The sequence below is a fragment of the Oryctolagus cuniculus genome, chromosome 19 (genome assembly GCF_051225735.1).
Source record: "Oryctolagus cuniculus isolate XC-2025 breed Fujian yellow rabbit chromosome 19, ASM5122573v1, whole genome shotgun sequence".
NCBI classification, from domain to species: Eukaryota; Metazoa; Chordata; class Mammalia; order Lagomorpha; family Leporidae; genus Oryctolagus; species Oryctolagus cuniculus.
Window position 1 is genome coordinate 33,342,008 of NC_142885.1, and position 70,390 is coordinate 33,412,397.

A 70,390-nucleotide genomic window follows, 5' to 3' on the forward strand; every position below is an offset into this window, starting at 1 on the left:
TCTCAAAAAGCCAATTTTTGAGCATGTGTTGAAATGTAATGCTCTGTGTGTTGTTATTTAGGAGCAGAGATGCTGGGAGCTGACTAGATCATGAGGGCAAATCTGAGAATGCTGTCACTGCCCTTATTTTTTTAAAAAAGGTTTTATTTCCTTATTTGAGAGGCAGAGTTACAGAGAGAGAGAGGGAGAAACAGAGAGAAAGTGTTCCTTCTGCTGGTTCACTCCCCAAATGGCCACAATGGCCAGAGCTGAATCAGTCTGAAGCCAGGAGCCAGGAGTTTATTCCAGGTCTCCCAGGTGGGTGCAGGGGCCCAAGGACTTGGATCAACTTTGACTGGTTTCCTAGGCCAGAGCAGAGAGTTAGATCAGAAGTGGAGCAGCTGGTACTCAAACCCGTGCCATTGTGGGATGCCAGGCCTGAAGGTGGCTTTACCCACTATGCCACAGCACCATTTGAAGAATGGATTGATGGAGCAGCTTGTTTATACCTTTGCAATTCTGCCATATGACGGTGCACGGACATTAGCCACCGAAGCTTCACCAGACACGGAGTCCCCTAACACTGTGACCTTGGACTTACCAGCCTCCAAAAGAGTGAGTAATAAATCCCTGTTGTTTATAAACTTCCCAGTGTAATGTGTTTTCTTACAGCATCCAAAATGGACTAAGATGGAGTAATAATCTGAAAAGTTTAGAAATGGGTGGGCATTGAGGTACAGCAGGTTAAACTGGCATTTGGGTTGTCAGCATCCTACATCAACCTGCCTGTTGTGAGTCCCAGCTCCTCCATTTCCAATTCAGTTTCCTGGTAATTCCTCAGGAGGCAACAAACAATGGCCCAAGTGCATAGTTCCTGCTACCGACATTGGAGACTGAGATCTGGCTCCTGGATCCTGGCTTCTGCCTGGCCCAGTCCTGGCTTTTGGGGGCATTTGTGGAGTCAGTCAGTCATGAGGTAGAGGCTCTCTCTTTGTGTCTCTGTCACTCTGCCTGGCAAATGAACCCATAAACCTTATGAAAAACATCGTTGATGACATGACTTTGGTAAATGCTTTTTGAAGTAAGAAGTTTAAAAAGTAAAACATGGGGCTGGCACTGTGGTATCACGTACAAGCTGTGGTTTGAATCCTGGCTGTTCTGCCTCTGATCCATCTCCCTGCTAATGCACCTAGGATAGTAGCAGAGGATAGCTCAAGTGCTTGGGAGAGAGAGAGGGGGAAGGGGGAAGGGGGAAGGGGCTCCTGGCTTCATCCTGGCTTCATCCTGGCTGAACCCTGGCTGAACCCTGGCTGTTGTGGCCATTTGACGAGTGAAGTGAGCAGATGGAAGATCTCTTTTCCTCTGTCTCTCCCTCTCTGTACGTAACTATTCCTTTCAAGTAAATACAGTAAATAAAGTAAATCTTTTTTTTTTTAAAAAAAGGGTAAAAGAAACAGAAACCCTAGTTTAGTGGGAAATAAGCAACAGGTATGAACAGCTGAATGGAAAATGACCATTTACCCATATAGCATAAATTTTAAAGTAATCACAGATCATTAAAACTATACTAGTGTAATGTTCTTTATTTTTAAATTATTTTTGAAATAAATTCTCATGAATTTCATAGGTGCTGTTTTCCAGGAAGACAGCCACATTTTTCTCTCCCCCATCCTCTCCCTCCCTTGTCTCTCTTCTTTTCATTATTTTTTATGAGGTATAGTTTTAATCCACTTTATTATTCACAGTCTTAATTCACCACTAATCATAGTATTCAACAAGGAAAGGTAGGAAGACCACAGTTCCACAAGAGTAGTATAATTGTCTTAACCATAGGTTTGACAAGGTTATAAAACAAAGTTTTGAGCAATAGTGATATACAAAAGCATTCTTTATGATTTTGTGTTTTGATTTTAAAAATGTTAGCTTCCACATATAAGAGAAGACATGTGATATTTGTATTTCTCTGGCTGATTTCACTAACTGATGTCCTCAGTTGCATCCAGTGTTGTTATTTTTTTTTTTCGACAGGCAGAGTCAGACAGAGAGAGAGACAAAGAAAGAGTTATAGACAGTGAGAGCGAGAGAGAGAAAGGTCTTCCTTCCATTGGTTCACTCCCCTAAGGGCCGCTACGGCCGGCGCTGTGCCGATCTGAAGCCAGGAACCTGCGTGCTTCCTCCCTGTCTTCCATGCTGGTGCAGGGACCCAAGCACTTAGGCCATCCTCTGCTGCCCTCCTGGGCCTCAGCAGAGAGCTGGAATGGAAGAGAAGAAACCGACACTAGTACCCGGTGCCCCAACTGGGACTAGAACATGGGGTGCCGGCGCCACAGGCGGAGGATTAGCCAAGTGAGCCTCGGCACCGACCAAGTGTTGCTATGTTTTATACCTGAATAAAACTTCCATTATAGATATATACCATATTTTTCTTATGCATTATCTTGCTGTGTCTGTTGTGAACAGTGCTGCAAAAAACATGGTGGTGGAGGTATCTCTTTGATACATGATGCTAATACCTCATATGTATAAACCCAGTGGGATTTCAGGATCATATGACAAATTCCTTCTGGTTTCTTAAGAAATCTCCATACTATTTTCCACGGTCTTTGAACGAATTACATTCCCACAGATGGTGTACCAGAGTTCCCCTTTTTTCATATCCTCTCATCATTCATTATTCTATATCGTGGATTTTAACAATTAAGAAAAGGCGGTTATTTATCATTGCAGTTTTGATTTGTATTTCCCTGTTGGCTAGCGGTGTAGAGCATTTTTTCCAAGATTTGTTAGACATTTGTATTTCCTTAGAGAACCATTTGTTGAGTTCCTTTGGCCATTTTTAACTGGTTGTTGGTTTTTTGTTGTTCTTGTTCTCTTTTTTAAGTTGCTGATGTACTCTGATGATTAATTCTTTATCAGATAGTTAGCTTACAAATATTTTTCCTCATTCTGTTGATGATTTCCTTTGCTGTGCAGAAGCTTTTGACTTGCATATAATGCCATTTGTTTAGTGTTGATTTTGTTGCCTGTGCTTTGAGGGTCTTGTCTAAGAAGTCATCCCCTCTCCAGTGTCTTGGAGCATTTCTTCTGCAGTTGCTTCCAAAAGCTTCATAGTCTCAGTTCTTAAATTTTGGTCTCTGACCTATCTTTGTTCTGTTTATTAAATAAATAGATTCTTTCCCTTGATCAATTAATGCTCATCAGCACATTTTTTAGAGGAAAGTGGCTTGATGAATGCATCAAATAAATATATACAAGATCATTCTACTTTGCTATTTCATAAAAATTGGTTTATTGCTGTACATAATTTTCATCAACCATGTAGGAAATGCATCCATAACAAAATCCCTTGTGATGTTACTTTATCATTACTAAAGGCAATGTGACTTTGGTAAAGAATAAAGGGGTTTTACAAAAATTCATTGCATGTTCAAAATCTCTACTTCATGCATTTAATGTATTTTAGAGGGAGACACATAGTTATCAGAGTACATGACTTCTGCCAAGAGAACTTTCCAATTTACATTCCTCTTCTTTTGTTTTACTAGTTGAACTTCCAAATATTTTGTTTCTTAAATTTTAGTAGTAGATCATGTTTCCTCAATAGAAATACCTGAAATAGACATGCATTAAGACCAGATTCAGTTTATAGCAGAAACGTTAGATTTCAGTCTCTTTCAAGCAAATATATTTCATACATCCATGTAACCACCCATTCAGTTTCATTGTCTACAACACTAGTGGGTAAAATACGCTGCAGCCAAAATAATATATTTGAGATTTTAAGAATTTGAATGTCAGACTTCCCGCTCTCCATGCAAAAAATTAGATGTGAATTCCCTCAAGAAAATGACCAAGGTAGGAGGAAAGATAACAAGATAACAATACTGCAGACTTCCCAAGGAAATAGTCTGCCTGCCTTGCCCTGGCAAACCTAAGGCAGCTCAGCAGCAGTCCAAGAGAAAATGTTCATTGCAGACTGGGGAACGAGGAGTCTCACACACTGCGGAATGGGGAGTCTCACACAGATCTGATTGAATGGTTTGTCTGCCTCAGGTGGACTGCCCTTAATGAGAAACCACTACAAAGTTTTTGGTTTGTTTGGGGGATTTGTTCGTTTATTTGAAAGTCAGAGTTACAGAGAGGGAGGGAGAGACAGAGATTTTTTTTTAACTTTTATTTAATGAATATAAATTTCCAAAGTACGGCTTATGGATTACAATGGCTCCCCCCCCCCAATATCGTCTCTCCCACCCGCATCCCTCCCCTTTCCCACTCCCTCTTCCCTTCCATTCACATGAGGATTCATTTTCGATTCTCTTTATATACAGAAGATCAGTTTAGCATACATTAAGTAAAGATTTCAACAGTTTGCTCCCACACAAACATAAAGTGAAAAATAATAGATGATTTTTTAAATGATGATGAAATCAGATCAGACCTATTGTCATGTTTAATCCCAGTGAGAGTCAAGTTGGGAATTGATAATTTCTTCTTCTTCTTCTTCTTCTTTTTTTTTTTTAACAGAAGATCAGTTTAGTATACATTAAGTAAAGATTTCAACAGTTTGCACCCCCATAGAAACACAAAGCGAAATATACTGTTTGAGTACTCATTATAGCATTAAGAGACAGAGATCTTTCATCCACTGGTTATAAGAAGCCAGGAGCCAGGGGCCCCATGTTGTCTCCCCACAAGGGTGACAGAGGCCCAAACAATCGACCCATCCTCAACAGCTGTTCCCCAGGCCTCTAAAAGGGTGCTGGATCAGAAGTGGAGTAGCCAGGGCAGGAATTGGTCTGATCAATGGATGCCTGTGCCACTGGTGGCCCTACCCACTACACCACAGCACTGGTATCTGGCCTCACTGTTTTTGACCATACTTGTAAGAACAGTCTTCTGAGAAGTGCACGGCTGCCCCATCTCAGTTGATATTTATAAATGATGAGAGATATGGATCTAATTCCATTCTTCTACACAAATATATCGAGCTTTGCCAGCACCATTTGTTGAAGAGATTATCCTTACACCAATGAATGGTCTGAACCCTTTTGTCAAAAATCAGGTGGCCATGTGTATTTACATTAACTTTGGGATTCTCTGTTTCGCTCCATGGGTCTATGTCTCAGTTTTTTTATTGCCAGTCACATGATGTTTTAATTAGTGTAGCTTTTTAGTATGCTGTGAAGTCAGGTATTGTGATGTCTCCAGCTTGATTTCTATTTACTCAGGATCACCTTAGCAATTCTGGATCTTCTGTGGTTCTGTATGAATTTGAGGTTTTTTTGTCTAATACTGTAAAGAATGTCATTGGTATTCTGTAGATTTCTTTATGAGATAGACATTTTAATGATTTAGATTCTTCCAATCCACAAAAAAAAGGAATACTTTCCAGTTTTGTGTCCTCGATGGTTCTTTGGTCAGTGTTTTATAATTTTCATTATAAAGATCTTTCATTCATTTGATTAAATTTATTCCTAAATATGCTAATTTTTGTGGTTATTGTGAATTGGATTTTTGTTGCTCTCTTTGTCAGTGAGGCCATCGTTAATATGTAAAAAGGCAGCTATTTTTGTCTATTTATTTGTATGTAAACTTTACTGAATTGGATTATCAGTTGAAGCAGCATTTTGGTAGAATGTTTGTGTTCTTCCAGGAACAACATCATGGTTTTTTTTTTGTTTTTTGTTTTTTGGTTTTTGGTTTTTTTTTTTTTTTTTTTTTTTTTTTGACAGGCAGAGTGGACAGTGAGAGAGAGAGACAGAGAGAAAGGTCTTCCTTTTGCCATTGGTTCACCCTCCAATGGCCGCCGCGGCTGGAGCGCTGTGCTGATCCGATGGCAGGAGCCAGGAGCCAGGTGCTTTTCCTGGTCTCCCATGGGGTGCAGGGCCCAAGCACCTGGGCCATCCTCCACTGCACTCCCTGGCCACAGCAGAGAGCTGGCCTGGAAGAGGGGCAACCGGGACAGAATCCGGCACCCCGACTGGGACTAGAACCCGGTGTGCCGACGCCGCTAGGCGGAGGATTAGCCTAGTGAGCCGCGGCGCCGGCCTAACATCCTGTTTTCTGCAAACATTGATTATTTGACTTGTTCTTTTCTAATTTTAGTGCGTGTTATTTTGTTCTGCTCTCCAATTGCTCTTGTCAAAATTTACAATACTATATTCAGTCAGAGTGGTGAAAGTGGACACCCATGTGTTTTTACAGATTTTGATGAAATGCTTTCATCTTTTCCTCATTCAGCATAAAATTGGCTGTTGGTTTGTCAAATATAACCTTTATGATTTTCAGGAGTAATCCTTCTTTTCTTTATTCATTTGACAGGCAGAGTTACAGACAGAGAGAGAGAGAGAGAGAGAGGAAGAGAGAGAGAGAAAGATCTTCCTTCCATCAGTTCATTCCCTGAATGGCCGACATGGCCTGAACTGTGCAAGCCAAAGCCAGGAGCTAGGAGCCTCCCCCAGGTTTACCTTGTGGTTGTAGGGGCCCAAGCACCTGGGCCATCCCCCACCACCCTCCCAGGCCACAGCAGAGAGCTGGTCTGGAAGAGGAGCAACTGGGACTAGAACCCAACACCCATATGAGATGTCGGTGCCGGAGGGGGCGGATTAATCAGGTGAGCCACGGTGCTGGCCCCGAGGCATATTCCTTCTATATCTACCATCAAAGGGTAATGAATCATACCCAGTGCTTTCTCTGCATCTAATGAGAGTATGGTTTTCATTCTTCCCAATATGTTGATTAATTTATGATGTTGGTTGGTTTGCAAATGTGGAACCACCGTGGCTTTTTCTGGATAAATTCCAGTTGATAGTTATGTATGAGCTTTTTGAAGTTTTGCATTTTTTGGCTAGCACTTTGTTGAGAATCTTTGCATCTATGTCCTTCAAGGATATAGGCCTGTAGTCTTCTTTCCCTTTTGTGTCTTTGTTTTTAGTGTCTAAGTGATGTTGGCCTCCTAAAAGGAGTTTGGCAGCGTTTCATCCTGTTCAGTGTTTTCAAATACTTTGAAAAGTGTTGGAGTTTGTCTTTAAATGTTTTGTGGAATTTGATAGTAAAACCACCAAGTCTTGGGCTTTTCATTGATGGAAGAATTTTGATTACTGCTACAATCCCATTACTTTTTATGAGTCTGTCAGACTGTGTTTATCTTCTGGATTTAATTTGGGAAGTTATTTGTATTTACAAACTTCTCCACTTCTCCAAGGTTTTCCAGTTTATTAGCATATGGTATTGAATGGAAATGCCATTTGAAGCCTTGTATTTCAGTAGTGTTTGTTATAATGTCTACTTTTTCATCTAATCTTATTTACTTGAAGTTTTGAGGGTTTTTCCTCTTTTTTTCTTTGTCAGTCTTGTTAGCAGATTATCTATTTTTTAAAAATGTTATGTAAAGTAAACAAATTTCATGTACTTGCTATATACATATTCAGGAACATATTGATTCTTCGCATCCAATATTTCCTATATCCCATGCTTCCATACTTCTTCCTCATCCCTCTCCCATTTGCACTGTTAATTCTTACAGAAATCTATTTTTCAGTTAACTTTATACTCATAATATGAACTATACACTAAGTAAAAGTTCAACAAATAGTCTGAAGAAAATAAATTGTTCCTCAAAGTGAGACAAGGCTTGTAAAAAAGCACCATATCTCAAAATGCCCATTTCACTCCTACACACGTGTTAAGTACTCTGTTAGTTACCACAGATCAGGGACAACATATGGTATTTTTCTTTTTGAGACTAGGTTATTTCACTAAGTATAATGGTTTCCAGTTGCATCCATTTTGTTGCAAGAGACAGCACTGCATTTTTCCTGCTAAATAGTATCCCATATTTTGTGTATACCACAATTACTTCTTTTCAAGAGTTATTTATTTTAGAGGCAGAGTAAGAGAGGGGGAGAGACAGAGAATGAGAGGTCTTCTATCTGAGAATGAGAGGTCTTCCATCTGGTTACTCCCTAAATGGCTGCAATGGCTAGAACTGGGCTGTTGTGGCCGGCCCTTCGGCTCACCGTGCTAATCCTCTATCTTTTGGCAATGGCACTCCAGGTTCTAGTCTTGGTTGGGGTGCTGGTTGTGTCCCTGTGGCTCCTCTTCCAGTCCAGCTCTCTGCTGTGGCCCAGGAGTGCAGTGGAGGATGGCCCAAGTGCTTGGGCCCTGCACCCATGTGGGAGGCCAGGAAGAAGCACCTGGCTCCTGGCTTCGGATCAGCACAGTGCGCCAGCCATAGCGGCCATTTTGGGGTGAACCAATGGAAGGAAGACCTTTCTCTGTCTGTCTTTCTCTCTCACTGCCTAACTCTGCCTGCCAAAACAAAAGAAAAACAAAACAAAACAAAACAAAAGAACTGGGCTGTTCTGAAGCCAGGGGCCAGGGGCTTCTTCTGGGTCTCCCTCACGGGTGCAAGGACTTGGGCCATCTTCCACTGTTTTCCTAGGCCATCATCAGGGAACATCCAGGCTTAAAACCGGTGCCACTATGGGGTGCTGGTGCAGTAGACTGAGACTTATCCCACTTTGCCATGGTGCCTGCCCCCATACTTTCTTTACCTAGTCATCATTTATTTTTTTTTTTAATTTATTTATTTTTTTTGACAGGCAGAGTGGACAGTGAGAGAGAGAGAGACAGAGAGAAAGGTCTTCCTTTGCCGTTGGTTCACCCTCCAATGGCCGCCGCGGCCAGCGCGCTGCGGCCGGCGCACCGCGCTGATCCGATGGCAGGAGCCAGGAGCCAGGTGCTTTTCCTGGTCTCCCATGGGGTGCAGGGCCCAAGCACCTGGGCCATCCTCCACTGCACTCCCTGGCCACAGCAGAGAGCTGGCCTGGAAGAGGGGCAACCGGGACAGAATCCGGCGCCCCGACTGGGACTAGAACCCGGTGTGCCGGCGCCGCTAGGCGGAGGATTAGCCTAGTGAGCCGCGGCGCCGGCCGACCTAGTCATCATTTGACAGAGATGTGGGAATGGTCCTCAGAGATGGGTAAGACACTCAGCATCCTGTACCAATCTAAGACAGAGCTCTAGGCCAAGCTGCCAGAGTTACCAATGACGGGTAAGGGCAGAGATGACTGAGGGCAACCTAAGACAGAGGCCATTCTCAATAAAATAAAAAAGGGGAAGATGTAGGCAGCCTTTGGACAAATCAGGGCCAATCTTGGCTTGTGTAATTCCTAGGATAAGAAAGTCACATACTCCCATCCTGAAGGAGGATGATAATCAAGAACACCCTGTTAAAATTATCTTTGCTGCCGGATGCCCCAATAACTTGCTTACGTATGTTACTATTTTTTGTGATTCTTTGTTCTGCAGCTGGATATGGATAAATGCCGCGGCTCACTAGGCTAATCCTCCACCTAGCGGCGCCGGCACACCGGGTTCTAGTCCCAGTTGGGGTGCCGGATTCTGTCCCGGTTGCCCCTCTTCCAGGCCAGCTCTCTGCTGTGGCCAGGGAGTGCAGTGGAGGATGGCCCAGGTGCTTGGGCCCTGCACCCCATGGGAGACCAGGAAAAGCACCTGGCTCCTGGCTCCTGCCATCGGATCAGCGCGGTGCGCCGGTCGCAGCGCGCTGGCCATGGCGGCCATTGGAGGGTGAACCAATGGCAAAGGAAGACCTTTCTCTCTGTCTCTCTCTCTCACTGTCCACTCTGCCTGTCAAAAAATAAAAAAATAAAAAAATAAATAAATTAAAATTAAAAAAAAAGAACACCTGTTAAAATTATCTTTGCTGCCGCAGGCCCCAAAAACTTGCTTATGTATGTTATTATTTTTTGTGGTTCTTTGTGATTCTTTGTTCTGCAGCTGGATATGGATAAATGCTGCTGAGACTTTAGAATAAACGAGCCTTGATCAGCCTTCCAGCTTCTTCCAGGTCTCCCATGTGGGTGCAGGGCCCCAAGGACTTTGGCCATCTTCTACTGCTTTCCCAGGCCATAGCAGAGAGCTGGATCATAAGAGGAGCATCTGGGATTAGAACTGGCACCCATACAGGATGCTGGTGCTTCAGCCCAGGGCTTTAACCCACTGTGCCATAGCGCCGGCCTTATTTATTTATTTATTTATTTATTTATGTCAGAGTTACAGAGATTATGACCAAGAGAAAATCTTATTTATTTAAGATTTTATTTATTTCAGAGATGGAGTTACAGACAGATGGAGAGAGAGACAGAGAGAGAGGTCTTCCATCCGCTGGTTCACTCACCCCGAAATGGCTGCAATGGCTGGAGCTGAGCTGATACCAGGAGCTTCTTCCAGGTTTCCTACACCGGTCCAGGGGCCCAAGCATTTGGGCCATCATCTACTGTTTTCCCAGACCATCAGCAGAGAGCTGAATCTGAAATGGAGCAGCCATTGGGACCATCTGGGGAATGAACCAACAGATGGAAGACCTCTCTCTCTCTCTCTCTGCCTCTCCTTCTCTCTTTGTGTAACTTTAACGGTCAAATAAATTAAAAAATCTTTAAAAGAAAAAACTACATATAGCCAAAGACAACACACTTTTGCTTTCTTTTTATATTTTATTCAATTCTTTACTTAATTATTTTTGTATTTGAGGGACAGAGAGTCTAGTAGTGGTGGGGAGGAGAGAGAGAAAGAGAGAATTTCTCATCAGCTGATTGATTTCCCAGTTGCCTACAGCAGCTGGGGCTGAGCCAGGAGCTTACAGTCCAATCTGGATCTCCTCCCACGTGCGTGTCAGGGACCCAAGTACTGGAGCCATCACCACTGCCTCCCAGGATGTGCATGAGCAGGAAGCTTCAGGAGTGGAGTGGGGACTCACACCCAGACACTGGGATGAGGGATGCTGGTGTCTATGTGGTGTCCTAACTGCTGCACCAAATGCCCGCCCCAGACAGCAGACTTCTAACAGGGAGTTGCAGGCTGTGTCCTCATCACCTAGTTATGAAGAAGGCATTGTGGTCAATGTATGTTATGATATTTAGCTAACACTTTAAATCTCATGAAAAATTTAATGCACAGCATGTAAATGTGTACTGCATTTGCACAGATAATGGTGTGTTTGGATGAGGTCACGGGCATTAGCACAAAGGGGTTGTTTAACAGTTATCTGCCATCCCCACTTGTCTTCAAATACTGTGATTGAGATGGAACTCTAGCACATGAAAGCACTTGTTCACAGAGCCATTTTTAGAATATAAATTGATATTATGACAGAAGCCCTCTCTTAGCTCAGCATAATAGATAGGAGCCAGCATGTACTCCTGATCCAGGTTATGTTATGAGAATGAATTATTTTATTAACAGCTCTTCTAAGTAGCATTAGTGCTAATTAATGAAGAGATTTAATGTAATATTGATAATATTATGCATGCAAAATAGCATACTTCATCTCAGTAAAATAATTAAAATATACTTGAGGATGTTTTACATGCCACCCGCACTTGAGAGTGTTTATTGCTTGTTACTGAGTACATCAGCATTAGCCAGGAATGCCGATGATCTCATAAACATCCTGTATTCAGAATTCTGAAAAAAATTCTGAACAAAGGCATTTTTTAAGATTTATTTATTTACTTGAAAGTAAGAGTTACACAGAGAGAGGAGAGAGAGAGAGAGGACTTCCACCTGCTGGTTCATTCCCAAATTGGTCGCAACAGCTGGAGCTGTGTCAATCTGAACCCAGGAGCTTCTTCCAGTTCTCCCACATGGATGTAGGGGCCCAAGGACTTGGGCCATCTTCTACTGCTTTCCCAGACCATAGCAGAGAGCAGGATGGGGAGTGGAGCAGCCGGGACTCAAACCAGTGCCCATATGGGATGCCAGCACTGCAGGCAGTGGCTTTACCCACTAAACCACAGTGCCGGCCCCAGGCATGTTGGTTAGTGGTATGGGGTTTCCTTTGGTAGAGGTGGAGAAGTCCCAGGATCAGATATGACAGTTGTGTGACACTGTGGATGTACTAAATGCCACTCTGATTTTTACAATGCTATATTAGTAATATTTATTATGTGTTATATGCTTTTCTGCCACAGCACAACTCAGTTGTTTGGCGAGCCCCCACCCTCATCCTCTATGGACCAATCCAGTTTGCTTGTCCTCAGGCTGGCAGGTGACATAGGAGCATCTTACACTCTGAATGCCCTAGGAGGTTGGGTCCACATTTTGTTTTGTGCTTTCCATTTGTTATCACTTTGGCCCCAGGTTTTTCTCATTCACATCTGAATTCTATAACAATTTAATGCAAGGGAGTCTCAGAAAGGTCACAGAAAATGGCATTACTTCAATGCAGAAAAACCATCTCAGATTTTATATATATATATAACAGCTGCTGTGGCTGGCGCTGCAGCAATCTGAAGCCAGGAGCCGGATGCTTCTTCCCAGACCCCCCCCCCCCCATGTGTGTGCAGGGACCCAAGCACTTGGGCCATCCTCTGCTGCCATCCTGGGACACAACAGAGAGCTGGACTGGAAGAGGAGCAAGCAGGACTAGTAGCTGGCGCCCCAACCAGGACTAGAACCCAGGGTGCTGGCGCCACAGGCGGAGGATTAGTCAAGTGAGCCACAGCACCGGCCAAGCTATCTAGTTTCATATTGAATCAGACCAGTAAGAGTACCTTCTGTTAATTCTTATCTTGTCAAAGATGTTAGAGGAATGTTTTTGAATTCCCCATTTCATATGATATTGGCTGTGGGTTTGTCATGTATGGGTTTATTAAGTTGAGAAATTTTTTTCCATATGCATGTGTTCATGATTTTAATCATGAATGGATTTTCTATTTTATGAATCCTTTAAGCTTTGTGGGGAAAATGTGCTAATAATCTAATTGGGGTTTCCCTTAAAAGGGACCATGTGCATTTCTGATTCAATTCTGTTTCTTTTTTTGTGGTGTTCTTTTGAGTACAAGCATAAGGTGACAGAACTTTTCCTGGTCACTTCTCTCAAGGACTTTTGAAGCCTCCTGTACATCACTGTCCATATATTTCTCCAGCCTGGGGAAGTTTTCAGCTGTTACCTCACTGCACTGGTTCTTCTTCTCTCCCTAGTGACTGCGGAAATTTGAATACTTGTTTATGTTGTGTTCCTCTGGTCTCAGGAGGCCATCTTCTCTTTTGTTCCTTTTGTCTGACTGGTATATTTAAAAAGACTCGTCTTTGAGTTCAGGTATTCTTTCTTTTGCTCAGTCTAGTCTCTGTTGTTGAGATGTGTTTGAGATTCACTTTTTTGACTGAATCACTTCATGCTTTCTAAGATTTCACTTTAGTTCTTTTTCAAGGTCTCTGTCTCTGTTGAAGTTTTCATTCATTGATATCATGCATCACTTGCATAACATTCAGCTAACTGTCCATATTCTCTTGTGTCTCTCTGAAGATCCTTATAGCCTGTCTTTTGAATTCTTTATCTGGCATTTTACTCACCACCTTTTCTTTGAGTTCTTGTACTGTAGTGTGGTTATATTCTTTTTGGGTAGCATATTGTTTTACTTTTCACTCTTCTGTCCCTATGTTGATTGTTTTTTTTGTTTTTTTTTTTTTTTAACAGGCAGAGTGGACAGTGAGAGAGAGAGACAGAGAGAAAGGTCTTCCTTTGCCGTTGGTTCACCCTCCAATGGCCGCCGCGGCCAGCGCGCTGCGGCCGGCGCACCGCGCTGATCCGATGGCAGGAGCCAGGAGCCAGGTGCTTTTCCTGGTCTCCCATGGGGTGCAGGGCCCAAGCACCTGGGCCATCCTCCACTGCACTCCCTGGCCACAGCAGAGAGCTGGCCTGGAAGAGGGGCAACCGGGACAGAATCCGGCGCCCCGACCGGGACTAGAACCTGGTGTGCCGGCGCCGCTAGGCGGAGGATTAGCCTAGTGAGCTGCGGCGCCGGCCTCCTATGTTGATTGTTGTACATCTGATAGATCAGTTTTTTTGTATCATTTTTAAGGGATGGTTTTCCAGGATTGAAGGATTTTTCCTGAATGTCTGTCTTTAGGTATTGACTATGTAGCATGTTTTTGTCTCCATTTCAAGTTAAATACCATAGCGGCCTCTCCATATAGCTTATTTTGCTGTAGTTCAGTACAGCAGCATCAAGGGTGTGGGGTCCATTGGAGTTGCTTGGCCCCGTGGTATGGAGTCTCTCAGCCACCACTAGAGTGAGGGAACAGAGTTGCAGAAATGACATTCTTTCTGGAAGCACACCTGGCTGGCTCTGTGAGTGGGCCCAGTGACGGCTCACCACCCATCACCCAAATGTGATACAAGAAGTGCTAGAGACCATTGCCTGATGGGCCAGAGCTCCAGGAGTCACAGTGAAGCCCATTAGACGGGGCAAGCAGACCCCTAGTCACTGCCAGAGGGTGAGGCTGGAGCTGCTGTATTGTATTTGGGGCTGAGATTTGCAGGCCACAGGACCTCCAGAGGGGCAGAAGTGACAGGAATAGTGCTGGCGCTGGGCACTGATGATTTTTCTACTCATTTATTTATTTATTTATTTATTTACAGGCAGAGTGGACAGTGAGAGAGAGAGAGAGAGAGAAAGATCTTCCTTTTGCAGTTGGTTCACCCTCCAATGGCCACCGCGGCCAGCACGCTGTGGCCGGTGCATCGCGCTGATCCGAAGCCAGGAGTCAGGTGCTTCTCCTGGTCTCCCATACGGGTGCAGGGCCCAAGCACTTGGGCCATCCTCCACTGCACTTCCCGGGCCATAGCAGAGAGCTGGCCTGGAAGAGAGGCAACCGGGACAGAATCTGGTGCCCTGACCGGGACTAGAACCCAGTGTGCCAGCACCGCAGGTGGAGGATAAGCCTATTGAGCCGTGGCGCCGGCCAATTTTTCTACTCTTAAAGAGAACCTGTTTGTGTTTTTTGTGGTAAAATTTCCAAAACTATTTCCAAAACTCCACCTTGACCCCAATTTAAGAAGCAGACTCACAGAGAATGATTAATAACTGTTCACTTCCACTGAACTGTGATCCACTGGGTGATTCCAACTCTGCCAGAAATGGAAGCTGGGAACTAAATCCAGGTCTCCCACTTGCATGGCAGTGATAGATTTCTGTGAGTCATCATCTGCTGACTCCCAGGGTCTTTGTTGGCAGAAAGCTGGATTCAAACTGAGGCACTGCATTGTGGGTGTCTCAATGGGTGTTCCAACTACAAGGCAAAATGCCCACACACAACGATGTTTTTAACTGTCAAGGCAGGTCACCTCCAGCCTCCAGCAGTTGGACAGTTACCATGGAAGTGTCCTTACCAGTTGCTGCATTCAGCAGCTTCTCTCCTCCTGGTAAGCTTGTATTTCTTGTAGTGGCGTATATTTCTCATGTTCAGGGACGCTGTTTTCCTTATGACCTCAATTCTTGGGCTAATCGAAGAAGAGAATTGGTGTTAAGTATGTTGTACTATTTTCTTGTCTTTACAAGTGACTATTCAGTTATTTACATTTTGGAGCAGAAATTTAAAATTTCCTTTGAAATTACTTAAAAATCACCAATTACAGATGTATAATACCTTGGTGTTAGTAGATTCATGTAATTGTGCAACCATCACTAGTGTTCTGTTGTAAAAATTTTTAATGCCTTCCAAAGACCAGGGAATCCTCTTTGTAGTCATTCATTTCCCATTCATTGATCACCATGGCTGCAATTGAAAAGATCAAAAATCTGGAAAACAGGTATCATCAAATTTGAATCATTAAATTTGAATTTTATTAGATTATGCCTTCATCCAATCGATCTTTTTCCTACTTTTGAGATAAACAAAGGAGAGATCTCATTATATCTATTGGGAATAATTTAAGGAAACAAGCCATCTAATAGAGCAGAACTGAAAAACCTAAAGGAGAATGGTGGAGTAAAGTCATAGTGAATGTGTTTTCTTAAGTAGTATTTAGTGTGTTCCTTAGTCTCAGCCTGTCAGAGAGTGGTTGAAAATCAGCTGAGTATTAATAATAGGACTTTCTGAGCTCTGATAAAAGAGTAGTCCCATGTCATATATTTGAACAGTGGAAGTAGCTATGTTTGATCTAAATAAAGTAAGATGAAATACAGATAGTGGTTTCTGGGTAATGAGTTACATTCTTGGGACAGGGAGCCTTGAGGGCAAGGCTTGTATGTGAATTCTGCTGCCAATCGGTTGCCACAGGAATTTGCAAAATTCTCACGGCAATCATTTTCCTCAGTTTGTCAAGAAATAGGATAAGATCTTTGTACCTCTCTGGGGTCCCTTCTTCCGAGATTTCTCTGAGTTCCTGGGGACCAGGGATGTGCGTAAAACACGCCTGGGGAACTGAAGATGAGACCTGATGTTTGTCTTTACTCTCTGTCTCCTGCAGCAGCCTGGGCTTAGTCTACATTCTGAGATCAAGAGCTGAGGGAGTGCATCAGAGAAAGCATGTTTGGGGGACAGGAGTTAGCCCAAGCAACACCAGGTGACATTAGAGCAAGTGGCACCCAAAGAGGGTGTGGATAGGGATAAGCCGAGTCAGAAACTTCAGGAGACTCTCACATATGCCTGGTCCACTATCCAACTCCTCCAGGGGCATCCTGAGTTGAGCAGTAAGGACTGGGAGAGGAACTTATTCCACAGTGACATGTGTACCTGTCCAGGGAGCTGCTCTGATGGACCCAGATTAGGTTTATAGGGAGTGGATGCACTGCCTCCTGGAGGATGAGGCTGTGAGCCTGAGGCTCTGACCAGACACAGGAGCCTCAATTCTGGGGCTGTCCTTGCAGGTGATGCCCTCTAAGGAGAGTTGACTTAGAGAGAGCAGGTGGAACTTGAGGAAGGGATGGGTATGTCTGTTCTTACATTGAATAGTTCTTCCCTAAAGTCAGGTATATCAGGGTAATGGGACCCTTCCTCTGAAGTGTTGGTACTAAGAATATTCTTCCGGGCTTTGAGTTGAGAAAGACTTTACATACAGTACTTTTTAGCTGTGAGAAATATTTGGGATTCAGCTATCAATGTGTCGCTTCAGAAACTCAAGCCCATGAATGGTAGATCCCAGGTTGTTTTGCTAACAATGTGATGTTTCTGATACACTGGAGCCTGGCAGGGTAAGACAAGCATGTTGGCGGTCATGATAGTAAGATGAGGAGAGGAAACCTCTGTGCCATTCTATTTTTTTATTTGACAGAGTTAGACAGTGAGAGGAGGGAGAGAGAGAGAGAAAGGTCTTCCTTTCGTTGGTTCACCTCACAAATGGCTGCCACGGCCCGAGCTATTCTGGTCCAAAGCCAGGAGCCACGTGTTTCCTGCTGGTCTCCCATGTGGGTGCAGGGACCCAAGCACTTGAGACATCCTCCACTGTTTTCCCAGGCCACAGCAGAGAGCTGGACTGGAAGAGGAGCAACCGTGACTAGAACATCACACCCATATGGGATGCTGGCACCGCAGGCAGAGGGTTAACCAAGTCAGCCAAGGCGCCAGCCCCTGTGACATTCTATTTCACTGTCCTTCCTTGGATGGTGCAGGGTCCTCCTTAATGAAGTGGGTTTTCTGCCTCTGTGCTGAGAGCACTGTACACTTGACAGGGCCTTAGGGCAGGAGTCAGTCTCTCAGGGTATTGCCATCACTTTGACTCTCTGTTGACACACAGAAATTTATGCTGCCAAGATTGCCCAGGAAACTAATGTTAATTGTAACTATTATGTCCTGGCCAGCCAGGGAAATATGAAGATAATATAAAAAAATCAAAGGACATCTTTTTCATACTGATGAAATAGGATTTGTTGTCTCCTTTATAAGTTAAGTAGAATCCAGCCCTCAAGATTCTCTCTCAATATAAAAAAATAAGTGTATATCAGCCATCTTATGAAAATTTTATAATTCAGTATTTTATCATCAAATTATAATTTATGTAAGTAGAAGTAAAGTAACTCCAAAGTTGATAGTGAGGTCCATGTAGCAGAATCTGGGATTGAAGGTCATTCCATCATGGTTTTTATGCTTAGAAAGAAAAGAAATGACCTCTGTGTTGTTTATCTGCTTTTCCAATCCAGTTCTGTAACCTGTCCCTCACTGCCTATTGAAAACACCTGAATTCTAAATGAATCAGGCCCATCTCAGGTATTTCCTGAGCAAACTGAGGGTCACACATGGTGCCAGTTAATGGGGCTATGGGGAGATAGGGGTATCACAGAGCAGTCCTGTCAAAAATATCTTAGTGTCCCTTTCTCTAGTTTAGCCTGGGTTATCTGTGGGTGAGAATACCAGTAGTAAAAGTGCATAGGCTGTTGTCGCATAACAGGAAGATGGTAATGAATGCTGTTGTCTGTCATGGATGCCGCTCATCCTCCCAAAAATTGAGGACCAGAAAGGTCTAAAGATTCTCCTGCACAGTACTTGAGTGCCCCCTGTAGTATGGGGATAGGCAAGTAAACAGTTGTACTGCCTGGGTAGCGCATGACTTAAAAAGAAATCACTGGGGGTCTGCTCAGAAAGTGAAATTTTACGTAATACTGCACATAGATGGAATGAAGTATAATTCAGTGCAAGATACCTCAGCATTTAGCAACGGAGGCCCCTCCTGTTGTGATGGTTGTCCATGCCAAATAGGAAAAAGAACTACTTGATTTCATTGGTCTTACAGAACTAGGAGGACCTGAATGCATTTCACCAATTTGAAAAAACAGCTCTGCCTCCAGGGGCCTTCCAATAGAATTGGTTTCATTGTGAGTGCCATACAAGGTGGTAGAATAGAGGTAATAATATCCTTGAGATGAACTGACGGAGAGCAGCACTACATAATTTCGAATCAACAAGGAGAGAAAATTTTTTGCCTTGGTAGACATTGCACATTGAGCCCACAATCTGCAATCATCCTTTCACAGAATATATTCATTGTTACAGCTGCCTGTTACAACTGGCTAGCAGTGATGCCAAGGCAAGTATTCATTACAAAGCCAACTTAGTTTAGTAAGAATCTCAGTGGGTGACCCCACGATCATACACTACTTCTGTTTTTTATAAAAATAGTGATTTTTGAGCAATTTTACCCATTGCTACATTTATTCCACCAATAACTGCTATCCTTTATCTTTGAGTGGTTAGACATACCCTATTGACAAATGGGTAGTTTGTAAGTCTTCAGAATGGTTCTGAAGGCATATATTGATAGGAGTCAATTGTATTACAATGGTAGTAATTTGGTGTAGAGAGCTCCAGCTCTAGCGTTGCTCATGAATCTAGACACACAGGTGGAAATACACCTCACCAGGAGTTAGTATTGTCTTCTCAAAATCACCTGGTGATTCTAAACACTCAGCTTTGAACTGATTGATGTTGTATCTTTCCCTTTGAAATAAGCACGCAGCTTCTGCCGAGCCAGCTTCAGGCTATTGAATAACAGGAAAAAAACTGCCAAGTGTTGCCAGTTAAAATTTGCCTTTGGGTTTAGAAAGACTTACCTCCACAACCGGTCTGTGGCAGCCCTAAGCTGTGTAATGATGGGAAAATTACTTATCCTCTCTGAGCTTGTGTTTTTTTTTTTTAACCTTATAATAAGAAGTGGCATATCTTAAAATTGTGATCAATGATTTATTAACAGTAAAGAAAAATAAAGACTCTTACAGGAGGCATCTAGCAGAGTCCCTGTCACTCAAGAAATGGTACTATTTTTCAGTTACTATCTTGTCTGCTTTTGGTGGTTTGAAGGAAACAGGGCCAGTTATAATTTGCAGAATTGTTTCTGTTTATTCTTTGTCCAAAGTGCATGTCAAGGACCAAATTATTTGAGTCATTACCACTGCTTCCTAGGTTCTGCATTGGCAGGAAACTGGAATCTAGGGCAAAGATGGAAGTTGAGACCAAGTACTCAGGTATGGGACATGGGCAACCCAACCAACAATTTAACCTCTAGGCCAAATGTCTACCTCTGATTCCTAAATCTGTAGTTACCCTGTATCTTTTATTTCGGCTCCTTTTTCTCCTCCTCCTCCTCCTCTACCTTCTTTCTGTGGAGATAGGCACACTACTTCTGCATTTGCAAAATTACTTTCTTTTCTTATATCTAATGTAACATTATTTCAAAATGTGATGACTTAATAATATATTATTTTCTTACAGATTTATCTTTATTTATTTGGATGAGAGAGGTAGAGACAGAGAGAGAGAGGCCTTCCATCCGTTGGTTCACTCCCCAAATGGCTACAACAGCCAGAGCTGGGCTGATGCAAAATCAGGAGCTAGGAGCCTCTTCTGGGTCTCCCATGTGGGTGCAAGGGGCTCAAAGACTTGGGCCATCTTCTGCTTTCCCAGGCCATAGCAGAGAGCTGGATTGGAAGTGGAGCTAGAACTGGCGCCCATATGGGATGCTGGCACTTCAGGGTAGGGCCTTAACCTGCTGTGCCACAGCACCGTCCTGAATAATATTCTTTTAAAAGGGTTATTTATTTATTTGAAAGGCAAAGCTACAGAGAGAGGGAAAGATAGACATTTTCTTTATTTTTTTAAGAAATGTTTGCATCCCTCATCAGGGCCACTTTTCTTTCTTTTTGATTTATTTGACAGTTACAGAGAAGCAGAGAGGGGAGGGATGGAGAAAGGTCTTCTGGCTGCTGGTTCACTCCTCAAATGGCCTCAATGGTCAGAGCTGGGCATATCTGAAGCCAGGAGCCAAGATGTTCTTCTGGTTCTTACACACGGGTGCAGGGGTAGAAGTACCTGGGCCATTTTTTTACTGCTTTCCCAGGCCACAGCAGAAAGCCGGACTGGAAGTGGGGTAGCCAGGGTACAAACTGGCACCTTGGGCACTTGCACTGCAGGTGGTGGCTTTACCCACTACCCCACAGCACTGGACCCCAGAGAGACATTTTATACCCTCTGGTTTATACCCCAAATGGTCACAAGAGCTCGAGCTGGGCCAGTCTGAAGCCAGGAGCCTGTAACTGCATCCTGATCTTTACCATAGGTAGCAAGGTCCCAAGGACTTGGCTCATCTGCGGCTCTCCCAGGCACATTAGTAGGGAGCAGCTGGGACTTGAACTGATACTTGTATGGGATGCCAGCCCTGCAGGTGGTAGCTTTACCTGAAATGCCATAATGTTGTCTCCAGGAATAGTTTGTTCTGCACTCTCATGTCTTAGTGGATTTAGTGAGCTTTCTGGACTCCGTTGATCAGTTCCTGTCTGTGATCCTTCAGGGGGTTATGATGATGTCAGTTGAGACTACTGGTGTTTGGGCTCACTCAGAAGACTGGTAGTTGACACTGTCTGTTAATGGGACACTAAGATTATAATGTGTTCTGCTTTCTTGTATTTGTTTTATTTTTCTTTTTGCAGATCTTGGAATCACTTATTTTTTTATTTTATTTAAGTTATACAAGTTTCATGTATTTCATATATACAGATTTAGGAACACAGTGATACTTGCTACCCTATCCTCCCTCCCACCATGCTCTAACCCTTCTTCCTATTCCATTGCCACTCTTAATTTTTTTAGCTTTTATTTAATTAATACAAATTTCATAGGTACAGCTTTAGGAATATAGTGGTTCTTCTCCCCCATAGCCACCCTCCCACCCCAACTCCCGTCCCACCTCATACTCCCTCTCCCATCCCATTCTTCATTAGGATTCATTTTTAATTATTTTTATATACAGAATACCAAGTCTATACTAAGTAAAGATTTCAACAGTTTGCACCCACACAGACACACAGCACCCACACAGACACAAAACGTATAAAGTACTGTTTGAAGACAATTTGCAGCAGTGGGGTGGCTGGATCATAGGGTAGGTCTATAGAGGTATCTCCATACTGTCTTCCACAGTGGCTGCCCCTGTTTACATTCCCACCAACAGTGGACCAGAGTACCTTTTTCACCACACACTCGCCAGCCTCTGTTATTTGTTGATTTCTGTGTGAGTCCCATTCTGTGTGGAGTGACATGAAACCTCATTGTGGTTTTGATTTTCATTTCCCTAATGATTAGTGATCCTAAGTATTTTTTCAAGTGTTTCTTGGCCATTTTATTATTATTATTTAAAAGGCAGAGTGACAGAGAAAGAGGGAGAGACAAAGAGACATAGTGGGAAAAAAGATCTTTCTCTGGTTCACTAACAGAATGGCTGTAATCCCTGATGGAGTCAGGAGCCTGGAACTCCATCCAAGTTTACAATGTGAGTGGTATCACCTAAGTATTTGGACCATGTTCAGCTCATTTTCCAGGTGCACCTTACTGGTCAAGAATACATTATGGGGCCAACTAGAGTTCAGAAGATATTGGGGGCAGGCGCTGTGATGTAGCAGGTATAGCTGCCACCTGGAGTACCAGCATCCCATATGGGCACAGGTTTGAGTCCTGGCTGCTCCACTTCTGATCCAGCCCTCTGCTATGGTCTGGGAAGGCAGTAGAAGATGGCCAAAGTGCTTGAGCCTCTGCCCCAGCGTGGGAGACCTGGAGGAAGCTCCTGGTTCTTGGCTTCGGATCAGCGCAACTCCTGCCATTGCAGCCATCTGGGGAGTGAACCAGTGGATAGGGGAACCCCCCCTTCACTCTTTCTCTGCCTTTCAAAAAGTAAAGACTTTTAGAAATAATATTACAGAATGCTGGGTGAATGTGCAGAGGGTGTAACATCTTTTATATTGGGTGCAACGTTGCTTTCCAGTTTTGGAATTGTTGCCAAGAAGAAGTAGAATATGCCAAATACATGATTTCCTGGTGTGTATTACCCCTAGGGTAGACATATGCTGTCAGTGTAGCCAAACACAGACAGCTGCCCTCAGCTGGGAAGAAGCTGCTAAGTTGTCATTTCTGGCAGTGACTTCAGCAGTTGTAAAGTCACTGAGCTTTCACAGGCAGCAGTGCCTGCACTGGTACGTTAGTGACACCAAAAGCCTGCATCAGTGACAGTGGGAGCCTTCGGTAAGCAAATCAGAAAGATCAAGATCTGGGGACAAGTTGTAGTTTAGAATCTCAGCCACACAGAGGACTCTATTTGTGTCTTGCTCCTGGTTGTGGTTCACTGTCTTCTTCAGGGGTTCTTTTGTATGCTGCCTATGATCCTTCAATGCACTTTTCAAAAATTTCTTGAATCAAGGTTTAATCCTCATTTTTTATGTCTTAGAATTCCAATTCACACAAAATAAATTATTTTAATGTTGTTTTTATGAGGGAATAAATCTTGGTCTAATGCTAAATTATATACCATGATCATATCAGGAAATCTGTAGTCAGAAACAAATAATTGCATCATTCTAACGTTTTGGATATTGGTATTATTATATTATTCTCAAACACTTGATATTTCAGCTTTACTGCTGCTTTTTGTTGAGGCTTTTGAAAATAAATACCACATTCCATAAATGTTTATTGTAGTATATGCATGGCTTAGCCCTTAGAGTGCTTGTATTCCACTACAGAAATAAATTTGAAAAACAAAGATAAGATATGCAATATATGTATATAACTTAATTTCAACCTTTTCTCATTTTGCCTTCAAAATCTTTTTTTGGTTAAAATATTTTGAAAGAAGTCAGAAAATATTCTAGGGAGTGCAACTGCTGAGTAAGGCTTTCAAAAGGGTGAGTCATCTCACCTGAGCTGCCAGGAGTCAGAAAGCAGAATATTCATGATAGTCCTGATTCCAGGAGCAAGAAGTGAAGGCAACTTCTCATAAACAGCATTAGCAAAAGCAATGGGTTAAAATAAGTGAAGTAAAGGAATCGCTCCAGAAAAAACTAACCCATCAAATTTTCTCAGACTACCAAAGGTGTTAAAATAAGTATCATATAGCAGAGTACTGGTAGCAATGCCACATTGCAATGTTAACTCTTGTACAGATATTTAAAGGAAGATTACCAAAAAAAATGAAAAAAAAAATCTGAAAGCACAGCTAAATGGAAAACCAGAAGGGGAAAAGCTGTTATCATATGATCCCCTAAAACAGACATCAGACCGGCAGTGAATCTTCATCGTGTTTGATATAATTGTAGAGCAGTGAAATTTTCTCTCCTTACACTCTACTCTCTACATTGCTCATGTCTCAGTTAATTGGCTCGATTCTCTGTACAGAATACTTTATATCAGAGGAATGTGTGTGTGTGTGTGTGTGTGTGTGTACAAGTGCATTCTGAAGAGGAAAGGAGACCATAAATAGTTGAGAACAAAGTACTATCTAAATCAAAATGCAAATGTCACTCCTGTCTCTCCCTTTGTATTTTCAGCAGCAGAGTTGTTTGCCAAAGAGTGACTATCAAGGCCTTGACTAATGTTCTAAGGAGGGCACAATGTTCCACTCCCAAAACAATGTAACCCAGTGGTTTTCAGCAAGGAAACTGATAAATTTCCCAAAGGAATTCCTTACTGTCAGTAAGACCTCTGAAAATTCACTAGTGAGAATAAATGCCACGAAATCTAACATTAGTATTCTGAACTGAATTTGCTTATGCCAGACCTCTAAACAATAAATTGTGTTCTGCTGTGTTGCTATGCCCGTTCATGAGGCAAGCCATTTTAAAGTAAAGCATCTTGGAGATTCCATAAGAGCAGAATGTGGAAGGGGTGTACTGCTTTAGGCTAGGGGAAAACAGCAAAAAAAAAAAAAAAATAGTGGATGAAGTATATTCTTAGGGGAGACTTGGAGAGCAAACTACAGGAAGTGCTGAGGAAGGAAGAAGGACACCGTGGATCATGGTGGAAGGCCCACGTGGACGCAAAGCAGCAAGCACAGACACAGCACATGACCCCAGGAGCCGAGAGCGGGAGACTGCACCAGCTTTGGAGAGTGAGGTAAGATCAGTCTGCAGAAACCTGTGGCACTGGTGATCTAGCTGGAGGGAGAGCCTGGTCGACTGCACTGTCTGTGAATGCGGCCTGGAGTCCTCAGTGGGACAGGGTACCCACTTACCCAGTGGGAAAAAGGGGCACATTTCCCTCTCCCCATTTCCCCACAAACAGGTGGCTGAGAGAGGGCAGGTGGCATTATGGGTATAAGTAGCAGCTGAGCAGGTCTTGGGCATGTGCCCAGCAGCTGGCAGTTCAGCTGGAGGATGGTGGGGAGAAGGTGCCATTGTGAAACAAGGAGGGGCTGTGGCGAGTGACTCTTGGTGCACGTGTGGGATCCAGGGATATTGCCAGAGAGCAAAGTCCCTGTTCCCCACTGACCTTGAGTCTGGCTGGGAGGATTGATGGGGGCTGTGTACCCAGGTAAAACTGTGAGGTACTCCCAGGCACTCAACGTATCAGAGGCTCAGGGGCTCAAAACCCAAGGTGGAGCAGCCACAGAGAGCTGGTTCTGGGAACATGGCTCTCTCTCCATGGATGGGTGGAGCAGATCTTCTGCACGCCATGGCTCAGAGAGCTTCCCCCAGGTATCCCAGTTGGATTCAGAGGCCCAAAGACATGGGTCATCTTCTCTGCTTTCCCACGTGGGAGATGTGAATGAAGCTCCTGGTTGCTGAGTTCAGTCTAGCCCAACCATGGCATCCAGGATTCTCCTGGCAAACTTCTCTTTGGGGGAGGGTGTGTGGCACAGTGATGACACCACCTGTTGGGATGCTCCCATCCCATAACAGAGGGCCTGAGTTCAAGTCCCAGCTCTCCTTGCAGTTCCAGTTTCCTGTAATACCCACCCTGGGAGACAACAGGTAGTGGCTCAAGTTGTTGGGTCCTTGCCACTCACATGGACCCAGGTTGAATGCCTGGGTCCTGGCTTCTGCCTGGCCCAGCCATGGATGTTGTGTATACTTGGAGGGCTAAACAAGGATGGACGTTCTCCCCATCTGGCCCTTTCTCTTTTGTGTGTCCCTGCCTTTCCAATCAATAAAAAAATTCAGTCACCTTTTGTAATGCCAGCATCCCATATGGGCACTGGTTTGTATCCAGGCTGTTCCACTTCTGATCAGGATTCTCCCGAATATCCTGGGGAAAGCAGTGGCAGATGGAACAAGTGCTTGGGGCCCAGCCACCCTCACGGGAGACCGGGAAGTCTCGACTCCTGACTCCTGACTCCCGGCTTTGGCCTGGTCCCATAGTGGTTGATGCAACCACCTGGGGAGTAAACCAGTTGGATGGAAGATCTCTCTATGTCACAGTCTCTGTATCTTGGGCTTTCAAATAAATACCTAATCATAAAAAAAAAATAAAAAATTGTTTGGCACACTGGTCTTCCCCTGTCCCAAAGGGCCTCTAACCTTTGGCCAGCAGGACTGCCACTTTCCTGCATTCTGTCCTGTGAAGTTTGCTCTTTTTACTGGTGAGGACTTGAGCATGGGTTCCTTACTCTCCCCTCAGCACCATGTCCAACAAACCAAACTGCTGGTTTTGACAGACACCTTTACCCACCCTGACCAGCACCACAAGCTCAGGGTGGGGAGGAAAGGGACACAGCTCCAGGCCAGCACACCACCTTCTCCCACTCTTCTTTCCTGGGCAGTCAGCAATTCTCCATCAATCAGTGCTGTCTGTTTTGTGGTTGGTTGGTTTGGGGTTTTTTTGGTGGATTCCCAGAGGCCTTAAAAGTTGTTGGTTTTGTCGTGTTTCATAGCTGTCGGACACATTGCTGGGGAAAGCCAGACATGAGCCTCCTTCAGCACCGGACACAGCCTAGGATCCGGCTGGGCTCAGGACCTCCCCTCCCATCTCTAGTCCCACGAGGTGAGTCGGCCCTCTTCAGTGAAGCTCTCCACTCAAAACCAGGCCTCCCTCAGCTGGCAAGGGGAGGTGCCAAAGATTGTATGTATGCCTGTGGGGGTCCCAACACTGTCTCAGGCAGTAGTACCCAGTGTGGTGTGCACGTGAACTAGCAGATGGAACACCACCTTCCATCCCTAGGGTGTGCAAACTCTTACACTCACTGACACTTCACAAGAGAGCCAACCTTTTTGGAGCTTCTGCTCAGCTAAGCTCCCACGTTGGAGCACTATTTCAAGTCTCAGCTGCTCCACTTCCCATCCAGTCTTCTGCTTGTGTGCCTAGGAATACAGCAGATCCAGGCCCAAGTACTTTGGCCCTACCACCCATTTAGGAGAGTAGTAGGAGTTCCCTGCTCCAGGCTCCATCCTGGCCCCTACCTGACTGTTGTGGTCCTGTGGGAAGTGAACCAGAGGAAGGAAGACCTCTCTGTCACCACCTCTTTTGCTCATTTCTGTTTCCAATGCATAAATCTTTGTGGAAAAATTACACACCACATGGTAGTTTTCAGATCAATGTGGAACCTTTATTTATAAACACAGGCAATGAGTTGGATCTGGTTCCAGGGATTCAAACCCTTGCCATTTCACAAGGGAGGGAAGGCCAGGTTGGGTTGAGAAATACCCAACACTCTCCCCACGTACCCATGGTGCAGCATGAATGCTACAGAGAGCCCCGCATTGCCCCCCCAGTCTCCTCTTCCACTGCTCTCCCCATTGTCCTGGATCCAGTGCCCCATTCCATGCCTGCCACCACCATCACCCCGTGTTCCCCTTCTCCCTCCCAATTCCACAAGAAGCCCATGCTCAGCCTCCCTCAGCCCACCCTCAGCCCTCCCTCGGCCCTCCCTCGGCCCACCCTCGCCCTCCCTCGGCCCACCCTCGCCCACCCTCGCCCACCCTCGCCCTCCCTCGGCCCTCCCTCGCCCTCCCTCGGCCCACCCTCGGCCCTCCCTCGCCCTCCCTCGGCCCACCCTCGGCCCACCCTCGCCCACCCTCGCCCTCCCTCGGCCCTCCCTCGCCCTCCCTCGGCCCACCCTCGCCCTCCCTCGGCCCTCCCTCGGCCTACCCTCGCCCTCCCTCGCCCTCCCTCGGCCCACCCTCGGCCCTCCCTCGCCCTCCCTCGGCCTACCTTCGCCCACCCTTGCCCTCCCTCGCCCTCCCTCAGCCCACCCTCGCCCTCCCTCGCCCTCCCTCGCCCACCCTCGCCCACCCTGGCCCTCCCTCGGCCCACCCTCACCCACCCTCGCCCTCCCTCGGCCCACCCTCACCCACCCTCTCCCTCCCTCGCCCTCCCTCGGCCCACCCTGGCCCACCCCTGAACCACTCGGTTTGTCCCCATCCTCCATTACCCTGCCCGTGCCCATACCCCCATCCTGCCTTCTCCCTTGCCTGACCCATGTCCACCACTCCCTTGCTCCCCAGGCCCTCTCCCCACAGACCTGCTCTCCCTGCTCTGTCCCTGCCCTCGGCGCCTGTCCCTGTGCCACTGTGCTGGCAGCAAGGCCTAATAACTGCCACGGAGGATGACATCACAGAAGTCTGGCCTGTGCCAACATTCTGTGCAGGTGAGGTCATTGCCCTCAGTGGGACTGTGAGCCACGTGTGGAGCACACTGGCTCTTGTGCACTGGCCACTCTCTCCACATTGGTCCACTTCCCAGCCCATCACGGGGTGGCAGGTGTAGACGGGCTCTTACAGGGCTCATGACCAATGGAACCTAGTTTTAAACTAACCCCAGAGCAGGGATGAGTAAGTGTACAGCATTCCTTCAAATCAATCACAACAGAGCTGCCCCTTCTCTGCTCGCAGGTCTTCCTCAGGCTGGGTAAGAGGTCAGTGCTGTGGGCTTTACCCTCAATTGACAGTCACCAGAAAACGATGACAAATTGAACATACCACAATGGGACAAGGACACTGGCAGATGAACCTTGCCCAAATCTTTTATGTTATCTAAGATCTTAGCTAAGGACAGTATGATGTTTCAGTTGCCAAGGTATTCTAAACTCTACTTCCCTATTTTCATACACATGAGTAGACCCATGATGCATTTAATTAGACCCATGATGCAGTGTGTGTAAACTGCTTGGGCAATCTTTGGGCCCAGCAGTGAGAGCACCAGGATGAGACCTGGGGTTTCCATCCAGGCTCCACTCTGGTTTCCAGCTTCATCCTGGGGCTCCAGCAACTTCAGACACCTAGGAGGAGCGTGCGCTCTCGCTCCCTCCTTCTTAAATAAATAAAGAAAAAATTCTTAGAAAATGAAATCTTCAAATTATAGAGTCTAGGCAGATTGAACATCAATGCTGGCCTCGGCTCCACACTGGCCCAGTGCCAAGGGAAGGGCCTAGAACAATTGGAGCAGTGGGCAGTGGAGCAAACTGCCCATGGACAGGCACCTGCCCAAGAGTCACTGTGCCCGGCCACTAGAGTACCTCCAGCTGCCAGGCCACACACCCCCACCCTCTTGGAACCATTTCTCCCTCCCCACCCCAAGGGGTCCCACCCAGGTCTCTGCCTTTGGGTGAGGGGCTCATATACACGGACCCAGTGCCAAGAGGGACAGCAGGTTCTGCCACCCACACCCACCCGTTGAAACCTCCAGAGTCAGCAACTGGGACTGTGTTGTGGTGTGGGAAGCTGCCTTCCAGGATCTGGGCTGCTGGGGGTCCCTGGTGCATCTGTCAGCGAGGCCAGGCCCTCCTGGGGAGCTTCCACAACCACAGTGGGGGAAGGGGCACAGTTAGAGGGAGACAGAAGCCACAGAAGCTGACACTGTGCCCCAACCCCTGTAGCCTCTGTATCCCTGCCCCACCTGCCCTGGCCTGGCTGGCCCCTGCAAAACCTGGTTTCTCCCCAGGAATGTTTGTTCCCGTTCTCTGCTGGGGGAGTTTTTTCATGGCGGGGCCTCATCCTCGACGAAGCTGTGGGACTCAGAGCCAGGCTCTATGTCGCCCGACGATCCTGCTGACCCCGGCCTCCTGCAGACCATGGGCCGCCATACCCCTGGCCGCATTTCCAGCTTTTCAAGTGGGAAGAAACCACCCCGCGTCCCAGGACTTGCACTTCTGTGGGCCATCCTCAGCAAGGTCAGTGAAGTGTCTATAGCTGCCTGGACCATTTCTATGAAGAACGCTGGTCGAAGCCTTGGCTGAGGGGGTCCAGGGGTGTGGAGTTGGGGGTGAGAACCCTGCAGGGAGAGAGGTGGTCACTGGTGTCCAGGAGCCAGCTAAGGTAGCCATGGGCCTCCCTAACCTGTCCTCGCCCACAGTGTTTCACGGTTGGTTTGGCATTTGTGGCCTCAGATCACGGGCTCCTTCACTGATAGGTATGTACCCTGCAAGCATGTGGGCCCCACCCTTAGGAACCTGCTGGGCGCTAGAGGCTGGGAGCTGCCAGAGGACAGGCGATGGCCTCAGGAGCTGGTGGACACTGGGGGCAGCTGCTGAGAGTGGGTGCCCTGAAGTACGCTTAAAGGAAGAGGAGCCCAGGTCCCTCCTATTCCCTATGGAGTTTTGAATGCGGCTTCTGGAACACTGTCCCCTCTGGAGCTCCTGAGTTTGTTTTACATGCAGCCAGTTGTAGCCTGGCTCTGAGCTCTGCAGTCACACATATGCAGCGCACACACACTCAGTCCAGAAGTGAACTCTGAATGGGCTGTGCCCGGATGCATACTTCAGCCCACAGGCCCTTCCTGCACATGCTTCAACTGGCATGGGCTGGGGGGTGTGTGGGACAGACCCCCTCAGTGAGCCTGAGCAGCAGGCGGGTCGCTGGCCCTAGTGGAGGGGTGCTGAGGAGGGGGCAGTGGGCTCGGGGGTCCATGGTCTCCACTCAGAAATGCACCCTGAGAAGGGACCCAGCAAAGCGCAAAGGACACCAGCACCTGTCGTGGACACAGGTGACTGCAGATATCCAAAAGGGCCCAGGTTAAGGGGCTGCCTCCCCCCGCCAATCTCCTTCTGATGCTCACCTTGGAGAGGACGCAGGGCCACGCTGGTACCGGCACTGGAGAACCCAGGACCCTAAGTCTCCACCCACACCCCATGGCTGCTTTCATCCTGGTGAGTGTCGGAGACCCTGAAGGGCCAGGCCATGGTCCCAGGCAGAGGCCTGTCCTCAGTGCGCTGGCCCTGGGCCTCTTGTTCCCTCTCTCTGGATGTGTTTGTGTCTTGCACTGGAGGAGAAGCAGCCATGCAGGTCCTGAGCAAGAGTCAGAGCTGGCCTGGTCAGGGAGTCTTCCTCCTGGCCCAGACCCACCTGGGACCAGGAACGTTCTCAGTGCCAAGGGGTTCCACACATTCCTACAAAAACCAATGTGAAACCCAGTCCTCGCAGCTGCCCCTTAGGGCCCCAGGACTCCACGTTCTGAAGGCGGGGAGGGGCAGAGCACATTGCTGCCCCTGGACTCTGCTCAGAGCCCCAGCGTCAGAGTTATGCCCACCCTGGTGGCTCCTGGGTGCGGTTACTGCTTCTGTTTTCCCTGTGGACCACAGCAGGCAGGCCACCCCCTTCCTGGAGTAAGATCACCTGTGTGGACCGTGACGGTGATGTTAGTGTGTGTGTATGTGTGTGTTCTGTGTGCATGTAGGTTCACATGTGTATGTGTACTGTGCAAGTGTGTGGTGTGCACATAGTTAATGGCTTCATCCTGGCCCAGCTCTTGTTGCTGTAGCCATTTGGGGAATGAACCAGCAGGTGGAAGATCTCTCTCTCTCTCTCTCTGCAAATCTGCATCTTAAATAAAAAAAATCTTAAAACCCTAAAACCCTACCATTTTCAGCACTGGGGACGCCTTCAGAGCTCTAGGAGCTCAGGCACTTGATGTTTGGTGGAATCAGGGACAGCGAGGTGGCACAGCTGGGCCTACAGCCAACACTGGCATGGCCTTCGGGTGCCAGCTTGAGTCCCAGCTATTCCCAGCTCCTGTCTTGGGTGCTTGTGAGCCGGGAGAGAGGCTGTGGAGTGGTGCAGGTACTTGGGATTCCTGGCTGCCCCAGGTCTGTCCACGTCTGGACCTCCCCCTCGCACCTCGTCAGCACCAGTAATGCTGTGTCCTTGGTCCCTGGCATCTCTAGGGCCTCTCAGGTGATTCTGGGTCCTTAACATGGGGTCTGAAGCTGCTCTTACCGTTGGCTTCCACATGGCTGCTGTCTGTTGCTTTTGTGGCCACCATGGCTCAGCCATGGCCACACTCCCTGAAGAGTGGTTTAGGGGTGGGGCTTTTGCATCCTCTGACCCCTGCCTTCCCAGGTGTGTTCACGGGGCAGCCAGGACTAGAACAAGTGCCTATGATGATGCCACTCCACCCACCACAGCCAGCACTGATCCCTCACCTCACCTTCCCAACCTGTGTTCAGCTCAGTGGACAGGAGAGGGCAACAGTGTGGGCCTCTCTGGTCAGGTGGCCACTGACAGGAGGAGGTGTCGAGCCAGGCCTGCTTTGTGTCTAGCTCTAGTTTTCAGGGTGGCAGCTCCCACTGATGGGCACCTGACCAGCCACCTCCTAGTGGTCTCCAGGGATTGCCTGTTGGGGGATGTGGGAAGGGAGTTCTGGCCCCCATGGTGGCATCTGCCACTCACCCTGTCACTTGCAGCTCTGTGGGAGATGGGTGAGGGTGCCCCTCTTCTGAGCAGGACCCAGAAGGGAGCTGTAGAGATAGAGGTGCAGGCTGAGTGGTGGAGTTAGGCATGGCTGGCAGGTTTATAAATGAAGACCTGGGGTCCTCATGGACCTAGATTGAGACCAGGACCTCCCCCAGGCCCTGCCTTCCAGTGGGAGTCTGCAGCCCAGCCTGCACACACCATGCTACCCTCCCCTGTCCCCCACCTTTCTTCCCTCCCCTCTCCACCTGCCCCTTCCACAGGTGCTTCAGGTGCCTCAGGCGCACCGGCCCCAAAGGCCATTCTCTCAGGTTCCTCCTGCCCCCAGGGCGTCGTCTTCCTACAGTTTTCCATAGCAGCTGCACTAATTTACGTATTTAACAGCAGTGTGTAGGTGTTCCCCTTTTCCCACTTCCACCTTATCATTGTGACTCTGTCCTTTGGAGCTTAACCATTTTGAAAGGGTTAGCTCATATCATTGTGGTTTGGATGGCATTTCCATGATGGCTTGTGATATGATATTGAGCATTTTTTTCATAGAATTGTTGGCCATTTGTATTTTTTTTTTAATTTTTTTTGACAGAGTGGACAGAGAGAGAGAGAGAAAGGTCTTCCTTTGCCGTTGGTTCACCCTCAATGGCTGCTGTGGCCGGTGCACGGTGGTTGGCACACCGAGCTGATCCAATGCCAGGAGCCAAGTGCTTCTCCTGGTCTCCCATGGGGTGCAGGGCCCAAGGACATGGGCCGTCCTCCGAGACTGCACTCCCGGGCCAAAGCAGAGAGCTGGACTGGAAGAGGAGCAACCGGGACAGAATCCGGCACCCTGACCAGGACTAGAACTGGTGTCTGGTGCTGCAGGTGGAGGATTAGCCTAGTGAGCCGCGGCACCAGCGGCCATTTGTATTTCTCTGGAGAACTCTGTTCAGCTCCTTTGGCCATTTCATATCTGGATTCATTGTTTCATTTTATTTTTTTTAAGTTGCGGATGTATTCTGTACATTAATCCTTTTTCAGATAGGTAGGTAGCTCACAGATATTTTTGCTCATTCTGTTGGAGGACTCTTTATTGATGATTTCCTTTGCTGTCCATAAGCTGTTGACTTTCATATAATCCCATTTGATTAGTTTTGATTTGTTGCTTTGCCCTGAAGGTCTTTTCTAAGAGTCAATCTGTACTTAAGTGTCTTCTAGTACTTACTCTACATTTGTTTCCAAAAGCTTCATAGTCCCTGGTCTTACATTTAATAAAGTCCTTGATCCATTTTGAGTTGATTTTCTTCTTTTCTGTGAGTAATGGATCTAATTTCAATCTCGTACATAAATGCAGTTTTGCCAACACCAGTTTTTGAGGAGATTTTCCTTACAGCAGTGAGTATCTGAGACCTTTTATAAAAATCAGATGTCTCTACATATTGGTATTAATTTTGGGACTTGCATTGTTTTTTTTCCATTGGTCAATGTGTCACATTTTATGCCACTGCTGTGATGTTTTAACTAGTGTTGATTTGTAGTATGCTTTGAATCAGGTGTTGGGAGGCATCCAGGAACTTTTGTTTTGTTTTGTTTTTTGGTACGGAACCCCCGAGCTGTTCTGGATCTTCTGTGATTTGTATGAATTTTAGGCATTTTTTTTTGGTTTTTCCACAAAGAATGTCATTGATATTTTGATAACAATTTAATTGAATTTTTATATTGCATTAGGTAAGGTCGACATTGTTTTTGACAGGCAGAGTGGACAGTGAGAGAGAGAGACAGAGAGAGAAAGGTCTTCCTTTTACCTTTGGTTCACCCCCCAATGGCCGCTGCGGCCGGCACGCTGTGACCGGTGCACCATGCTGATCCGAAGCCAGGAGCCAGGTGCTTCTTCTGGTCTCCATGCGGGTGCAGGGCCCAAGGACTTGGGCCATCCTCCACTGTACTCCTGGGCCACAGCAGAGAGCTGGACAGGAAGAGGAGCTACTGCCACAGAATCTGGCGCTCCGACCGGGACTAGAACCTGGTGTGCCGGCTCCGCAGGTGGAGGATTAGCCAATTGAGCTGTGGTGCCGGCCAAGGTAGACATTTTAATGATGCTCATTCTTCGAATCCATCAAAAAAAAATCATTTCATTATTTCTGTTCTTGGTGATTTCTTTTATCAAGATATGGTAATTTTGATTATAGAGCTTTAATACATCTTTAATGTATTAAACACTGCTGTTTCTACAGTATGTTTATTTGTAACCTGTAACTTCACTTAATTGTTTCACCAGTCCTAGCAGTGTTTTGGGTTACATTGTAGTACATTGTACATTGTAGTACATTGTAGTAATTCCCGATTTTTTTTTTATTTATTGGGTTTCTGTTATTACAGTTTGTTTTTTGTTTATGATTTTACTGATTGGGGTCTTATTCCTGTTTTTTTGTTTGTTTGTTTGTTTTGGAGATTTTCAGCAATTTTGTAAAAAAAATTTTTTGATCAGCTTTTCATTTCAGTGATCTTTTGTAATGTTTTTGCTTCAACTTTGTTTATTCTCAAATTTCCATGATTTCTGTCATCCTAGTAATTTGGAGTTTGATATTGTTGGTTTTCCAGGTTTTGTGATGCATTGAAAAGCTCATTTATTTGATGCCTTTCCAATATCTTGTGGTAGGCACAAGTTGTTATCAAGTGTCCTCTTAACGTTGTATTTGCTGTGTCCCATACGTTTTGCTGTGTTGTGCTGTTATCTTCAGTCATTTCCAGAAATTTCTTGATTTCCATTTTGATTTCTCCTACGACCCACCATTCATTCAGGAGCATGTTGTTTGGTCTCCATGTGTTTGCATATGTTCTGGAGTTTCTTGAGTTGTTGATTTCCCATTTCCTTGAATTTTGGTCATAGAAGATGCATGAAATGATCTCAGTTACTGAGTTTGCTAAGCTTGTTTTATGGCCTATCATATGTTGTGTCCTAGAGAAAGTTCCAGGGGCTGATGAGAAGAATGTGTATTCTGCAAGTGTGGGATGAAAAGTTCTGAGTTAGGACTTCCAGCAAGGCAGTCTGTTCCCAGGGAGAAAGTGATGAGCGACTGAGTCACCTACAGTTGTGACATAAGGGGAGGGGCGAGGAAATGACCAAGAGAAGACAGTGCAGGTGTTCTAATAAGATATGTTTTTTATTTAAGAGATCCAAATTCCATGCATTTCATAAATGCAATTTAGGTACACAGTGATTGTCACCACCCTACCTCTCTGTCCAGAGCGCAACACATCGTGAACTTGGTTGACTCCTGGCAGCAGCCCCAGGACAGACAAGGGCAAGGGTGCTGGGCGTGTATCTGCTGTTAAGTACCCTGACCAGGGGCAGTTTGGCAAAGCGCTGCACCATGCAGGGGTGGCTGGGTGTCAGCCTGGAGGTCTAGAGAGCTCCACACTGCCCTGAGCTTCTGATGGGCTGGATTAGGAGCAACGATGCCCTTGGAGCGCATTTGGTCATGGTGAGCACAGGGCGGTCATGCCAGGCTGGGGCTCAGGTCACTGCCCCTGGTTAATCAAGGCAGTGTGGCCTCTTCCACTGACGCTGTGTATTCTGGGAGGAAGGGGCGGGTGTTAGTTGGATGGCGCTTGCGCAGTAGGCCTCTGGGAGAAGTAGGAGATGTCTGCGGGAGTGGCGTCATGGTAGGCTGGCGGTGTTATTGGCGGCAGCGGCACGGGAGGCTTGGAGAGTGCGAGAGGGATTTGCTGCTTTTGAGATTATGGACAGTGAAATGCCCAGGTCCTGCCTCAAAGGATGCGGGATCCAGGGCTTCCCAGCGGTGTTCTCCCCCCAAATCCACAGGTTTGGAGGCAGTGGGGGTGGCTGGGAGCTCAACTGTGAGGAAGCCGAGACACTGCTGTCTGCCTCCCCTCCCCCTACGGAGGACAAGGATGTGAACCTGTACCCATAGTGGACTAGTGTTCTCTAGTAATTTGATGATACTCAGTTTTAGATTTTGTTCCTTGAAGTATTTTTCGTTGCTTTTTGTATAAGGTGTAAGGTATCAGGCTTCTTTCAGAGTTCTGCATGTGGAGGTCCAGTTTTCTCAGGACTATTTTTTGAAGAAACTGTCCTTTGCACCTGGGATTGATCTTTAGCACTTTTTTTTTCTCTTAATTAGCTTTAATATCAGATTATATTTGATCATCAAATTTCATCTAACATGGTTCCTTGGTTTAATTGTTCTTTACATTTTTTTTATCTTTTATTTAATGAATATAAATTTCCAAAGTACGACTCATGTGTTACAATGGCTTCCCCCCCCATACTGTCCCTCCCACCCACAACCCTCCCCTTTCCCACTCCCTCTCCCCTTCCATTCACATCAAGATTCATTTTCGATTATCTTAATATACAGAAGATCAGCTTAGTATACCTTAAGTAAGTATTTCAACAGTTTGCTCCCACACAGAAACATAAAGTGAAAAATAATAGATGATTTTTTTAAATGATGATGAAATCAGATCAGACCTATTGTCATGTTTAATCCCAGTGAGAGTCAAGTTGGGAATTGATAATTTCTTTCTTTTTTTTTTTTTTTTTTTTTTTTACAGAAGATCGGTTTAGTGTACATTAAGTAAAGATTTCAGTCGTTTGCACCCCCATAGAAACACAAAGTGAAATATACTGTTTGAGTACTCGTTACAGCATTAAGCCTCAGTGTACAGCACGTTAAGGACAGAGATCCTACATGAGGAGTAAGTGCACAGTGACTCCTGTTGTTGACTTTACCAATTGACACTCCTGTTTATGGCATCAGTAATCTCCCTATGCACCAGTCATGAGTTTCCAAGGCTATGGAAGCCCCTTGAGTTCTCCGACTCTTATCTTGTTTAGACACGGTCATAGTCAAAGTGGAGGTTCTCTCCTCCCTTCAGAGAAAGGCACCTCCCTCTTTGAAGACCTGTTCTTTCCACTGGGATCTCACTCACAGAGATCTTTTTGCCAGAGTGTCTTGGCTTTCCATGCCTGAAATACTCTCATGGGCTTTTCAGCCAGATCCGAGTGCCTTTAGGGCTGATTCTGAGGCCAGAGTGCTATTTAGGACATCTGCCATTCTATGAGTCTGCTGAGTATCTCACTTCCCATGTTGGATCACTCTCCCCTTTATTTATTCTATCGGTTGGTGTTAGCAGATACTAGACTTGTTTATGTGCTCCCTTTGACTCTTAGTCCTTTCATTATGATCAATTGTGAACTGAAATTGATCACTTGGAGTAGTGAGATGGCATTGGCACATGCCACCTTGATGGGATTGAATTGGAATCCCCTGGTATGTTTCCAACTCTACCAATTGGGGCAAGTCAGCCCGAGCATGCCCCAAATTATACATCTCTTCCCTCTCTTATTCCCACTCTTATGTTTAACAGGGATCACATTTCAGTTAATTTTCAACACTTAAGAATAACTGTGTGATAATTACAGAATTAAACCAGTCATATTAAGTAGAACAGACAAAAAATATACTATGAGGGATAATGTATTAAGTTGTCCATTAGCAGTCAGGGCTATGCTGATCAAGTCACCATTTCTCATAGTGTCCATTTCACTTCAGGAGGTTTCCTTTTTGGTGTTCAGTCAGTTGTCACCGATCAGGGAGAACATATGGTATTTGTCCCTTTGGGACTGGCTTACTTCAGTCAGCATGATGTGTTCCAGATTCCTCCATTTTGTTGCAAATGACTGGATTTCGTTGTTTCTTACTGCGGTATAGTACTCTAAAGAATACATATCCCATAATTTCTTTATCCAGTCTACCGTTGATGGGCATTTAGGTTGGTTCCAGGTCTTGGCTATTGTGAATTGTGCTGCAATAAACATTAGGGTGCAGACCGCTTTTTTGTTTATCAATTTAAACTCCTTTGGGTAAATTCCAAGGAGTGGGATGGCTGGGTCGAATGGTAGGGTTATATTCAGGTTTCTGAGGAATCTCCAGACTGATTTCCATAGTGGCTTGACCAGTTTGCATTCCCACCAACAGTGGGTTAGTGTCCCTTTTTCCCCACATCCTCGTCAGCATCTGTTGTTGGTAGATTTCTGAATGTGAGCCATTCTAACCGGGGTGAGGTGAAACCTCATTGTGGTTTTGATTTGCATTTCCCTGATTGCTAATGACCTTGAACATTTTTTCATGTGCCTGTTGGCCATTTGGATTTCCTCTTTTGAAAAATGTCTATTGAGGTCCTTGGCCCATCTCTTAAGTGGGTTGTTGGTTTTGTTTTTGTGGAGTTTCTTGATCTCTTTGTAGATTCTGGTTATTAACCCTTTATCTGTTGCATAGTTTGCAAATATTTTTTCCCATTCTGTCGGTTGTCTCTTCACTCTCCTGACTGTTTCTTTTGCAGTACAGAAACTTCTCAATTTGATGCAATCCCAATAGTTGATTTTGGCTTTGACTGTCTGTGCCTCCCGGGTCTTTTCCAGAAATTCTTTGCCTGTGCCAATATCTTGAAGGGTTTCTCCAATGTTCTCTAATAACTTAATGGTGTCAGGACGTAGATTTAGGTCTTTAATCCACGTTGAGTGGATTTTTGTGTAAGGTGTAAGGTAGGGGTCTTGCTTCATGCTTCTGCACGTGGAAATCCAGTTTTCCCAGCACCATTTATTGAATAGACTGTCCTTGCTCCAGGAATTGGTTTTAGATCCTTGGTCAAATATAAGTTGGCTGTAGATGTTTGGGTTGATTTCTGGTGTTTCAATTCTGTTCCATTGGTCTATCCATCTGTTTCTGTACCAGTACCATGCTGTTTTGATTACAACTGCCCTGTAGTATGTCCTGAAGTCTGGTATTGTGATGCCTCCGGCTTTGTTTTTGTTGTACAAGATTGCTTTAGCTATTCGAGGTCTCTTGTGCCTCCATATGAATTTCAGCATCATTTTTTCTAGATCTGCGAAGAATGTCTTTGGTATCTTGATTGGGATTGCATTGAATCTATAAATTGCTTTTGGGAGAATGGACATTTTGATGATGTTGATTCTTCCAATCCATGAGCATGGAAGATTTTTCCATTTTTTGGTATCCTCTTCTATTTCTTTCTTTAAGGTTTTGTAATTTTCATCGTAGAGATCTTTAACGTCCTTGGTTAAGTTTATTCCAAGGTATTTGATTGTTTTTGTAGCTATTGTGAATGGGATTGATCTTAGCAGTTCTTTCTCAGTCATGGCATTGCTTGTGTATACAAAGGCTGTTGATTTTTGTGCATTGATTTTATATCCTGCCACTTTGCCAAACTCCTCTATGAGTTCCAATAGTCTCTTAGTAGAGTTCTTTGGATCCTCTAAGTACAGAATCATATCGTCTGCAAAGAGGGATAGTTTGACTTCTTCCTTCTTGATTTGTATTCCTTTGATTTCTTTTTCTTGTCTGATGGCTCTGGCTAAAACTTCCAGAACTATGTTAAATAGCAGTGGTGAGAGTGGGCATCCCTGCCTGGTGCCAGATTTCAGTGGAAATGCTTCCAACTTTTCCCCATTCAATAGGATGCTGGCTGTGGGTTTTTTATAAATTGCTTTGATTATATTGAGGAATGTTCCTTCTATACCCAATTTGCTTAGAGTTTTCATCATGAAAGGGTGTTGAATTTTATCAAATGCTTTCTCTGCATCTATTGAGATAACCATATGGTTTTTCTTCTGCAGTCTGTTAATGTGGTGAATCACATTGATTGATTTGCGAATGTTGAACCATCCCTGCATACCAGGGATGAATCCCACTTGGTCTGGGTGGATGATTTTCCTGATGTGTTGTTGTATTCTATTGGCCAGAATTTTATTGAGGATTTTTGCATCTATGTTCATCAGGGATATTGGTCTGTAATTTTCTTTCAGTGCTGCATCTTTCTCTGGCTTAGGGATTAAGGTGATGCTGGCTTCATAGAAAGAATTTGGGAGGATTCCCTCTTCTTCGATTGTTCTGAATAGTTTGAGAAGAAATGGGATTAGTTCTTCTTTAAATGTCTGGTAGAATTCAGCAGTGAATCCATCTGGTCCTGGGCTTTTCTTTGTTGGGAGGGCCTTTATTACTGCTTCAATTTCTGTTTCAGTTATGGGTCTATTTAGGTTTTCGATGTCTTCATGGTTCAATTTTGGTAGATTGCATGTGTCCAGGAATCTATCCATTTCTGATAGGTTTTCCTGTTTGCTGGCATACAGGTCCTTGTAGTAATTTCTGATGATTCTTTTTATTTCTGTGGTGTCTGTTGTTACGTTTCCTTTTTCATCTCTGATTTTATTGATTTGGGTCTTTTCTCTTCTTTTTTTAGTTAGTTGGGCCAATGGGGTGTCAATTTTCTTTATTTTTTCAAAAAACCAGCTTCTCGCTTGGCTGATTTTTTGTAATGTTTTTTTGGATTCAATCCTGTTAATTTCTTCTCTGGCTTTAATTATTTCTCTTCTCCTACTAGATTTGGGTTTGGTTTGCTGCAGTTTTTCTAGGTCCTTGAGGTGCGCTGAAAGCTCATTTATTTGGTACCTTTCCAATTTCTTGGTATAGGCACCTATTGCTATAAATTTGCCTCTCAATACTGCTTTTGCTGTATCCCATAAGTTTTGATATGTTGTGTTGTTGTCTTCATTTACTTCCAGAAAGTTTTTGATTTCTCTTTTGGTTTCTTGAATGACCCAGTGTTCATTCAGGAGCATGTTGTTCAGTCTCCATGTGTTTGCATACTTTCTGGGGTTTCCTGAGTTGCTAATTTCCAGCTTCATCCCGCTGTGGTCTGAGAAGCTGCATGGTATGATTCTAATTCTTTTAAATTTGCTGAGACTTGCTTTATGGCCTAGTATGTGGTCAATCCTAGAGAAGGTTCCATGCGCTGCTGAGAAGAATGTGAAGTCTGTAGATGTAGGGTTGAAAGTTCTGTAGATATCTGTTGATCTTTAGCACTTTTTAAAGACAGAGTAATTGTAAATGTGTGCGTTATTTCAGGTGTTTCTTTTCTGTTCCATTGTTCTATATGTCTTTTTTTTTTTTTGCCTGTACCAAGCTGTTTTGATCGTAACTGCCCTGTTCTGTGTCTTACAATCTGTTATTGCGACGCTTTGAGTTTTGTCAATGTTGTGTAAGGTTACTTTCAGTATTTGGATGTTCTGTGTTTTCATATGAATTTCAGCATTGTTTTCTTTCCATCTGGGTAAAATGTTATTTGTCCTTTGGTTGGGATCCCATTGTGTCTCTAAATTGCTTATGGAAGAATGGAAATTTTCATTTTGTCGATTTTACCAATGAACATGGCAGATTTTTCCATTTTTGTGTGTCTTCTTCCATTTCTTTAATGTTTATTAATTTTTATTGTAGACATTTTCATGGATATGAAACTGGACACCGAGTTGACGCTGAAGTTCAGCTGCTGGGTCATCTTCCATTTCTGGAGCCTGCTCAGCTTCCTTGTAAAACCCGGCTGGGCTTTCACCCTGGACAGGAGCAACTGGTTAGTAGACGTGGCTGCGTCCTGTAGATGGCAGCCTTTGGGCCAAGGGGGAGAGAAGGGAAAGGAAAGGACCTCTGTTCCCTAGAGTTGGGCTGGCGAGGCTGAGAGCAAGGTGGACTTCCAAGCTTTGGGAAGGAGGGTCAAGTGGGGGAGCCCTATAGACATGTGGAGACAGAAATGTGGGGGCCTAGCATTCCTAGAATAGAGTGTTGGCCACAGAGACAGAGGTGAATAAGATGTTGGTGAATGCGTTCCCTCGGGCTCTGCAGAGAATTAGGGGCCAAAGAACATGTTAATAAGGGAAGATTGTGTCTCCAGGCTGTGGGAGGGAGACCTGGGAGGAAAACTGCATGTGTTGACTCAGAGTACAAAAGATAAGAAGTCTGCTTTGGAGAGACGTGGTAATAGTTGTTATGTTTTAGAGTTTCAGGCTAAGGACGATGGGATTGCAAGTACTTCATGCAGCGGGAGTGGAGGGTTAGATGCCATGGAAGAACCTGGTTCATGCAAGGTTTGGGGAGCTGGAAACAGGTTATTTCTGTATGTCACCATCCAGTGATAGAAAGGGAAATATAGAAGGATTGTGGGGAGGAAGGCAGGTGACTTTGAGGAGAGTTGTAATAGGGAGGAGCTGGTAGAACTACTTGTAAGAACTAGTGGAGCATCAGAGTGTTAGATCCAGGACAGGGCCTGGGGAGAAACCTTAGTTAAAGTGAGGGAAAGGATATCAGGAGGTGGTCAGAGGGACCTTTCAGAAGGTACTGGGGAATGGGTGCTGAGTTAATCAGGAAATTCGACCAAAGTGTCCCGACTACCAAGAGATGGAGAAGATCTTAGTTGAAATCAGATAAGTGTTGATAGGGGGCTTAGGTACATGGAGAACCTGACATAGCCTGGGAATGAAGTTTGTGGCTTGTATTCAGTTTGTAGAAGTCAGAATTATAGCAGAGGACTTTTCTCTTGGTAAACGTGTTTTTCTTGGGTTTCAAAGGAGTGTCTGTGATGTGCCCACATTTGTTCTAGTTACTTAAGGTACTGCAGAGAGCATCATGTGGGTCCTTGAAAAAGTTTGTGGAAAGAGGGATTTGTAAGGTTGTTTCACTGTGTGTGTGTGTGTGTGTGTGTGTGTGTGTGTATAGTATTCTTACCCATTCAATGATGATGTTAGACTTCATCAATTTCTTGTTTTCGCTGCCGTGAAGCATACTGCAATAAATATTGTGGTGGACGTATCTCTCTGATACAATATGTTCATGTGTTTTGGGTTATAGCCAGTAGAGGGATTGCTCCATATTGTATGGCAAGTCTGTCTGGTTTTTTAAGAAATCTCCATACCGTTTTCCACAGCGTCTGCACTAATTTACATTTTTACCACCAGTGGGTAAGTTTTTCCCTTTTCCCACATCTTCCTCCTCATTGTGACTCTCCGTCCTTTGGGTTTTAGCCAGTATGTACGTGTGAGCTGATATCCCATTGTGGTTTGGATTTGCATTTCCCTGATAGCTTGTGATGTTGCGCATTTTTCCTGTATTTCTTGGCCATCTGTCTATCGATGGGGAACCGTCTGTTGAGCTCCTTTGGCTACTTCATAACTGGATTGGTTGGGTTTTTTATTGGTGTTTTTTTTTAAGTTGCAGATGTATTCCTGATATTAACCCTTTTCATATAGGTTGCTGACAAGTATCCTTTGGTCATTCTTGTGAATGTCTCTTCACTCTATGATGATTTCCTTCGCTGTTCAAAACTTTTAATTTCATTTGATCCCATTTGTTTGGTTTTGCTTTAGCTGCCTGGGCTTTGAGGGTCTTGTCTAAGAGTCATCCCCTATTCCAGTGTCTTGGAGCTTTCTTTGTATTTCCTTCAAAAAGCTTCACAGTCCTGGGTCTTAGATTTAGGTCTCTGATCCATTTTGAGTTGATTTTCATATTTTGTTGGAGTTATGAATCTAATTTCAATCTTCTACACAAATACATCCATTTTTGGCAACACCACTTGTTGAAGAACTCCAATGGATGGTCTGAGACCTTTTGTAAAAATATGGTATTGAACATATTTTGATTAATAGTGGAGCTCGCCTTGTTCTCTTCCATTGGTCTGTGTGTCACTTTTTATGCAAGTGCTATGATATTTTGTTTAGTGTCATTTGTAGAATGCTTTGAATCAGGTGTTGTGAGGTATCCAGGCTAAGTTTGTTTCACTTTTTGCTCAGAAACACCTTATCTATTCTGCATCTTCTGTGATTTTGTTTGAATTATAGGTTTGTGGTATATAATTCTGTAAAAAACGTCATTGGTGTTTTGATGAAAATTTAATTGAATCTTTAGGTAGCATTAGGCAAGGTAGAGATTTTAATTTACTGATTCTTCAAATCCACCAAAAGAGACATCTTTCCACTTTTGTGTCCTTGGTGATTTCTTTCATCAGTGTATGGTGATTTTCATTTAGAGCTCTTTGACTTCTTTGGTTAAATTTTTTCATAAACTTTTTATTTATGTGGTTATTGTCCTTGGGATACTTGTTGATTGCTCTGTCAGTGAGTTCATCATTAATGTATAAACACTGCTGCTTACACACTATGTTTATTCATAACCTGAAACTTCACTTAATTGTTTCACCCGTTCTAGCAGTGTTTTTGGTGGATTGTTTTAGTTTTTTTCTGCTACCATATCATGCCACCTGTAAGCTTTTAGAATTTCACTTTCTCTTTTATAATCTAGGTGCTGTTTATTTCTTTCTTCTCCTTTCTTTCTCTTGTGAAAATTTACTGTACTGCATTCAGTAAGAATTTTAAAAGGGGATATCCTTGTGTTGTTACATGTTTGACAAAAATGCTTTCACTTTTTGCCCATCCAGCATGGCATTGGCTGTTGAGTTGTGATACATAGCCTTTAAGATTTTGATGCCTATTCCTTTTATACCTACTTTGTGGAATTTTTTTTTTTTTATCATGAATGGGATTGGATCTTTCAGGTTATTTCTCTATCTAATGAGATAATAATGTGGGTTTTTTTTAATAAAAACATTTATTTCATTTATTTCTAAGAATTAGAGAGAAGGCCGGCAACGTGTTTCCCTTGGCTAATCCTCCGCCTGTAATGCCGGCATCCCATATGGGCACCAGGTTCTATTCCCAGCTGCTCCTCTTCCAGTCCAGCTCTCTGCTGTGGCCCAGGAGGGCATTGAAGGATGGCCCAAGTGCTTGGGCACCTGCACCCGCATGGGAGAACAGGAGGTGGCAGCTGGCTCCTGGCTTTGGATTGGCGTAGCACTGCCATAGTGGCCATTTGGGAGGTGAACCAACAGAAGGAAAACCTTTGTCTCTGTCTCTCCCTCTCACTGTCTAACTCTGCCTGTCAAAAAAAATCAATAAAATAAAAAAAGAATTAGAAACAGAACAAGTGCAGGTGAACGAGATTGAGAGAGTATGAGAGTGAGAGAGGGAGAGAGGTCTTGCATTTGCCAGTACACTCCCGGAATGACCGTGATGGCCAAACTGAGCCAATATGAAGTCAGGATCCAGGACCTTCTTCTGGGTGTCCCATGTGGCTGCAGGGGCCCAAGGAATTGGGACATTCTCCACCGCTTCCCCAGGCACATTAGGAGGGAGCTGGATTGGAAGTGGGGCAGCCAGAACACACACTGGCACCAACATGGAAAGACAGCACTGCATGCCGTGGCTTTAACGTGCTGTAACACAGCACCAGCCCTGCTTGTCTGACTCCGGGCAGCAGCCCTGGCCACCGGCTAGGCCAGGGATGCTGGGCAGGTATCCTCCATTCAGTACCCTGACTGTGGGCAGTTTGTCAGAGCACTGCACCAATGGCAGTGTCTGGGTGTCAGCCCCGAGGTCTAGAGAGCTCCATACTGCCCTGAGATTCTGGTGGGCTGGATGGGAATGGAGGATGTCCGTGGAGCATTTCTGATTGTGATGAGCACAGGGCCGCAGTGCCATTTAGAAGTGAGACCACATCCCCTGGTTCATGAAGGTAGCTTGGCCTCCTCCACTGACACTGTGTTTCCTGGGAGGAAGGGGGAGGTGTTAGTTGGCTGGCACTTGCGCATTTAAGCTAACAGGACAGAGATGCCCAGGGGCTGCCTCAAAGGAGACGGGATCCCGTGACTTCCCAGCAGCGTTCTCCCCAGAAATCCACAGGTTCGGAGGCAGCTGGGGTGGGCAGCGGCTCAGCCATGAGGAAGCCAAGAAGCGATGTCTGCCTCCCCTCCTCCCTCCCAGAGGACCTGGATGTGAAACTAACCCAGAGTGGACGCTGAAGCTCAGCTGCCAAGTAATCTCCCATTCCCAGAGAGACTGCACAGCTTCCTGCTCAACGCCAGCTGGGCCGTCTTCCTGGAGAGGAGCAACTGGTGAGTAGATGTGGCTGCCCCAGTGGTGGCCATGTCTGGATGCACAAGGGGAAGGGAAGGGAAAGCCCGTTCCCTGGGGTTGGGTGGCCCAGGCTGACAGTGATGTGCCCTTACCCCGTGGCAAGGAGGGTCATGTGGGGCAGCCCCACAGGCATGGGGAGAAATGTAGGGGCCTGGTGGGCTTCAGTAGATTTGAAGAGCATGGAGACAGGGATGGATAGGATGTTGGGGAATGAGTTCCCCCGGGCACTGTAGAGAATTAGGGGCCAAAGAACATGGTAATAGGGGAAGACTTGGGTATCCAGGAATTGGGAGGGAGACCTGGAGGACAAGCGTGTGCTGTTGAGTCAGAGTACAAAACCCAAGAAGTCTGGTTTGGAGAGACGTGTTAATAAAAGTTTGGGTTTTAGATTCTGGCCCTAAGAATGACGGGATGGAGGTATTTAGTGTGATGGTGATTGGATTGTTAGATGCCTGGGGCATGCAAGGTGTTGGGAGCTGAAATCAGGTAATTTCTGTATATTGCCACTCTGTGATATAGACAGGGAAATGGAAGGAGTGTATGGAGGAGGTCTGGTGACTTTCAGTAGAGTTGTAATAGGGAGGAGCTTGTAGGTCTACTAGTAGAACTGGTGGAGTCTCCGAGTGTTAGACCTGGGACAGGGCCTGGGCAACAACCTTAGGAAAAGTGAGGGTAAGAAAATGGTGAGGGGTATAGTGTGGTCTTTCTTAGGGACTGTGGTATGGGTGTACAGTTAATTAGTAAACTTTGACAAAGTTCTCTGGAATACCAGGGATGGGAGAGGCTTATCTGGGAGAAAACTGGATTGGTGTTGTGCTTAGGAAGACAAGAACCTGATCTAGGCTGGACTGAAATTTGAGGCTTTAGGGAAGCTTATAGAAGTCTGAATTTGGGCAGAGGACTCTCTCTTGGTAAAGGTGTATTTCTTGTCTTTCAAAGATGTTTCTGTTATGTGCCAGCATTTGTTCTCATTATTTAATGTAATGCAGGGGCCAACGTGAGGTACTTTGAAAAGTTTGTGGAAAGAAGCAGTTGTGAGTTTGTTGTCTTTCAAGACATTTTGATAAACTGCGCACAGCTTTGTCGTGGTATATGTTTTCCATATCCTTCTAGGCAGCTCTGTGTGAAAGCTTCTGTTTTCATGGAGTGTTTGTTCTGATTGCTGTTTGGGGGCTGGGGATGACTTAGTCCTGCAGGACTTTACCAGGTAGGAGTTCTTGAAATATCTTCCCCTTATGTTGGAATGTATACTTTGTAGTACTTCCTATTCCTCATGTGTTTTTTTATACCATCTCTGATGTTTCCATTTGCTTTTATGAGCCATTATACCCTGTCTTATTTCACGCTGTCACATTTGTTAGGAATGCAAATTCTTCCTTATGTTTTTCTTTTGAAGGCAGTGTTATTTTTGAGTAACACTTATGCAGAATTTATATAGCTTTTATACTCTCACTTTATAGTTTATTTCTACAGAAAGATTTTCAAACTTACGTTTTTATAAAAGTCATGTTTTCCTTGTACAGAATTTTGTGAACATGCACATTTTACATTTTTAATTTTCCTGCAATTTGAGTGCTTACCTATTTTATGTAAATCTCCATCAAAGATTAATACATCCCAGTAGATGTATTTGTTTTTTAGGTTAAAAAAAGTCTTCAATATGTTCTATAGAACAATTATGAATCAACATTCCCTTCTTTCTGCTCTCCTTCCAACGCTGTCTCTCCCAGTGTACCTCTTCCTTCCTTTCTCCATTTGTTCCTCCTTTCCTTACTTTCTTCCATTTTGGACAGTTTCTATATTTGCATTTTAATAAGAAAGTTAAATTCTTTACCAAGTAAGAAGTTCAGATACTAAAAAATGGGGAGGGGGAAATGTTTGGCATCCCCCTATGGGTGATTGTTCAAGTCCCATTTAATCCACTTCTTTTTTTTCAAGACGTATTCATTTATTTGAAAGACAGTGTTGTAGAGAGGCAGAGAGAGTGAGTGAGAGGTCTTCAATCCACTGGTTCACTCCCTGGAAGGTCCAAATGGCCAGAGGTGCACTGATCCGAAGCCAGGAGCCAGGAGCTTCCTCAGGGTCTTCCAGTGCAGGTGTAGGGGCCCAAGGACTTGGGCCATCTTCCACTGCTTTCCCAGGCCATAGCAGAGAGCTGGATCAGAAGTCGACCAGCTGGGGCTTGAAACCAGCACCCATATGGATGCCGGCACTGCAGGAGGCACCCTTACTCATTATGCCACAGCACTGGTTTATACTCCATTTGTGATCCAACTCCATGCTAATGCACCAAAGCAGGAGAGAACAGCCCAAGTGCTTGTGACTTTGCACCCATGTGGGAGACCTGGAAATGTGAACCAGCAGATGGAAGATCTCTCCTTCTTTCTCTCTCTCTGTATGTAACAATGTCTTTGTAATAAACAAAATAGATCTTCCAAAAATAAGGAAAGATTAGAAACCCTCATTTATAGAGAATATAAGTAACAAGTATAATCAGTTGAATGGAAAAATGACCATTTTATTTATACACCCTAAATTTAAAGTAATCACAGATCATTAAAACTATACTAATGTAACATTCTTTTTTCTTTTTAAAATTTTTTAAAATTTACTTTTACTTACTTAAAAGACAGAATTACTGAAAGAGGTGTAGAGATAGAGGGAGAAGTCTTCACTCTGCTGGTTCATTTCCCAAATTGCCACATGGCTAGAAATGAGCCGATCTCAAGTTAAGAACCAGGAGCCTCTTCCAGGTCTCCCACGTGGATGCAGGGGCCCAAGGACTTGGGCCATCTTCTATTGCTTTCTCAGTCCATAGCAGAGAGCTAGATCAGAAGAGGAGCAGCGTGAACTAGAACCTGTGCCCATGTGGTGGGATGCCCACCTTTCAAGCCTGGGCTTTAATACACTGCCACACAGCCCCTGCCCCTTCAATTATTTTTTTTTTTTTGACAGGCAGAGTGGACAGTGAGAGAGAGAGACAGAGAGAAAGGTCTTCCTTTGCCGCTGGTTCACCCTCCAATGGCCGCCGCGGCCGGCGCACCGCGCTGACCCGATGGCAGGAGCCAGGAGCCAGGTGCTTTTCCTGGTCTCCCATGGGGTGCAGGGCCCAAGCACCTGGGCCATCCTCCACTGCACTCCCTGGCCACAGCAGAGGGCTGGCCTGGAAGAGGGGCAACCGGGACAGAATCCGGCGCCCCGACCGGGACTAGAACACGGGGTGCCGGCGCCGCAAGGCGGAGGATTAGCCTAGTGAGCCGCGGCGCCGGCTCCCTTCAATTATTTTTAAAATGAATGAAAAGAGAACATATTTCATGAATTGTGTAGGTACAGTTCTAAGAATAAACCCAGAATTTCCTCTCTTCCCCTTTCCTCTTTTCATCTGTTTGTCATGATATGATTATAATCCATGTAATATTCAGGGTAACCATAATATTCATAGGTAAAAGGTAGAAAGAATAAAGTTCCACCGGAGCAGTATGATGATCTTTTATTTTAGGACATTAAATTAAAAAAAGAAACAATAGTTTTCTTGAGAGGTATTGTTACAGAGAGAGGGAGGCGTAGAGTTAGAGGTCTTCCATAAATATGGGTTCATTCCACAAATGGCTACAATGTCTGGAGGTGAGCCAGTGCAAAGCCAGGAACCAAGAGTTTCTTCTGTCTTTCCCACTATGTTGCAGGGGCCCAAGCCTTTGGGCCATCTTCCATTGCTTTCTCAGGCCATCAGCAAGGAAAAGGATTGGAAGTGGAGTAGCTGGACTTGAACTGGTGCCCAAATGGGATGCCAGCACCACAATGGATGCTTAACCTACTATGCCACAATTCCGGCCCCAGTGTTCTGTTCTTAACCACTGGTTTGTCCAAGTTATCAAACAGTGTTTTCTAGGAGTATATTTGCAGCAATAGTGATACACATTGGCATTTTTTTTGTTTTTGTGTTTTGAATTTTTCAAAAAGTTAACTTCCACATGTAAGGTAATACATGTGGTATTGTTCTTTTTCTGGCTGATTTCTCTAAGGTGAAGTCCTCCAGTAACTCCATTTTTATGCACTTGATAAAATTTCATTATTTTTTAAGTCCTGAATAACATTTGATCATTAATCTATACCATTTTTCCTTAGTAATTCATCTGATGATGGAAATCTTTGTTTAATCTTCATAAATAAATCCTTGTTTATTCCTTGTGGCTGCTGTGAACCATATTGCAATAAACATGGTGGTGGTGGTATCTTTTTTTTTTGGACAGGCAGAGTTAGTAAGAGAGAGACAGAGAGAAAGGTCTTCCTTTCTGTTGGTTCACCCTCCAAATGGCTGCTACAGCTGGTGTGCTGCACCAATCCAAAACGAGGAGCCAGGTGCTTCCTCCTGGTCTCCCATGCAGGTGCAGGGCCCAAGGACCTGGGCCATCCTCCACTGCCTTCCCAGGCCACAGCGGAGAGCTGGACTGGAAGAGGAGCAACCAGGACAGAATCTGGTGCCCCAACTGGGACTAGAACCCGGGGTGCCAGCACCACAGGTAGAGGATTAACCAAGTGAGCCGTGACACCAGCCAATCTCTTTTATTTTTTTATAAGAGGAGAGAGTTTTATCAGTTCTGTTGTCATACTCTCATGCTCACCTTCTCTGCTCCAAGGAGACCAGTTGCAGAGCTCTAGCCCCAATGAGTGTTGTATTCGTCCACACTGCCACAAGAACACACAAAGCATCAGTGCAGTTCACAGTATGAGCCTGGATCCTGCAGCAATGACTCTCACCAGAGAATCAGGGCAACCTGAGCATGTGGAGCAGCCCAGAATGACTGCTCAGGGACCCGGCCACACCCTGCACCCTTCCATGCAGCCACAGTGTTTTCACAGTCCCAGCACACAAGGCTCCCGCAGTCAAAACTGCCCAGACCCCTGTCAGTTCTCCCAGCCAGACTCAGGCGTCTCATCTCAGCCGGTTGCTGGGTACCTGGACACAAGCTGGAACAGCTGATAAATATGTCCAAAGTGGTTCCCGCCATACCTCAGCTAGTTACAGGATACTGATGCAGGGTGGCTCAGGGAGATAGAAACATATGCCCCCCCTTTATTCTTCTAGGTGGCAAGTACACTGTCCCCCACAGGGCTCCAAGCCAAACTCATTCCAGGCTGTTCCCTCAGCTTTATTGCCAGTGGCTCGGGCTACTTCAGTGATCTCAGCTCACTCTCCAAAGCTGGTGTTGATGCTCTTGGCCACTTGGTTACTGAGTTCTGTGTGTCCACACCCTCCACACTGATCCAGTGTCCTCTACTTTGCGTGGAGTGTCCTCTGAAGTTTCTTCCCTTTCCTGATATTGCAATCTCCACTTTTTCCCCCTCTTCTTTAAACTATCTTCTAGACTAGAGCAATAAGCTCCCTCTCTATTCTGCCATCTTGCAGTCTTGCAATCCTGTTGATTTCTTCTCTGATTTTAATTATTTCTTTTCTACTAGGTTTGGGTCTGGTTTGCTGCAGATTTTCTAGATCCTTGAGATGCATTGAAAGCTCATTTATTTGGTGCCTTTCCAGTTTCTTGATGTAGGCACCTATTGCTATAAACTTGCCTCTTAACACTGCTTTTGCTGTATCCCATAAGTTTTGGTATGCTGTGCTTTTATCCTCATTTACTTCCAGAAAATTTTTGATTTCTTTTTCGATTTCTTCTATGACCCATTGTTCATTCAGGAGCATGTTGTTCAATCTCTGTGTGTTTGCATATGCTCTAGGGATTCCTGAGTTGCTAATTTCCAATTTCATTCCTTTATGGTCTGAGAAGCTTGACCCCAATTTAAGAAGCAGAGAGACTCAGAATGATTTTTAACTGTTCACTTCCACTGAACTGTGATCCACTGGGTTATTCCAACTCTGCCAGAAATGGAAGCTGGGAACTAAATCCAGGTCTCCCACTTGCATGGCAGTGATAGATCTCTGTGAGTCGTCATCTGCTGACCCCCAGGGTCTTCACTGGCAGAAAGCTGGATTCAAACTGAGGCTCTGTAATTGTGGGTGTCTCAATAGGTGTTCCAACTACAAGGCAAAATGCCCACACACAACAATGTTTTTAACTGTCAAGGCAGGTTACCTCCAGCCTCCAGCAGTTGGACAGTTACCATGGAAGTGTCCTTACCATTTGCTGCATTCAGCAGCTTCTCTCTTCCTGGTAAGCTTGTGTTTCTCGTAGTGGCGTATATTTCTCATGTTCAGGGATGCTCTTTTCCTTATGACCTCAATTCTTAGGCTAATCTAAGAAGAGAATTGGTGTTTAGTGTGTTGTACTATTTTCTTGTCTGAGAGTCTGAGACCTGGTGTTTGTCTTTACTCTGTTGTCTCCTGCAGCAGCCTGGGCTTAGTCTACATTCTGAGATCAAGAGCTGAGGGAGTGCATCAGAGACAGCATGTTTGTGGGACAGGAGTTAGCCCAAGCAACACCAGGTGACATTAGAGCAAGTGGCACCCAAAGAGGGTGCAGATAGGGATAAGCCGAGTCAGAAACTTCAGGGGACTCTCACATATGCCTGGTCCACTATCCAACTCCTCCAGGGGCATCCTGAGTTGAGCAGTAAGGACTGGGAGAGGAACTTATTCCACAGTGACGTGTGTACCTGTCCAGGGAGCTGCTCTGATGGACCCAGATTAGGTTTACAGGGAGTGGATGCACTGCCTCCTGTAGGATGAGGCTGTGAGCCTGAGGCTCTGACCAGACACAGGAGCCTCAGTTCTGGGGCTGTCCTTGCAGGTGATGCCCTCTAAGGAGAGTTGACTTAGAGAGAGCAGGTGGAACTTGAGGAAGGGATGGGTATGTCTGTTCTTACATTGAATAGTTCTTCCCTAAAGTCAGGTATATCAGGGTAATGGGACCCTTCCTCTGAAGTTTGGTACTAAGGGTATTCTTCCAGGCTTTGAGTTGAGAAAGACTTTACATACAGTACTTTTTAGCTGTGAGAAATATTTGGGATTCAGCTATCAATGTGTCGCTTCAGAAACTCAAGCCCATGAATGGTAGATCCCAGGTTGTTTTGCTAACAATGTGATGTTTCTGATAACACTGGAGGATTCTGTCAGCCCAGAGCCTGGCAGGGTAGGACAAGCACATTGGAGGTCATGACAGTAAGATGAAGAGAGGACTCCTCTTGTACAGATATTCTAGAAAATTACCAGCAACATGAAGCAAATCTGTAAGCACATGTGAATGAGAAAACTGAAAGGGGAAAAGCTGTTATCAAATGATCTCTTAAACAAACATCAGACAGGCAGTGAATATGCGGCATGTTTGAATATAATTGTAGAGCAGTGTATTTTTCTGTTTTTACCATAGCTCCCAAAGAGGAGTTCACTATCTTTGGATGGTGCAGGGCAGAGTTCTCCTTCATGAAGGGATCGTGCTGCATCTGTGCTGAGAGCACAGTACACTTGACAGGACCTTAGGGAAGGAGTCTGTCTGTCAGGGTATTGTCATCACTTTGACTCACTGCTGACACACAGAAATGGATGCTGCCAAGATTGCCCAGAAAACTAATGATAATAATAGCTAATTTTTTTGGTTAAAATATTTTGAAAGAACTCAGAAAGTATTCTGGGGAGTGCAACTGCTCATTATAATTTTGGAAAGGCTGAGTCATCTCACCTGACCGGCTGAGAGTCAGAAAACAGAATATTCAGGATCCTGGTGCTTCTGGTGCAAGAAGTGAAGGCAGCTCCTGTTCAACAGGACTACCATAAGCAATGGGTTAAAATAAGTGAAGTAAAAGGAATTGCTCCAGAAAAAAATGTTACCCATCAGATTTTCTCAGAATATCAAAGATGTTAAAATAATTATCACATAGCAGAGTACTGATAGCAATGCCACATTGCAATGTTAACTCTTGGACAGATATTCTAGAAAATTACCAGCAACATGAAGCAAATCTGTAAGAACATGTGAATGAAAAAACCAAAAGGGGAAAAGCTGTTATCAAATGATCCCTTAAACAAACATCAGACAGGCAGTGAATATGCAGCATGTTTGAATATAATTGTAGAGCAGTGTATTTTTCTCTCCTAAGACTCTAGTCTTTAAATTGGTCACATATCAGTTAATAGGCTCGATTCTCTGTACAGAATACTTTATATCAGATGAATGTGTGTGTGTGTGTGTGTGTGTGCATGTACAAGTGCATTCTGAAGAGGAAAGGAGATCAGAAATAATTGAGAACAAAATATTATCTAAATCAGAATGAAAATTTCCTTCATGTCTCTCCCTTTGTATTTTCAGAAAAGAGTTATTTGCCAAAGAGTGAATATCATGGCATTGACTAATGTTCTGATGAGGGCATAATTTTCTACTCCCAAAACAATGTACCCGGTGGTTTTCAGCAAGGAAATTGCTAAATTTCCCAAAGGAATTCCTTACTGTTGGTAAGACTTCTGAAAATTCACTAGTGAGAATAAATGCCACAAAGTCTAACATCAATACTCTGAACTGAATTTGCTTATGCCATACCTCTAAAAAATAAATTGTATTCTGCTATGTTGCTATGCCCATTCATGAGACATAACTATTTTAAGTAAAGCATCTTGGGGATTCCAGAAGAGCAGGATGGGGAAAGGTTGTACTGCTTTAGGCTAGGGGAAAACAGCAAAAAAAATAGTGGATGAAGTATATTCTTAGGGGAAACTTGGACAGCAAACTACAGGAAGTTCTGAGGAAGGAAGAAGGACACTGTGGATCATGGTGGAAGGCCCACGTGGATGCAAAGCAGCAAGCACAGACACAGCACATGACCCCAGGAGCTGAGAGCGGGAGACTGCATCAGCGTTGGAGAGTGAGGTAAGATCAGTCTGCAGAAACCTGTGGCACTGGTGATCTAGCTGGAGGGAGAGCCTGGTCAACTGCGCTGTCTGTGAATGCGGCCTGGAGTCCTCAGTGGGACAGGGTACCCACTTACCCAGTGGGACAAAGGGGCACATTTCCCTCTCCCCGTTTCCCCACAAACAGGTGGCTGAGAGAGGGCAGGTGGCATTACAGGTGTAAGTAGCAGCTGAGCAGGTCTTGGGCAGATGGTGGGGAGGAGATGCCATTATGAAACGAGGAGGGGCGACGGCCAGTGACTCTTGGTGCACATGTGGGATCAATGGATATTGCCAGAGAACAAAGTCCCTGTTCCCCACTGACCTTGAGTCTGGCTGGGAGGATTGATGGGGGCTGTGCACCCAGGTAGGACTGTGAGGTACTCCCTGGCGCTCAACGTCTCAGAGGCTCAGGGGCTCAAAACCCAAGGTGGAGCAGCCACAGAGAGCTGGTTCTGGGAACATGGCTCTCTCTCCATGGATGGGTGGAGCAGATCTTATGCACGCCATGGCTCAGAGAGCTTCCCCAGGTATCCCAGTTGGATCCAGAGGCCCAAAGACATGGGCCATCTTCTCTGCTTTCCCACGTGGGAGATGTGAATGAAGCTCCTGGTTGCTGAGTTCAGTCTAGCTCAACCATGGCATCCAGGATTCTCCTGGCAAACTTCTCTTTGGGGGAGGGTGTGTGGCACAGCGATGACACCACCTGTTGGGACGCTCCCATCCCATAACAGAGGGCCTGAGTTCAAGTCCCAGCTCTCCTTCCAGTTCCAGTTTCCTGTAATACCCACCCTGGGAGACAACAGGTAGTAGTTCAAGTTGTTGGGTCCTTGCTTCCCGCATGGACCCGGGTTGGATGCCTGGGTCCTGGCTTCTGCCTGGCTCAGCCATGGATGTTGTACCTATTTGGAGGGCTAAACAAGGATGGACGTTCTCCCCATCTGTCTTTTTCTCTTTTGTGTGTCCCTGCCTTTCCAATCAATAAAAAAATTGGGGGCCAGTGTTGTAGCATAGTAGGTTCAGTCACCTTCTGTAATGGCAGCATCCCATATGGGCACTGGTTTGTATCCAGGCTGTTCCACTTCTGATCAGGATTCTCCCGAATGTCCTGGGGAAAGTAGTGGCAGATGGAACAAGTGCTTGGGGCCCTGCCACCCTCTCGGGAGACCGGGAAGTCTCCACTCCTGACTCCTGACTCCTGGCTTTGGCCTGGTCCCATAGTGGTTGATGCAACCACCTGGGAGTAAACCAGTTGGATGGAAGATCTCTCTATGTCACACTGTGTATCTTGGGCTTTTGAATAAGTACCTAATCATAAAAAAATAAAAACATTTGTTTGGCACACTGGTCTTCCACTGTCCCAAAGGGCGTCCAACCTCAGGCCAGCAGGACTGGCGCTTTCCTGCATCCTTGTCTTGTGAAGTTTGCTCTTTTTACTGGCAAGTACTTAAACATGGGTTTCTTGCTATCCCCTCCACATCATGTCCAACAAACCAAGCTGCTGGTTTTCACAGACAGCCCCACACACCCTGGTAGCACTGCAAGGTCAAAGCTGTTAATCATAAGCAGTTTTCAAAGAGAAAAAGACACATAGAATTCTTTTTCTCAAAGAAAAAAACCTGAAACCTAAATATAAAATTTTAAAGGATATTGACCCTCTAGTTTCTGCAGGAAACTGCCATAACACAGGCCCCAGAGCAGTTTGCACATCAGCTCTTTCTGAAATCAAAGTCCCTTAAACTGTCATTTAGAAGACCTTTCCTCATTTCCTTTACAATCCTGGGCACGTTGATGTCAATAAAACCCTTTTCATCTGTATTTTAAGATATGAAGCACACTTTCTTAAATACCCTTAATCCACTTACAAACTAATGCTAAAACACAGTCTTTTTCTCTTATTCTGTGTTTAAGGACTGATCTAATAATATTACTTATGTTATACAAACTGGAATGGATTAGAATCTGTGATCACTGGGTCCAGGCAAATAGGTAATCAATTGGCATTCCCTTACCTCTTCATGATGAACATAAATGTGGAAGTTTTCATAGTGACTTTGCCAACCTATCAGTGCCTACAGAGCAAGCATCAACTGCTGTGGGTGTGACCTACGGAAAGTGGAGTATCATCATCCCATTTAACACTAATTCTGTGTATTATAAAGAGTTATTCATTTCATAGAAATTATTTAACTGGTCAGCATGAATTCCACCTTATTTCTATATTATTTTAATATCTGTAGGATATAATTTTTTATTTATGCTATTTGTTATTTTTGTATTTCCTTGTTAAATTATTCTAGTAAAGTTTTAGAAATTCCGCCTTTTTCCCCATAGACAATAGTTACCATCATTAGTTTTCCTGTGTTCTTTACTTTCAATTTAATTTTGTTCCACTCCACTTCTCTTTCTTTTATTGTTATTGGTTTTATCTACTTTCATTTACTTCCTTAGGGTGTATCATCGATTTAAACATTTTCTAATAATATCATTTTAAACATTAATTTTCCTATAAATTCTGCTATTCCTGCATGCCACAGATTTCAAAAACCCATGTTTTAATTATCATTCAACTCAAAATATGTTTCAGTCCTGAGATTTCTTTTAGATTTGAAGATTTATGTAGAAGTGTATTGCTTAAAATGGTTGGATATTTTAAAAATATTTCCTTCTTACTGATTTCTAATATAGTCCTGTTACATTTGGACTGTTTTACTTTATCTCTTTCAAATTTATTGAGATTTAACTATGACACTGTAAAATACTGTCTAATGAGTCAACGTTTCATGTGTACCTGAAAATAACATGTATTTACATTTCTGCAAATAGAATTCTGTAAATGTTGATTAGGATGAGCTTATTGACAATGATTTTTTTAAAGATTTAATTTATTTATTTGAAAGGCACAGTTACAGAGAGAGGTAGAGAGAGAAAAGAGAGGTCTTCCATCTGCTGCCTCAATCCTCATAGGGCTGGAAGTGCTGGAGCTGAGCCAATCCGAAGCCAGGAGCCAGAAGCTTCTTCTGGGTCTCCCACATGGGTGCAAGGGCCCAAGGATTTGGGCCATCTGCTGCTGCTTTCCCAGGCACATTAACAGGGAGCTGGATCAGAAGTGGAACAGCTGGGACTTGAACCAGTGCGTATGTGGAATGCCAGTGCTGCAAGCTAGGCTTTAACTGCTGCCCCACAGTGCCAGCCATGACAATGATTTTTGAAATGCATGTTTTGTGCTCTTTTTTTCTAATTTCAACATTTACAAAAATTATGTGAGAATCTCCAACTATGATTGGAGATTTATCAGTTTATTTTCTCAGCTACATTTTAATTCAAATATTTTGAATTTACAGTATTATAGTGCTATAGCTCATTGATATATTCACTATTTATCTTTATAGAATAGTGTGCTTTATCTTGAGTTACTTTTTCCCTGGATATTAAGGGCACAGGAGTGATGGGGGGGGGCATCCGCCCCAGGTGAGGATTGCAGGAGTGATGGAGGGCAGATCCACCCCAGGTGAGGGATGCAGGAGTGACGGAGGGCAGATCTGCCCGGGTGAGCGGTGCAGGAGGGACAGAGGGGGCATCCGCCCCAAGTGAGAGGTGCAGGTAAGATGGAGGGCAGATCCGCCCCAGGTGTGGGGTGCAGGAGTGATGGAGGGGGCATCTGCCCCGGGTGAGGGGTGCAGGAGTGATGGAGGGGGCATCCGGCCCAGGTGAGGGTTGCAGGAGTGACAGGGCATCTGGCCCAGGTGAGGGGTACAGGAGTGTCAGAGGGGGTATCTGCCCCGGGTGAGGGGTGCAGCAGTGAGGGAGGGCAGATCCACCCCAGGTGTGGGGTGCAGGCATGATGGAGGGGGCATCTGCCCCAGGTGTGGGGTGCAGGTGTGATGGAGGGGGCATCTGCCCTGGATGAGGGGTGCAGGAGTGATGGAGGGGGCATCTGCCCCGGGTGAGGGGTGCAGGAGTGATGGAGGGGGCATCTGGCCCAGGTGAGGGTTGCAGGAGTGACAGGGCATCTGCCCCAGGTGAGGGGTACAGGAGTGTCAGAGGGGGCATCTGCCCCGGGTGAGGGGTGCAGCAGTGAGGGAGGGCAGATCCACCCCAGGTGAGGGGTGCAGGAGTGAGGGAGGGGGCATCTGCCCCAGATGAGGGGTGCAGGAGTGAGGGAGGGGACATCTGCCCCAGGTGAGGTGTGCAGGAGTGAGGGAGGGGGCATCTGCCCCAGGTGAGGGGTGCAGGAATGACGGAGGGGGCATCTGTCCCGGATGAGGGGTGCAGGAGTGATGGAGGGGACATCCACCCCGGGTGAGGGGGTGCAGGTGTGAGAGGGCAGATCCGCCACAGATTCCCCAGCTCAGCACTGTCCTGCGGGGAGCCCAAGCGGTCCCGGGCACTGAATGGCTTCCTGTGCAGTACGGGGCTTGGGTGGGATCTCTCGGTGTAAAACTCGGGGCTGTTTCCCCTGCAGGTTCAAGGGCTCGGACTCCTGGCCCTCCCAGGCCGCGCTCCCATGCTTGCACCGACGCCTGACTTCCGCCAGACTCAACTGCACCTGGGTGAGAGCACCTGGGTCGTGGGGTCCCAGGGTTATCACTAGCAGGGGTGTGGCAGGAATGTGTGCCTCTGAGCGCGCACCCTGGCCCCACACCACCCCAAGCCCTGCTCTGGTTCCCAGCAACACCGGGCCGCTCCCAGGGTCACGTGACCTCTCCCCCCCAGCCTCCGCAGCCTGTGGCCGCCTGCCTGGTGCCTGCATACATGTGTGTGCACGCGTGTGCGGAGCGCCTGTAGTCCCCACACACACACTGTGTGCGCCCCGTCCCTGGGGCACCGCCCTGTGTATGCGGACCCAGCATGTGGGCCTGGCTAGTCTTAATAAGGGCCATAGCCGGCAGCAGGCACGGCGCTCAGTGGACAGCGGATGGCGGGGACATGGTGGCTGTGCTGCTTGTGCTGCTGGGGCTCGCACAGCTGCGCGCCAGGGGCACCTCTGCAGCAGGTGGGCACTGCTCCGGGACTGTGGATGGGGCTACGAACCAGGGCAGGGGACTACGAGCTGCTGCCGCCGCGCTGGGGGTCCTGGGCCAGGGCTCACATCAGGAGGCTGGCCACCCTGCAGGGCAGGGCCCTGGGTCTCGGAGGTCCCGCGGGTGGGGCTGCCATGCCCCTCCAAGATGCATGCAGCCGGGGCTGACCCCCGCGTGGGACCCTGCTCATGGCCCTCGGCTGCAGACCGCGGCTGCTGCCCGGGGCAGGCTGGTCCTTGGGATTATCATTCTTGCGGGGATTTGACCCCGCGTTTGCTGGGTCTGCGGGGGCATGCGGGCTCTCTCCTCCTCTGCCTTTTGGGGGTGGGTCTCCCAAGGTCACCACGAGGTCACCCAGGCCACTGCAGGGAGCCCCTCCTGGAGCCCCAGGGCCCAGCCTTGAGCTCCCGGGCCGCTGCTGACCCACTTTGGAGGCTTCCTCTTCCCGGTCCCCAGCCTCGACCGAGTATGGGGGACGCGGGGCACCCCCAGGCGGCGCTGGGTTCCTTGCAGGGCCCCAGTGGAGCGGGCTCTGGCCCTTCACTGGCTTAGTCCACTGTACCTCAGGCTCAGGAGCTGTGCGGAGCGGTGGCGTGCATGGGCGTGCGGTGCATGGTGGGGTGTTGCTTCCGACTTGGCTCCTGGGTGCCTTATATGGGTGTTCGGGTCTTGCCCGTGCATGCTTCTGTTCCCTGTGCGGGTCCTGGCCATGCTGGGTTGGCCACTTCCTGCTCCCTCTCGGGTCGGGGCCTGGCCAGCTCAGTTCTCCAGATACACAGCCGTGGTCCCCCGCGGGGGTTAGCCCAGGAGGGCTGCACTCTGGCCCGCCCCAAGCAAACCCTTAATCTCTGGCCTCTGGGGGAGCCTTGGCTTGGGGTGGGGTGGCAGAGGCTAAGACCCCAGCGGGTGGGACCCTCCGGAGCTGCAGCCCCGCCTTAGGGTGGGCTTGTATATAGAGGCGGCGCCTGGCCCCCTGCCCTCCTGGTCACTCTAATGAAGGTCACTGGAACCTGGGTTGCAGATCACGTGGGCGGAGTTGAGCTGTGGCTTTTCTGAGTCTGTGGTCCAGGGTCAGACCCTGGTGGCTGGATGTGGCGTGGACTGGAGCAACCAGGGCCCTCACCCCAGGGATCTGGGCCACCGGTGTCCCCTTGGCGTCCAGCTGCTCTCGTCTGAGGCCATGTCTGTCCCTTGAGGAGTGCCAGGTGGTGCAAACCTGGGGAGGGGCAGCCTGGTTCTCCACAAGGCGTCCACACATGGGTCCTTGGACACCGGGGCTGGGGCAGCTACGGCCAGGCTAGTACAGCGTCTCCTGGCACTGGTGGGTGGCCAGGGTGTTGGGGGACACCTCCAGCTTCACTTCTGGCCTGAGCTCTGCCTAGGGTGTGGGGTTTGCAGCTAGGAAGGGACCCTTTGCTCGGGGTCACCACAAATCCTGGGCTGCTCCTGTGACCTCCAGGTGGGCTAAAGAGGCAGGTGCCTGGTTCCTAGGGAGCTGCACTCTGCACAGGAGCCCTAGAGCTTCAGGACCCTGCCCCCAGGGGAGGGTGTTTATGGACGGGAGCCCCTGCCTGACCCTGTCTGCCTTGGCCGTGTCCAGGATACTCTGTTGTGTTCAAAGAAAGGGGGCAGTGCTGTGGCTCTCTTGGTTGACCCTCCGCCTGCGGTGCCGGCATCCTATGTGGGCACTGGGTTCTAGTCCCGGTTGCTCCTCTTCTAGTCCAGCTCTCTGCTGTGGCCCTGGAAGGCAGTAGAGGATAGCCCAGTTGCTTGGGCCCTGTACCCTCATGGGAGACCAGGAGGAAGCACCTGGCTCCTGGCTCAGATCGGCGCAGTGCCAGCTGTAGCAGCGATTTGGGGAGTGAACCAATGGAAGGAAGACCCTTCTCTCTCTCTCTCTCTCTCTCTGTGTGTGTGTGTGTGTGTGTGTGTGTGTGTGTGTGTCTGTCTGTCTCTCTCTTTCATTGTCTGTCAAAAAAAAAAAAAAAAAAAAAAAGCTGGGGTCCAGCCACTGATGATGGCCTGATTGCCTGGGCCAAATAAAAAGCTGCAGGTGGCCAGAGGTGAGGGCCCTGCGCCCCTCATTGTTCTCACAGCTGCCTTGGGTCACAGACCCAGCGCCCATCCTGTGACCTTAGGTGAGGGTCCTGCACCCCTCACTGTCCCCACAGATGCCTTGTTTGCAGAGCCCAGTGCCCGTCTTATGACCTTAGGGGGTCAACCCTAGCTGGACATGCGTGTGCTCCCCCTGCTTGCGTTCTGCAGGGGCGGCCTGCTCCTCCTGTTCTGCCGTGGGGGCCTCACACTCTCGCCCTCTCCCCATAGCTGGCTTTGTGAGGCCTCCACTGTCGCAGGAGGGGCGGGTGGGGGCCAGTGTGGAGCTGCATTGTGAGGCCGTGGGCCACCTGGTCCCTGAGATCCAGTGGTGGTTTGAAGGGGATGGCCCCAGCGACTGCAGCTCCTAGCTCTGGGATGGCACCCAGCAGGGCCACGTGCACATCCATGCTGCCTACTGCGAGCACGCGGCCAGCACGATGTCCATCGCCCAGCTCAGTGCTGAGGCACCTATGAGTGCCAGGCCAGAAACGACCCTGACCGCAACCACCTGACCCAGCCGCCCAGGCTCAAGTGGGTCCGTGCCCAGGCCGGCCTGGCAGTCCTGGGATGAGAGTGGCAGAGCCCTGCTTCAGTGTCCCTCTTGTGCCATCAGCTCCCACCCAGTAGAGCCCAGGCCCTCTCCTGCCTGGTTCCGTCCCTCCCACCCCACCCAAGCAGTCTCTGGCCATCGCCCATGTCCTGTCCATCCAACCGTCCATCGCCCTGACCCATTCCATCCGTGCTCCCTCCCTCCGTGGGTGCCTGTTTGGCCTTGTCCTTATCGGTGGGGCTGGGTCTGCTCCCTGGGTCAGCCCAGGCTCAAGGTTCTCTGGACCTCCCATGGAAGTGTGCTCAGCTGACCGTGAGACCACTGTGTTGGAGCCTGGGGTAGAGCCTGTGCTGGGCGGGTGGGGTGGGTGTGGGTGTGCTGTGGAGCTCCTGAGGGGCAGCCCCTCCCAACAAAGGGGGTTCCTGGAGGGCTGGGGCCTGGGGAGCGACGGCCGGGCTGCATGCGTGCTCCTAGCCGGGAGCTCCAGGTTTGTGCTGGCGCCGACCCCCACGAGCTGATGCCTGGGCCACACCCCCTTGCACGAGGGCCCCTCAGAAGGCACCCTCTGAACCAGGCCTTGGGGTGGTGGGGGTGGGCTGTGGGGAGCCAACCCCTCCTCTCCTGCCCCTTGCTGACCTCTCATGTGGCCTCCCAGCGGGCACTGGCACGACTTCCGTGCAGAGCGGGGAGTCCTGGGTGCGGCTCACCTGTACCTTCAACAACAGCGCCACGGGAGTCACCAGGCACCACTGGCTGAAACGGGGGCAAGCTGCTGAAGGAGGACAACCTGCAGGACCTGAGCACCGAGTTGAGTGAGTGCCGGCTGTGCCGAGGCGGTGGACCAGGTCTGCTCAGGGCTGTGGGCCAGTGGGCCAGCGTCTCAGCCCTGATCCTGCTCCCAGGGGGCCCAGGACCTGGACCTCTGTCAAACACACAAGGTGCGACAAGGCCTCAGGACTCTGCTAAGGCCAGGTCCTATCCAGAGTACCTGCTGGCCCCTCTCCTGCATGGCATGTTCAGTTGGTGGTCAGTGACAGGGCAGCACCCACCTTGCTGTGTGTCCTGCCTCTGTGGCTCCAGGCTCAGGTGTGTAACCTGCATCTGCAGCCTAAGTGGATGGGGCAGGTGTTCTCATTGGTGGCCCGGCTGGGGGCACAGGTTGTGGTGTCAAGAACCTGGTGACCTCTGGGCCTCTGCTGTGGGCATGGCGGGCCCTTGAGCTGGCTGTGTCCACCTCTCCTGGTACCCAGATGCACCTCAGGGCTCTGGCAGCTGGCCTACCCGGCACATCCCCATGGTGGACATATAGAGCCCACTTCGGCTGGAGCATACCTCTGCTGGGTGGGCCATGGCACTGCCAATCCCACCACTGAGAGCCTCCAGGGAGACAGCTGCCATGTGGCCAGCACAGAGTCCCCAGGGTGTGGGGCAGTCCGGCAGGGCACGGGATGGCACGCCAGCCCACACATCCTCTGCACCCGGCCGGCATCTGCAGGTGCAGGGACCTCTTGAACTTCTACCCTTGGAAACAGACCCCAGCAGGTAACACCTTGGTGGCCCAGCAGGACCACAGGTGGCGGGGGTGGGGGGGTGGGGGTAGGCTCCAACCTGCTGAGTGGCAGACTCCTCACTGCCCCTTCCTCACCCATTCTGTGGGAGCCAGGGGAGGAGGCCAAGATCACTGGGGTCCCTGGCTTCAGCCCCAGAGGCTGGGAAGAGGGGGAGACCCAGGGGCTGAGCCCTGTGGCCCTGGCACCCCGTCAAGGTCCTCGCTGGGCTCCAGCGCACTGTTGCGGGGGTAGGGGGGTCTCCAGAGCCCGTGATAACCACGACCACCACCGTCTTCGTGCTGGACTCTTCCTCGGTTCCCCACTGCGCAGGTCCTGGGGAGGGGGAGACCCACGGGTCCCCCAGTGGCCTGCCCTCCCCGCATACCTCAGGAGTCTGTGCCCAGAGCACAACTGATGGCCGCGATGAACGCACTTTTGTGGCGGAAATTTGCTGGCCGAGCCATAACCTTGTGCTTGTCCTTCGCTCGGCGGTGCGGGCCTCAATTTCCCCTCGGCTGCCTCCGGGGGCCCAGGGCTGCATAACCTTGGGCGTCCGACCCAGCGGCCTCAGTTTCCTCCTCAGAGCGCGGCGCGCGGGCAGGGGGTGTAGGCAGAGGCGGGGCGACCGCCCCCAACCTCAGCCCCGCCATCGAGACTCCGCCTCCCTCCCTCAGGCTCGGGCCGGTGGTGGTGGCGGCAGCGGCTGCTCCGCTCCACACTGCCCGGTGCCGCCTCGCTATGGACGCGCGCGGGGGCGGCGGGCGGCCCGGGGAGAGTCCGGGCGAGACCCCAGCACCGCCTCCGCCGCAGCCCGCGCCCCCCCCCCCCCAGCAGCAGTCTCCGCTGCCCGCGCCGCCCCCTTGACCCCGCGCCCCTAGCGGAGCCTGCCCGGCCCGGCCCGAGGCCAAGGGCCCCAGGGCAGCTCACGAGGGCGGCTCACGTGCCCGGTTCCGTAGCCGCGACAGCTGGTGCGGCGGCCTGGGCACCCCCGGCGCGGCTAGTGCGGCCAAGGGCAGCCCGAATGGCGAGTGCGGGCGGGCGCGGCGAGCCGCAGTACAACCCCGCGGGCCCCGAGGGCCCATCGCGAGGCCCCAAGGTGGTGGTCTCGTGCAGCGGGGTGACCGCTGGCGCGGGGCCGGCGGAGGAGGCAGCGAGGAGGCGGGGGGGGGGGGGCGGGCAGGGGAACCGCGCGGCAGCCAGGTCAGCTTCATGCAGCGCCAACTGGGCGCGCTCCTGCAGCCTGGTGTCAAATTCTCGCTGTGCATGTTCCACAGCCAGAAAGTGGTGGACTGCGAACAAGAGCTGCGCTGACTGGTGGGCCTCCTTCTATAGGGGAAGGTCCTGGCCCCAGCTCTGCCCACCCTGCAGCTCTACGTGGGCCTCTTCCAGTCCACAGCACATATGTGCCACGCTGCTGAAAGACAGGGGGCAGGGGCCACATCCTCCAGTCTCCCACGGTGGCTGCTGGGTGGCCATGGCAGGGGTCAGTCACCAGCCTCTCCTAGGGAGTGTGGAAGGAGGGATCAGGGTGGCTGGGGGCCCTGCTCCCCTGTTTCTTCCCCAACTCCCTGCTCGGGAAACTTGCCCTACTGTGACCTAGGGGTCCCTGCTCAGCTTCCTGCTGCCCAGCCTCTGACCCTCACCCCACATCCAGCCATCCCAGGGCACCTGAGCCACAGCCCTGCGCCCCCCCACCCCTGCTTGTGGTGCCCCAGGATGGTCTCATCGCTGCTGCTGCCCCAGGCTTCTCTGGCCAGTGAGTGTCCCTGGCAGGGGAGGTGGCATCTCTGTCTCTTAATCTGTGACACCTGCTGTGCAGCCCCAGCTCAGACCCTAATCCCTCTAATCCCTCCAGGATTTACTCCCTGATTCCTGGCTGCCTCCCGCACCACTCCAACCTCACACCCCGCGGGGAGGACCTGGTCTCCATGCTGGGGTCTCAGCAGGAGCTGAGGACCCCTGGGGCTGAGCAGCAGAGCTGCGAGCTGACCCCTCACGGCCTGATGCACCTCAATTTCCCCTCCATCACCCGAGCTGGTGTCTGATCAGCCAGCTGCCATGGGGCCAGATGACCTTTGGGGTCAGGGAGCTCCCAAGGCCAGATGGTGACCCAGGGGCCTGAGCAGGAAAGTGGCTGGTCTAGGCTACACAGTGGGGGTTGAAGTGAGGGCTGGGTCTTCCCAACATCGCAGGTGCTTCCCCATGGCCCTGTCTCTGGGACCAGAAGCTTCTGCCCCCACCCCCGCAGTGCCCAGGTCACTGGTGGGCAGTGGCCAGCCCGGGCCAGCCTGAGTTGGGCCCTGGCCAGCCTCTGGCTCTCGCAGACAGAGCTGCTGTGCATGCCTGGGTATAAATTGCTTTTCAATGATTTTGTCTTTCTTTTGGGTGATTTCCTCAGGATCCGACCCTGAGGTAGTTGCCAGGCACCACTTGGGCCGTGCTGGGGGAGGGGCGGGGCCTGTGGGAGCTCCTGCCCAGGACAACATCCGGGCCTTCCTCTGCCTGCATTGAGCTAGGGCGGTGGGTTCAGGCCCAGCCCTGCTCATGGATGCCTGCTCAGCCATGGGACGGCTGCCCTGGGCGGCCTCTGCCCCACCCCCAAGCTCCCATGAAGCTCCTCAGCCTCCCCATCAGTGCTACCATGAAGCCCCCGACCCTCTTCCCCCAACCCCAAATCCTGTGTGGAGCCCCTGACCCTCTCCACCCCCCCCCCCGGTGCTCCCAGAGAGTCCCTGACCCTCCCCCCCAGCAGTGCTCCCGGAGAGTCCCTGATCCCCCCACCAGTGCTCTCGGAGAGTCCCTGACCCCTACCACCAGTGCTCCGGGAGAGTCCCTGACCCCCCCACCAGTGCTCCCGGAGAGTCCCTGACCCCCCCCCCACCAGTGCTCCGGGAGAGTCCCTGACCCCCCCACCAGTGCTCTCGGAGAGTCCCTGATCCCCCCATCAGTACTCCCGGAGAGTCCCTGACCCCCCCCACCAGGGCTCTGGGAGAGTCTCTGAGCCCCCACCACCAGTGTTCCCATGAAGCTCCACACCCTCTGTCTCTCCCTCGGTTCTAGGCCCGCAAACCACTGCATGGTTTGAAAACGACTCGGTTGCCAACTTAGTTTGCTTTACTTAAAAACTATTTGACCGAAACGGAGAGGCAGACAGGTGTTCCCCAGAGGCTGGGACCTGCAGAGAGGGAGGATGCGGGCGTCCCAGGCTCTTTGCAACCGGACAAGCAGCTTGGGGCAGGGCATGGAAGGCAGGGCCAGTGGGAGCGGGCCCTGGAAGTAGGTGGGGCCACTGGGGCGGGCTTTGGAGGGGTGGGGCTGGGGTGGGGCCTAACCTGAGTCTGTGTCCCTGGCTTCCTGGCGTTCGGGCCCAGTGGGGGAAGCCAGACCGGCTCGACTTGGACCTCAGACGCTGGGAGCCTTCTGCCCTCCTGGGTGCCCGGTGGGCGTCTTTTTATGTGGGAAAGACTGACACTGCACACTGACCCAGGGCCGTGGGGCTGTAACTACTCCGAGACGGGCTGGGCGGGTGGGGGCGGTTGCGATGGAGGCGAGGGTCCCTCGGTGCCGGACGGCGGGGAGTTTGCAGGGGGCCAGGCGGCCAGGCCAGCAGGCTGCAGCGGGGGAGTGGGGGCCCGGCACAGAGGGCTGGCAGCCTGGCCGGTGCTGGGCCGAGATGGCTCTCTGGAGACGTCTCCCTGTGCAGGGAAGCCTTGTGCGCAGGGGCTCCCGCGGGCCCAGGTGTGCTGGCCTTCGAGGGCAGGTGTTCAGCGTACGGCCCCCCAGCAAGAGGCGTGTGAGAGGAGCAGCCTGGGCCGCAGGTGGAGCTCAGACCCATGGTGCTCCTCCTCTTGCGGCCCTGTCTCCTTGCTGTTTGTAGCTTCTTTCTTTTTAATTTCTCAGGCTTTGTTTTTTAAAAAGTTTTACCTGTTTTCACTTTACTTGAAAGGCAGAGAAAGGGAGACCACCTCATCCCTTGGTTCACTCCTGAAATGCCTCCAACAGCCAGCCCCGTGCCACATGCCCGCCCCGTGGATTTTTTTAAAAAGATTTATTTATTTGAAAGAGTTACACACAGAGAGAAGGAGAGGCAGAGTGAGAGAGAGAGAGAGGTCTTCCATCCACTGGTTCACTCCCCAGTTGACCACAATGGCCAGAGCTGTCTCAATCCAAAGCCAGGAACCTGAAGCTTCTTCAAGGTCTCCCATGTGGGTGCCGGGACCCAAAGACTTGGGCCATCTTCTACTACTATCCCAGGCCATAGCAGAGAGCTGGATCAGAAGTGGAGCAGCCAGGATTTGAACCGGTGCCCAAATGGGATGCTGGCACTGCAGGCGGCGGTGGCTTTACCCGCTAAGCCACAGCACCAGCCCCTTCATGGCCTGTCTTGATTACTCGGGGCCCCAGTGGGAAGGACGTGGTCAGGATGTGGTGAGGCCCCGGAGCAGCAGGATGGTAGACATGGGGGCCGTGACACAGCCGTGGGTTCCTTGACCTGGGCAGGACACTCGTGTGAACAGAACCTGGCCTGTGAACCTGTGCAGAAACTGAAAACCCAAAGCTGTGGAAGCGGAGCCCCAGGAGTTTAGGCAGATGATGCTGGGGGGGCAGCACCCGGGAGGGGCTGGCAGGCCGCCAGGCACCCACTCTTCCCATGCTTACTGTCCACTGTGTTGTTGGCAGACACCGGGGCCCCTGGGGTTGAACCCTGAACCCCAAGCCACCAGCCGGAGGGAAGCTTCTCCCAGCCAGGCAGCCTGTCAGGTGCTGTCCCTTGTGAGCACGTCCCTGGTACGTAGGCTCCTGTCCTGGCCCCGTGCCCAGTGCTCCAGGATGCTGTCAGTGGAGTGACCGCCCCGGCTCTGGGAGGACACTTGGTGTCCCCCCTGGGGGGTTGATGGTGTTTTCCCCATCGCCGACGGACCTGTGCTCGTCCCTGCCAGGTGCTTTCTCCCAGCCTGCCATCTGCCCGGGGAGGCGGGGCCTCTTCTGTCCCCAGGTGGAGTCCTGGGGTGGACCTTGGGCTGTCGGGATACTGCCCATCGTTCCTGTCCCTGCGGCTGCCGGAGCCAATGCCAAGTCCCATGGGCCTCAGCCTCTCACCTTTCTCCACACCCTGGACAGGCACCTCGGCCCTGACTCCAGACGGGCTGGGTCCATCTGCACCAGCGCCTTCTGAGCCAGTGCCCAGGGCCCTCCCCACCCCTACTCCTGGGGGCAGCTGTCCTTCAGGCCTTGTGATATTCTGTGTGCAGAGTGCCCTTGGCCTTGGTGAGGTCCAGAGGTGGTTAGCGCTGGGGGGGAGGGTTGCAGCCCCCACCCTTGATGTTGTCCTGGGGTGGTCAGCACCGGCAGGGGAGCAGAGGCACCGCCTTGGTGAGGTCCAGACGTGGTCAGCACTGCGGGGGCGGGGGACTCCCCATCCTTGGTTGTCCAGGCACGCAGGCCTGGGCCTTCCTCCGCAGGTTTTACAGGACTTCACCATGCTGCTGCTCATGGTGGGCAACCTGATCAACATCCCTAGGGCATCACCTTCTTCAGGAGGAGACCACTGCCCCCTGGATCGTCTTCAACGTGGTCTCTGACACCTTCTTCCTCCTTGACCTGGTGCTCAACTTCCGCACGGGCATCGTGGTGGAGGACAACACGGAGATCATCCTGGACCCTGAAAAGATCAAGTGCAGGTACCTGCACACGTGGTTCTTGATGGTCTTCGTGTCCTCCATCCCCGTGGACTACATCTTCCTCATCGTGGAGAAGGGCATCGACTCTGAGGTCTACAAGATGGCGTGCACCCTGCACATCATGAGCTTCACCAAGATCCTCAGCCTGCTGCACCTGCTGTGGCTGTCACGGCTACATCCACCAGTGTGGGGAAGAGGGGCGGGGCGGGGCCTCGGGGCGTGGCCTTGCAGCACCAGTGGGAGGAGGGGCTGGGCGGGGCCTCTTGGTGGTGGGGCGTGTACTCAAACCAGTGGAAAGAGGTTTGCGGCAGGGTCTGTGCAGCACCAGTGGGAGGTGTGGGGAGGGGCCTCAGGGGTGGAGCCTCGTGAAGGCGGGGCCTATGCACGCACTAGTGGGAGGTGGGGGCGGGGCCTGTGCACACACCAGTGGGAGGAGGTGAGGGTGGGGCTCTGATTGGGCAGGGGTATGAGGGGCACACTGGCAGGGGTGGAAGGAGGCAGTGGTGGCCCCAGCTGCAGAGGCAGGCTTCTGGCTGTAGGGATGGAGCCATGAGGGCCTCCAGCCAGGGTCTTGACCTTGATGGGGACCAGGGTGAGGCAGGGCCAGGGTGTTGGGGAAGCTGAGGTTAGAAGGGGGACCAGGGACAGTCCCCTCGCCCTGTAGTCCCGCCTCCAGCCCTGGA

At 48.3% G+C, this 70,390-nt stretch overlaps 1 protein-coding gene and 2 pseudogenes across 3 annotated transcripts in view; all 3 read left to right on the forward strand.

Moving 5' to 3' along the window:
• The first annotated feature begins 346 nt into the window (after window positions 1–346).
• LOC127486052 (uncharacterized) lies at window positions 347–54,489 on the forward strand. Of its 2 annotated transcripts, XM_089321440.1 has the most exons (6): window positions 24,090–24,654; window positions 26,411–26,520; window positions 29,416–29,644; window positions 41,453–41,585; window positions 45,820–45,950; window positions 54,231–54,489. In XM_089321440.1, exons 1-5 carry the CDS (start codon window positions 24,479–24,481, stop codon window positions 45,832–45,834), a joined length of 663 nt encoding a protein of 220 aa, XP_089177566.1. In that variant the 5' UTR covers window positions 24,090–24,478; the 3' UTR covers window positions 45,835–45,950; window positions 54,231–54,489. The 2 variants fall into 2 exon arrangements, 1 of the variants encoding a protein (XP_089177566.1); XR_011384512.2 differs by lacking the exons at window positions 24,090–24,654; window positions 45,820–45,950; window positions 54,231–54,489 and adding an exon at window positions 347–594 and having other exon boundaries at window positions 41,453–41,588.
• Window positions 54,490–64,145: 9,656 nt separating this feature from the next.
• LOC149120476 (uncharacterized) lies at window positions 64,146–70,161 on the forward strand (annotated as a pseudogene).
• Window positions 70,162–70,173: 12 nt separating this feature from the next.
• The window catches only part of LOC149120477 (serine/threonine-protein kinase LMTK3-like), an 8,117-nt pseudogene continuing 7,900 nt past the window's right edge, over window positions 70,174–70,390 (forward strand). Inside the window, exons 1-2 of the transcript XR_016225731.1 lie at window positions 70,174–70,242; window positions 70,350–70,390. The exon at window positions 70,350–70,390 is cut by the window's right edge and continues 742 nt beyond it. The product of XR_016225731.1 is annotated as a serine/threonine-protein kinase LMTK3-like (transcript). The remainder of the gene's footprint in view (window positions 70,243–70,349) is intronic.

Bases quoted from the DNA above. Each gene is read 5' to 3' on its own strand.
- LOC127486052 (XM_089321440.1), top strand. From the start codon at position 24,479: ATGAAGTATATTCTTAGGGGAGACTTGGAGAGCAAACTACAGGAAGTG. The intron at 26,521-29,415 runs GTGAGTCGGCCC...GTTTCTCCCCAG, and splicing joins CCCATCTCTAGTCCCACGAG to GAATGTTTGTTCCCGTTCTC. The intron at 29,645-41,452 runs GTCAGTGAAGTG...TTTTTATTGTAG, and splicing joins TGTGGGCCATCCTCAGCAAG to ACATTTTCATGGATATGAAA.